This window comes from Heptranchias perlo, chromosome 17 (genome assembly GCF_035084215.1).
Source record: "Heptranchias perlo isolate sHepPer1 chromosome 17, sHepPer1.hap1, whole genome shotgun sequence".
Taxonomy (NCBI): Eukaryota; Metazoa; Chordata; class Chondrichthyes; order Hexanchiformes; family Hexanchidae; genus Heptranchias; species Heptranchias perlo.
The window spans coordinates 12,525,894-12,587,847 of NC_090341.1; the positions used below are offsets into that span (position 1 = coordinate 12,525,894).

The following is a 61,954-nucleotide window of genomic DNA, read 5'->3' on the forward strand; positions in this document are numbered from 1 at the left end:
GCCTAATTGTTTACATCATAACCAGAAATCTCTGTCAATTTATTAAGTGTCTGTGTATTATCCTTTCTAATTGGATATTTACTATTCATCAATCATATTATACAAAACCTTTCTTCCTCATTTGAATTTTCTCTCCAATCATATTTTAACCATTTACATTTCAGAAAAAAAGTTATTTTTTTCCGAAATATGGACACCATACCGATTCCCCTTACACTTTACTATATATCTCCAAAACTAGAATCATGGAAAGGTTACAGCATGGAAGGAGGCCATTTGGCCCATCGAGTATGTGCCGGCTCTATGCAAAAACAATCTAGCCTGTCCCACTCCCCCGCCCTATCCCCATAGCCCTGCAAGTTTTTTCCTTTCAAGTACTTATCCAGTTCCCTTTTGAAGGCCATGATTGAATCTGCCTCCACCACCCCCTCAGGCAGTGCATTCCAGATCCTAACCACTCGCTGTATAAAAATGTTTTTCCTCATGTCACCTTTGGTTCTTTTGCCAATCACCTTAAATCTATGCCCTCTGGTCTTTGACCCTTCCGCCAATGGGAACAGTTTCTTTCTATCTACTCTGTCTAGACCCTTCATGATTTTGAACACATCTATCAAATCTCCTCTCAACATTCTCTGCTGTAAGGAGAACATCTCCAGCTTCTCCAGTCTATCGCCGTAACTAAAGTCCCTCATCCCTGGAATCATTCTAGTAAATCTCTTCTACACCCTTTCTAAGGCCTTCACATCTTTCCTAAAGTGTGGTGCCCAGAACTAGACACAATACTCCAGTTGTGGCCGAACCAGTGCTTTATAAAGGTTCATCATGACTTCCTTGCTTTTGTACTCTATGCCTCTATTTATAAAGCCCAGGATCCCGTATGCTTTTTAAAAGCTTTCTCAACCTGCCCTGCCACCTTCAATGATTTGTGCACATATACCCCCAGATCTCTCTGTTCCTGTACCCCTTTTAGAATTGTGCCCTCTAGTTTAGATTGCCTCTCCTCATTCTTCCTACCGAAATGTATCACCTCGCATTTTTTTGCGTTAAATTTCATCTGCCACGTGTCCGCCCATGCCACCAGCCTGTCTATATCCTCTTGAAGTCTATCACTATCCTCCTTACTGTTCACTACACTTGCAAGTTTTGTGTCATCTGCAAATTTGGAAATTGTGCGCGGTACACCCAAGTTCAAGTAGTTAATATATATATTAAAATAACTAAAATTTATAACATAATAAATACATTAAAAAATCTACAATTCCAACAAAATAAATCACAAATGTAGCAATCCCAGCCTCTAATCACTCCACCAACATTCCCCCACATAGCCTGCACACCTGCCAGTTCTTATGAACATCTCTGACCTCAGGTAAACCCTCCCCCAATACTTCATGACCTGGCCTGTCCCGCTAGTCTGACCTGAACAACACAGCTATCAAAAAAACACCTTCCTCTCCTAAGCTATTTAAAACAGCATGGGAGGTCATTGAAGACAAACAATTAAATAAAATAGACAATCTGCTGAAGAAAAATAATTAAATAATATCAGGAGTCCGTGCAGCTTCAACTGAATTCCAAACTTAATTTTTGAACCATTTAGTTAGAGAGAAAAAATGGAAAGCAGAGCAGGATAGCAACTAGGCCAGAACAAATACAAGTGTATGGCCAATCAAGTTATAATACAGTATTGGAAAGAAGTAGGAATTATGAAGTAAAATAATACTGAACTGAGAAGGAGAGAGAGATGAGGGCAGGGAATGAGCTTGTAGAGGGAGAAGAAAGGTTTTGAAGAGGTGATTGAGTAAACTGGGAAAGAACAAGGACTCTACTTCCAAACACAAAAACACTGAGGCAGAAGTGGGCAAAGGCAAGAGTCCAATCAATAACAACTTGCCTTTATCCTAAGGCACTATACAGAGGGAAAATAAAAAGGAACAGATGCCATACTAATTAGTGAGCAACACCGCAGTATATAATCAATGTTTTATCCCTAACAGATCTAGATTTGGGCTCTGAATCAATGCCTACCCATCCCACGACATTGATGCACTAACCCTCTGTTCCACTTAGGTCTTTTGCAATTTTATATTTGTTCTTCACTTAGTATACATTTTTCTCCAATTTCTTTTAGCTATCATTTTTGCTACTTCATGCCCTATTCCCAGCTAGGAGGTTAGGTGATATGCTCTCAGGCCTCTCCCAGTGTTGATAATTTGATAATCCTAGAACGTTGCTAATAGCAACATTGGAATTCATTTTGAACTCCACAAGATTTCATTATTGAAAATATTCTAGTCACTGTCAATCCATTAAAACTTCCTTTCCAACTCTCCGACTGTCTCATTTGTCCCTGGGTTGTGTATTGTAAAATACACTCATTGAAAACCTATAATACGAAAATATCAGAAATATTACTCTGATGAAATTATTATATTCTTCAGTATTCAATATGAATTTTCAAATAAAGTGCTGCTTTCCTTTTTTCCAATTTTGATTGGTCTGAATTCTATATAAAAAGTCCAGCCTAAAAGATCCATCAAACTTCTACTTTCTTCTCAATGTGGTAGATGGAAATATCTGACAGGAATTCACCTCTTATTTTCTGCTGGTCAGAAGTGCTTTCGTTCATTTATTATCCTGTTTCCATCTAAAGGTCTGTACAACTGAAGACACTAATGGTAGTAAAATCAAGGGCCTGGTACTCCCAAAACCCAAGCTTGTTAAAGCAGTGCTGGGCAGGGCCTCCCTCAGACCATGCTTTCCAGTTCTAGGTACTCCTTCTTCATGGGTGAGCACTCAAGAGATGGAGGGAGATTATTCTCAGTCGTCAAGTTGTTGGAATCTTCCATTACTCTTTCCTCAGCCTCTTTGGATAGTTTTCTCTCAGCCAGTGGAACAAAAAATAAAACTAGGAATGACACAAGGTAACAAGAGCCAGCCAGCTGGAATGAAGCATCATAATTTTTGGTGAAGTCATAAAGAGCTCCTAGAAACAAGAGAAATGGACTTTAGTTGAATAATAGGAATTTAAAAAACTTCAGCATAAATCAAAACCTGTTTGGAGTTTAATCAGTTTGCAGCTTTCAAAATATGATTTCTGAAGATTATATACAGAGGACAGTTACATGGGATAGGAACATACGAACAGGAGTAGGCCATTCAGCCCCTCGAGCCTGCTCCGCTGTTCAATTAGATCATGATGTGGAGATGCCGGTGATGGACTGGGGTTGACAATTGTAAACAATTTTACAACACCAAGTTATAGTCCAGCAATTTTATTTTAAATTCACAAGCTTTCGGAGATTTTCTCCTTCCTCAGACATTTGCCTGAGGAAGGAGAAAATCTCCGAAAGCTTGTGAATTTAAAATAAAATTGCTGGACTATAACTTGGTGTTGTAAAATTGTTTACAATTAGATCATGGCTGATCTGCACTTCAACTCCACTTACCCATCTTTGCTCCATATCCCTTGCTACCCTCACCCAACAAAAATCTATCTATCTCAGTCTTGAAAGGTCCAATTGTCCTATCGTCCACAGTCTTTTGGGGGAGAGAGTTCCAGATTTCTACTACCCTTTGTGTGAAAAGTGCTTCTAGATTTTGCTCCTGAATGGCCTAGCTCTCATTTTAAGATTATGACCCCTTGTTCTTGATTCCCCCACCAGAGGAAATAGTTTATCTGTATCGACACGATTGAATCCTTTTAACATTTTATACACCTCGATCAGATCACCCTTCAATCTTCTAAACTCAAGGGAATAAAAGCCAAGTTTATGCCACCTGTCCTCATAATTTAACCCTCTACGGAGGGGTATTTGTGAGCTGGCGCTATATTTTGTTATAACCAATGCAACATTGCTTCTATAAACCAAGCAGGGAATGGAGAAAATTCACCCACCCAAATCAGTGTGTCAGAGAGGCAGGGAGTCTCGGGTTTGGAACTATGGAAACTCAGGCAACTGAAGCAGCAAGTCTGAGTGACAAGGAGCCCTTGGCTTTGCAATGAGGATATTCACCCATTTGAGGGAATCAGTCTCAATGTCAAGCAGGCTGAAAATGGAAAAGAGAAAATTGAGGTAGGCAGATTGGAGTGACAAGTAGTCTTGGGAATGAGGAAACTCATCCCACTGAGACTAACAGATTGTGATGTAGCCCTGTGACTCCCCACCTAGTTCGGAGTCGGATACTCAGCTACCTCACACTCCACGCCACTCCCATGTCTATCGCTTACATAACAGTTATGTTTGTGTTATGCTATGAAATTCGCTCCAGCCTGGTTTTAATAGAATGCTTTCTAGGCCACTCTAACCTTTGCAAACATGTTGCAGTAAGACAGCTGGTTGGTTACTTTCATTGGATTGCTTTGACTATCACTTCATTGTGGTTAAAATCTAACTTGCTTCCTCTTTTGTCCACCCTCTGCTCCTCTTCTCCTGAAGGCTTGTTCCAACTTGCTGGGTTACAGTTTCACAGGGACCAGGTGTCCGCCAGTTTCTTGCCTAAGTGGCCATTCTTCATGTGTGACGGCTGTAGGGGCTGTCTGAACAGAGTCTAATTCTATTCTCATCTGACATCCACACAGGTGGGGTAACTGGATAAAAGTCAAGAGTTGGCACCCCTGGTTTGGTTTTTTCCCCTCTTTAACTAAAGGACTGAGGCCAATTTTAGTGCCCCTACCATCAACCCAACTGAGGCTGAATAACTAGCACAGACCAGGAGCAAATCTGGGACTTTCCTGGTCTCTGCGTGGCAGCTACTTACTGCCTTAACCAGCTGAGCCATGGACAGAATTTAACTACGTAATTTTAAGCATTTGCTTTAAAATCCATATAAGCATTTATATCTTTCAGCACTTCACAGTAAGGAAACTTGGCACTGGTGAGACACCTTTGCCCAACTGATGAGCTGACAGTATCATATTTGAATCTGATCAACAGTCACTGAAACGCCCATGTCTCAACCTTTTTTATACTCCTAATCTACGGTTTTTGTGTCTAACTTCATCTGATCCACATTTTAGATGGGGGCAGGAGTCCACCAGGAGGTTCTGCTTACCTGCTGCCGGTGGTCCTATCAAACAGCCAATCCCCACAAAGAACTGGGAGAGGCCCATTCCTTTTTGTATTCTATGGATTCCAATAAAGTCAACCTAAAAAAATAAAAAATAAAAACCTTGTCAAAGCAGAATTCAGGCATAAAATGTGTTGAGAATTTTCATCATTCTGAAGCCAGGATAATGAATACATTTGAGGAACATTTATTAATAAAGGGGGAAGCAAGGTCCATTAGCTCCAGCACTGGAACATTAGCCCAACCAAGGACCTCACTGCTAAGTTCAAATCTGATATTTAAACTTGCCGTACGTCACTGGATCAATCTAAACTGCTGAATTGTGGCTAAGATGCTGTCTGACTGAAATGATGCACTTACCATATTGTGATTTAAACAGATTTACATTGCAGCCGATTGTTAAAGATCCTTAATTTAAGCTTGCTTTAACTTGCTGTGGCACGGAATAGTAAGATATGGAGCCATAAATACTCAATGGACAATTTTCTGACAGGTTTCTTTACATGAAACAGAATTATACAGAATTACATAGAATTTACAGCATAGGAACAGGCAATTCGGCTCAACTGGTCTCTGCTGGTGTTATACTCCACATGAACCTTCTCCCAATCTACTTACCTCTTCCTCCCTGCCCCTCCCCCCAGTATCCCTCATTTCCTTCTCCCTCGTGTATGCACAAGCCTCCCTTTAAATGCATCAATGCTATCTGCTTCAACCACTCCACATTCTCACCACTCTCTGTAAAGAAAATCTTCCTAAAATATGATCTGTTCGTGCCTATCTTATATTTATGCCCCGCTTGTTCTGAACTCACCCATAAGATGGAAACGGTTTCTCCACATCCACCCTATTGAACCCCTTCCTAATTTTAAAGACCTCTCTCAGTTCTCCTCTTAATCTTCTCTTTTCCAAAGCAAAGAGTCCCAGCCTGCTCAATCACTCCTGATAGTTGCATCCTCTCAATTCTGGTATCACCCTGAATAATCTTTTCAGCACTTTTTCCAGTGCTTCAATATCCATTTGTGGTATGGAGACCAGAACTGCACACACTACTCCAGGTGTGGCATATCCAAGGTTTAACATCACCATCCTGCTTTTATAATATAAACAGTTCTGACGAAGGGTCATCGACCTGAAACGTTAACTCTATTTCTTTCTCCACAGATGCTGCCCGACTTGCTGAGTGTTTCCAGCACTTTTTGTTCAGATGTCAGATTTCCAGCATCTACAGTATTTTGCTTTTGTATTCTATTCCTCTAGAAATGAACCCCAGTACTTTTTCTGCACTCTTTATGGCCTCATCAACTTGTATTGCTACTTTCAGTGATAAAGTGGCAGGGTGGAGGCTAGAAAGCTTACTCGCATAAAGGGAGGGAAAATCACCCTCGGCGATTCAGACATACCTCCTAGTGGCTTCTTACTGAGCAGCTTAGGTAGAGGGCTGGAAGGAGGCAGGTGAACTGTGTGTAGTGAGTGGTGGGAAGAACCTAAATGGGGTAAGAATAATCAAAGTAAAATGATGAATAAATTCTCTCTCTCACCAGAACTGGAAGCAACAAGGTCAGATAACCCCCACAGAACGTGGCAAAAAACACTATGTAGACCATTAGTGTTGGGAAAGTTTTTGCTAGGGGTGCCAGAAGATTGACAGCTCCACAAAACAGAAAGTAGACTTTAGGGTAATGATACTTCTGCATCAAGTTGCGGTCAGCGACATAGCCAGAGATGAGCTGAGCCACAATCTCAACAATTCCTGAAAAAAAAATCAAACTTGAATTTAAGGAGAACAATCTCTGACTGTAATGTATCGTAAGTTGGCAATGAAAATATAAAAGTTAGACTCATTCTGCATGTGATAATAAGGTTGCTCTTTTTGTGGAATCATAGAATCATGCAGCACTGAAAGAGGCTATTTGGCCCATCATGCCTGTACCGGCTCTTCGAAAGAGCTGTCCAATTAGGCCCACTCCCCTAATCTTTCCCCATAGCCCTGCAATTTTGTCCTCTTTAAGTATATATATATATACATAAAACTGATTATTTTTCCATTACCCTTGCATTTGAAATAATTAATATTAACTTCCATTTTGCAGTTAATCACAATCATAATGCAATACCAGCTGTGGGTTAAAACTCAAACAAAACCAATTATTAAAGTACAGGCCTGAAGAAAATAAGGAACCCAGCAGTTTTAACCCAACTTTTTTATGCACTTAACAAGTGCTCTCTAAGATGAAAGAAAGAACTTTGGTTTATATAACGCCTTTCATGACCTCAGGATGTCCCAAAGTGCTTCACAGCCATAACAGTACTTTTGAAGTGTAGTCACTGTTGTAATGTAGGGAATCACAGCAGCGAATTTTTGTACAGCAAGGTCCCACAAACAGCAATGAGATAAATGGTCAGATAATCCATTTTAATAATGTTGGTTGAGGGATAAATGTTAGCCAGGAGAACTCCCCTGCTCTTCTTCAAATAGTCCCAAGGGAACTTTTACGTCTACCTGAAAAGGCAGAGGGGGCCTCAGTTTAATGTCTCATCTGAAAGACGGCACCTCTGACAGTGCAGCACTCCCTCAGTACTGTACCAGAGTGTCAGCATAGATAATGTGCTTAAGTCCCAGGAGTGGGACTTGAACCCACAACCTGTGTCCTGTTCAGCGCACTCCTCTCCTTCCTGTAAAGTGCTCTGAGATGCTCTTCTATGTGAAGGGTGCTTTAAAAATGCAAGTTACTGGAATACTTACACTTCTATTTTCTCAAGCTCACCCGTCCACCACTTTTCACTTCTCTCAGGCCACGTAATAATTGTAAGCAAGAGAACAGCAGCTGATCCCAGCTCTCCATCCATGCCATTCTGACACCCATCACTCGAAGGCACCAGGGGTGGCAGTCCTTCTGATTTTCCCATCTCCCTTTGAGGAAGTGTTTAACTTCTATCTGGTGGTCTATACCTCCACAGCCGAGGTGAGCCAAATGGCAGCATAGGGGATCGCACACTGTCAGCCTTGGCTCAGTCTATCTAGTTATGGGTTTCAAGCCCTGCTCCAGCAACCTGAGTACATAATCTAGGCTGACACTTCAGTGCAGTGCTGAGGGAGCATTGGACATGCTGTCTCAGATGTGATGTTAAACTGAGGCCTGCCTTCTCAGGAAGATCTCATGGCACTGTTCAAGGAAGAGGAGGGGAGTTCTCCTGGTCAATATCCCTCATCCAACATCACTAAATTATTATCTGGTCATTTATCTCACTGCTGTTGGTGGGACATTGCTGTGTACAAATTAGCTGCTGTGTTTCCCTATATTACAACAGTAACTACACTTCAAAAGTACTTCATAAACTGTAAAGTGCTTTGGGATGTCCTGAGGTCATGAAAGTGCTATGTATCAATGCAAGTTCTCCCTTCTCTCTTTGCAGGTGCAAATCTATTTCCCACCACTGCATGGTGCTATGTGCATATTGCTTGAACATCCCCTAATGGCCAATTATGAAATGATACTGGAAGATGCCTGGAAGCAGCTATCTTGCCACCCTCTAGGATGGTGTGGGGAGACCCCAAAGATCGGCTTTGAAGAAAACCTTAAAAATAGTCCAGAAGAACAAAATTGAAAAATGAGTATAATCTAGATTTGTTGCCAAAACTTGTAATGATTGCGATCAAAATAGTTACCAAGATCCCATTCCACAGTATATTCCGTGCTACGTTGTATTATTAAACACCTCACTCGCAATTGATAATTAATTTAACTTACATGTTAGAATAACAAGTACTTTGTAACAATGAAAACAATTTTTTTTTCAAACAGAGAAAATTGTTCTGTTGTGAAACTGTCTCTATTCATTAGGCTATAACACATTGTTAAAACAAATAAAATTGATGGATTCTGACTCATTTGAATTTATTGGATGAGGAATTGGCTTGGATCCAGAAATGCTGCTCTGAAGAACTAACTTACACAAAGAAGTGGGGAGCCGCCAACAAACAGGCGAAATGAACAGTTGTCTGCTCTCAGACTCGCACGATTGTGGTTTCCATTTATAGCGCACTTATACAATAATAGGCAAGCACAGAGGTTAACTTGCTGTGTGCACCACTTAGTAGCACTGTACGGCTGAAATCTGTTAATGATATGCAGTCGCTTTATAAGGATTTTAATTCTAGTAGTGGGAGAGTGGTGTATTGTAGGGCATGGATCACACCCCCCAATTCCTCGTATAATGAGCTCCCAGTTCCAATGGGGCTGTCTGGATTGTATGAAGGGGATAGCAACAAAGAATGGCAAGCTTTTTTCTAGAGAAAGCGAGGGGAAATCAGGCCAGAATCAATGCGGCTGTTTTTCTGTGCCTTCTAGTGCCTAATAACACAGGGGAAAATGAAACAAATAATTAAACATGGCAGAATATGAATTCCTTCAGTTTTGATTTTTTTTCTACCACTAATCAAATTGTGGACTGTATATGTAGCTTATTATTTTGTTACCTTTTTACCACTATGATCAAGTCCAATTAAGTAACAGGAGGAGAAAGAAGGAATTATTTGTGTGTGTGTGACTAGCTGTACGAGTACATAACTATATAGTAAAGCACTTACCAGCAACAGAAATGAGTAAGGAGGCTCTGAATGGTTCAATGCCCAATGCCTTGGCTTTGGCTACCAGATGAAAATACGGTATGTAGTAAGCCAGTTGGCTGAAGAAGGTGCAAATAGTGTAAATAATAAAGAGTGGGTGAGTGAGTAGAGTAAAATCAATGAGGTTTTTCACACTGCCAGAAACAGACTTCAGTTGGGCACCAAGCTCCCTACAAAATCCCTTGTGTCTTGTGTCAGTTGGCATGATAACTGTGGCCAGAAATTGGTTCGAACTTCCATTATGCACTTTGCAACTTGGCAGGGTAGCAGAATGTGATTGTCTTAATAAAACTGATTCGTGAGATAAAGAGAACTCCTTGGGAGGTAAAATTGATGAGTCATCGTGAGCACGATAGTTTTCCTCACTGCCCTGATTTGCACCACGTAATAAATAACTAGATTCCTGCAGTCCTTTCTGAGTTGAGAGAGGAGATCCTTTGACAGGTTTACAATGGTGACTGATTGGAAACTGTGCCCTTGAAACTCCATTAGTGATCATGTCTTTTTTGTCTTCGAGGAGTTGCAACTTCTTGCGGTGATCTTTCCTCCAGTCACCATCTTCGACCACGTCTTGCTTTAAATAAATTGGACGATTTAGCATTCCCAGCGGAATCAGGTGCAGTGTTAATCCACACAGAATGAGCATTGTACCTGCACAATACAATATGAACTTGATAAGAAATCACTTTAAAAGGCACAATGTTAAATGCCTGTTTTCATTTGCAAATGAAAAAAAGTTTGTAAACATGCAAAGTTGATGATATCAGCATTGCCAAAAATATATCTTTTTAGTGAGAAGCAGACAATTATACAGGGACTAACAGAAACTCGGCAGTGAGTTACCAGCAGTAATCCAATTGAATACATACATATGTAGAATAATGGCTATGTGGGAGTGAGGTGCAAGTTATAATCTAATTGAGGAGTTCAGGTGAGTTATCTATAAGGGGTAATTTTGCGAGTTACACAGGAGACTAAGTCGCACAATTGGCCCTATAGTATTGCAGCCCTTTCTCCGACCAGCACTCCTGTCTAGTCAGCCTTTATGTTGGGAATTGTAAACAATTTTACAACACCAAGTTATAGTCCAACAATTTTATTTTAAAATCCACAAGCTTTCGGAGGCTTCCTCCTTCCTCAGGTGAATGAAGTGAGGCTCCCAACTTCGCAAAATTAACTCTGTTGAGTAATGGACACCTGAGTGTATGTCGCCAGGAACTGGGTTGTAACTGCCCCCCCAAACTTATTTCACTTTAAACCATTACAGCCATCAGGAAAAGGAAACTTTTCACCCATCAATTGGATTCAAATCCAGGTCTTGGGGTAAAAAGACTGTACTCCAGCCCCATGCGTCATGTGTTTGAGATTGGGCTTAGCTAATAAAGGCAGCAGGGGAAATGCAAGTATACCTCAATCTACATAGAAAAAAAACCCACTTGACAAATGTTGTATATGTATCTTTTTAAGTGGTACACTTAATAAGGTGATTCATTTGTAATGAAAGTTGTAATGAGAATTTAGTTGGTTACCTACCTTGCCAGCCATATTCATTGAGAAGGTACTGAGTGAATGGAGCCAGGGCAAAGGTCAGCCCTGTTCCCGCGCGGGAAATGGCGCAGGCGGTGGTAAGCTTTTTGCGGAAGTACCTGGTCGTGTTAAGAGCTGCAGCCTGGGACAGGAAGGCAAACCCACACCCTGCAACGAGATACCAACAAACATATTACCATCCGTCTGCAGAACAAGAGATTTCAGGGTTAAAGACGACTTCTTATATTAGGGATTCCCTTAACAGCAGAAGTTTTATCATTAAGCAGTACTGTGGCACAGCAAGTTGGAGGATTAATGCTGTGATCCATGATGGAGGAAGGGCATAGGTCAAGCCTGCGATTCTCCGCATGAAGAGCTTTCCGATGTTGCCAATATTGACATCGAGAGGCTCAAAGCTGAGGGTAGGATTTCCGCCTCTCCACCTCTCTCTCCTCTTTTAAGACCTTCCTTAAAAACTACCTCTTTGACCAAGCTTTTGGTCACCTGTCCTAATATCTCCTTATGTAGCTCGGTGTCAAATTTTGTTTGATAACGCTCCTGTGAAGCGCCTTGGTACGTTTTACGATGTTAAAGGTGCTATATAAATGTAAGTTGCTGTTGTTGTAGGACGAGAAGGAGAAAAATTAGATGTCTGACTCTCGCAGACTAGGTGAAAAGTACAGAACAGCAGGGCTGGGGGCAAATCTCCAGCATGTCCTTTTGTCAGGAATGGCCCACGGCACAGAGAGACTCCTGGGAGGAATAGGGGGGGGGAAAAGTAACTTCCCAAACATAAAAAAGATGGAAGGGTAAACTCAGTGATGCTGTGCTTCCTGTGTGGAGCGTCACTCGATGGGAGCAGAAATATATATTTCTGCCCATTACAGGGCCAGCTTTGCGATCTGCGCCATAACCACGACATCACTGAATTTACCCTAGAGTGGGAGTTATGCCTGTGGAACTGCAGTTACATGAAAACCTTCTGCTGCAGCCAGTAGTGTCTGTGTGATGGAGGGGCTTCCTATGCACACAGAGGAATGCTGCTTTAAAGCACTGCAAGGGAATATCTTTTATAATAAGGGTTTTTTGAATGTAGATTGAGGGTTTTTTAAATGTATTAGAAGTTTAGTTTAAGTTCCTGCATTTATTCAGTCGTCTTTCAAGGATTTAGTGTTTTTCTAAGAGACTCAGTACTTTTCCACAAGTAGCAGTCGGACCGGCCCCATTCCATAGAGAGTGTGGAAGGCATCCCTTATCTTCTAAGATATGTTAATATTGGAGATTAGCCGGAACAATGGAGGGACAGAAGCAAAATGCTGCAGGTGCTGGAAATCTGAATTAAAAACAGAAAATGCTGGAAATACTCAGCAAGTCAGGCAGCATCTGTGGAGAAAGAAATAGAGTTAACATTTCAGGTCGAAGACCGTTCGCCAGTTCTGATGAAAAGCCTTCAACCTGAAACGTTAACCCTGTTTCTTTCCCCACAGATGCTGCCTGAGTATTTCCAGCATTTTCTGTTATTATTAACGGAGGGACAGAAACTGGTGGATAGACCAGGCCCGAGATCACAGTTAACCGTCTCGGATGGGTTTAAGACATCTTATGTTCCTTTGAAATGCCTGGCAGGGAACATCAGGTTAAACTGATTAGCAGTTATGATGTGGAGATGCCGGTGATGGACTGGGGTTGACAATTGTAAACAATTTTACACCAAGTTATAGTCCAACAAATTTATTTTAAATTCCACAAGCTTTCGGAGGCTTCCTCCTTCGTCAGGTGAACGGTGTGGAAGCCTCCGAAAGCTTGTGGAATTTAAAATAAATTTGTTGGACTATAACTTGGTGTTGTAAAATTGTTTACAATTGATTAGCAGTTAGACAAACAGGATGGCCATTGTCTGTTGAAGGGGGATGAAATTGGGGAGGTGCTAACCATGACAGTTTTGATGGCTCAGGGGGGCGGGTTTCTAAAAGGAGTGTACATGAACCCAGAACAAACCAACACCTAGTTGTAGAGAAGAGAGTGTGGAGAAGAAAGCCAGCTCAGCGAGAAGGAAGCAGGCAGGATGAGAGGCAGTGACTAAATTACAATCTCTACCCAGAGGACAACGGGATAATATAATTCCTTGTTCTTTGATAATTACTGCTTAAATACTTGCATGTATTAATCCTTGCTTTTGTTCAAATAAAAGATCCTTACCATAACCAATTGGTGTCAGGTTGAAATAGTCTTACAGCAGTTGGTACTCAACTAGCTGATAGGGATCATAGAATCATAGAATGATACTGCACCGAAGGAGACTATTCAGCCCATCGTGCCTGTGCTGGTTCTTTGAAACAGCTACCCTGTTAGTCCCACTCCCCTGCTCTTTCCCCATAGCCCTGCAAATTTTTCCACTTCAAGTATTTATCCAATTCCCTTTTGAAAGTTATTATTGAATCTGCTTCCACCACCCTTTCAGCCAGTGCATTCCGGATCATAACAACTCGCTGCGCAAAAGAAAAGTCCCTCATGTCGCCTCCGGTTCTTTTGCCAATTACTATAAATCTGTGTCCTCTGGTTACCGACCCTTCTGCCACTGGAAACAGTTTCTCTTATTTACTCTATCAACACCCTTCATGATTTTGAACATCTCTGTCAAATCTCCCCTTAACCTTCTCTGCTCTAAGGAGAACAATCCCAGATTCTCTAGTCTCTCCACATAACTGAAGGATACCTTTAATGAGCAGGTTTGGCCATGCCCCTGTGTGCTCACCTTCACTCGGAGCATTGCCTTCCAGTCTAAGGCATTGAGTCCCTGTTCCTCCTAAGTGAAATATTTAAGTAACTCTCTTAATATCACACTGGAAAATAGAGGCACTGGAGTTCATAACCAGCTCCTGTTGCTAGTTAGTAAGTCTTACTACAAAGGACATTTCTCCTGTACATTTTTGGTAAATATTGCCCTTACCTGTCAGTAAACCAAGGGTGACATAAAGAAAGACAATTCTTTCAATGTAGGAACTTAAGAACAATCCTGTAGATACCATGGCCCCTCCCAGAATTCCAGTCTGCTTCAGGCCTAGCTTTGCACAGAATATACCAGCAATCGGACCTGGAACAGAAACATGAGAAGAGCTCAAATCAATATTTCTTACTATGATCGCTTGGCGCTCTCCTGTTAATGGTGGCTCAGATTAATTTCCATTGGCAGCATTCAGTGTTAAATATACATTGACATCTCCTCCCACCCCACCAATGGTTCACCCTGTTAAAGCAGTGAATAGACGAATCACAAGGACAATTAAGATTCCACATTTGCTACCCATTCTATGCAGAGTGAATGTGAGGAACAGGAATAGACCACTCAGCCCCTTGAGCCTCATTCAATTTGATCATGGCTGGTCTGTATCATAACTCCATCTACCCGCCTTGGTTCTGTAACCCTCAATACCCTTGCCTAACAAAAATCTATCAATCTCAATTTTGACATTTTTAATTAACCCCCAGCCTCAATTGGCCTTAGCAGCCCTGGGTTAGGGAGCGGGAAATGAGCTATGGTTTGTCTCCTAATCACTATCCAGAGATCCCTGCTGCAAATCTTTGTGCAAAGACAGGATTAGGCCTGGCTGTAATCCCCCTGTGGTAGAATAGTCTCCTGACACTCACTCTATAGGCTAACCTATATTAATGGTGGTCCTCTGGACAAGCTACCAGAGGGTGTCTAAGCACCAGACACTGTTCTCCAGCAGAGAAAGGAGGATGGAAACATTGGCAGAAAAAGGAAGACAAAAATGTAAACTATGTCCAAAAATAAGCCACTTAGTGTGCTAAACTTCACGTTAGCTTCTACCAGTTCTGGATGTTTACTGATTTGCTCTCCTGTACAATGGGATGTTGCTGTTGTGACGTCCTTACAATGAATAATAAGGATAGAGTGACTCCCAAAAGGGTTTGTTCTGGAATACTGGACTTTAATTAAATTTGTTTTAGTTACTCATATTGGTACTTAGTAGCAAATTGGCATGCATTCCTACACGCACAAATCTTGTTGTATCCTTCACACTGTATGTGTGGTAGGAATCGGAGAACAATTCAACTCTTTCTGCATCACTTGTAAATTGAAAATTGGATCTAATTAACCAAACACTCGAAATTAGTGCATCAAAATGAATCCTTTTAAAATAGTTCATTAAGGGAAAACTGGGCTGATTATTAGTGTCATTTACTAGAACAAATTACTAGATACTGAGTAAGGCTAATTAATAATGACAGGTAATTTTTACTGACATTATACAAGATTTATAAGGAATCTGTAGTCTTGAATTTCCATAGGCCCAATGGCACACTCCTGATGTAGATTGACCAAGAATTCAATGGGGAACAGAAAATTGTCCAGGACCAAGGCCAGCTAGCGAGGTTCCACAGCCCTGGGCTCTCTAACACTGAGTGACTGGAACACTGGGATGAACTTGACATACCTGCCGGCTCAGCAGCTGAAATGGGGCCCACCTGAGGGTCCAGGTGTCTGCCTTAAGGCCTGGACCCTCCTAAACATCCTGGCAGCAATATTCTTTTCAACCATTTTATGAAGGCGGACGATGAGGACGATCAAATGGCTGATAGCGCCAGCAGCCAAAAGAGCGGCTGGTCAGCCCTGCTTATCCCACGCCCCCCTTGCTGGTGCCCACCTCTGCCGGTTCAATTAGATGACCCCCCGACCCCCCCGACCCCAGAGGGCTGAGGAGCGGAGATCACCAGTCTGCTGCACTTCTACCGGTGGAGTGGGCCCAAGGACATTCTGGGCCTGTGGGTTCATTCTTTATTTTCATTTTATTTAGATATTACTTGTAAATTACCCCTAAAAATACCCATATTAGAATAACAATAATTCTATCGATTAGAATAAGTGGTGAAAGAGAGTTAGCGGTGGGGCCGGGATTAGTTATTGGACAAGGTGGGATTGGAGTTGAAGCAGATAGGCTGGGATTACTAGTCTGATTTCTGATCTGGGTATGTGGGCTGCAGTTGCTAAACTGGGTGAGGTGGGTTTGCTAATCTGAGTATGTGCGTTTGGATTGCTAATCGGGTAGATTAGCAATTCCTGACCACTCAATTTACCTGTTCTTGCTCCATTGATTGCTGACACTATATTCAGCTCCCTTAGCACAGGCACTGAACCATGCCCTTGATAACTGCTGTTATCAAACCCGCCTCAAAAAGGAGCATTCAATTTTCTTTGCGGTACAGTTAGAGGGGCTGGGAGAGGCAGAGCTAAATTGCTGTACTGCCAACACTAGCAGATAGGTGCAATTACAGTGTGACAAGTTTGCATAGGCAGTTTCCATTATAAATGTGGACACAGCAATTTATCACAGAAAAGGATGACACATAAGTGGGGCAAGAACATGCCAGCTTGTTTTGTAGACAGCAAGTAGGAACATAGGAACAGGAGTAGGCCATTCAGCCCCTTGTGCCTGCTCTGCCATTTGATAAGATCATGGCTGATCTGTGATCTAACTCCATATACCTGCCTTTGGCCCATATCCCTTAATACCTTTGGTTGCCAAAAAGCTATCTATCTCACATTTAAATTTAGCAATTGAGCTAATAAAATATTTTCAATATTTAGTTTGATATACAGTATATCATTTATAGTTGTACACTATACGGGAATGCCTCAGATATTAATAGTACCTGCTGTTAAACGTACACATGACATAATAGATCCAATCCAGCTGATCTGTTCCATAGATGCCTGGAATATTTCCTGAAGTGCTACAGATAAGATCCCAAACGATTTCAGTAGTCCCATTGCCAACACATTTATCTACAAGAAAAGAGAGAAAAAAATTAAATTCGCAGCTTTAATCTGGTACCTTCCCCATGACTACCCACTGCTTAGCAACATATCACATGTGGTTATCACTGAAGGATTGAAAATCAAGGTCCCACATGGCACAGACTGTTGTTACTCCAATAATCTGTACAATTTCACAACTGTGTGCAACATTGCTTTTATTTGTCATTAGTGTTATTGTTGCTCCACTGGGCACTGATGTTGTGCTACATGAAATTATATGATTCATTCACCTGAATTACAATTCCATCAGCAACAATAACAGATGATGTTTATGTAGCACCTTTAGCATCCCTAGGCGCTTCAAAGAAGTGTAATCAGGCAAAAATGGACGCAGAGCCAAAGAAGGAGATAATAGGCAGGGATACGAAAAGCTTGATCAAAGAGCTGAGCTTTAAGGAGGCTCTTAAAGGAGGAGAGATGATGAGGCAGAGGGGATTCGGGAAGGAGTTCCAGAACATGGAGGCTAGGTGGCTGAAGGCCTGGCTGCCAATGGTGGGGTAAGTGGGGGGGTGCACAAGAGGCCAGAGTCAGAGGAATGGAGAGTTTGGCGGGGGGGGGGGGATTGTTGGACTGGAGGAGGTGACAAAGATAGGGAGAGGCAAGGCCATGAAGGGATTTAGGAAACTGCCTTTTTGCTGTGAATACAAGACACAAGTATTGAGAGTGTAATTTCTTCTCTTTTTCTGGGAGCTCCATGCCTCTGTGCCACGCAGCATTCTTGGCCAGAGAGGGTTGGAGGTGATCTGCTCCGACCCATCTCCTTTTGCTATTTGATATTATCTGGAGATGTATGAGAGACACCTGCAGTGACTCACCCTCCAATTTCCAGTGGGGAAAACTCTTTATTTGTTCTCAGTGCATTCCAGTGATGACCTATCTGCCTCAATCTTCATCGGTTTGACATTTATGGAGCCACATCACACCACATTCCTCTGGGACTCATGTTAACTCACACAGGGAGATGATAAGATGGGAATGGGTTAAATTCTAAAGTTCTGTAAAATTTTTGATGAGTCACAGGACGGAGGTTGATGAATGAGTTGCAGTTTCTAGTTTGTCACTATGTTCTCTGAAGCGGAAATCCGGCCTTGACTTCACACTGATTGGCTGGTGAGGCAAGCCATTATCTACATAATTCCCAGAATAGCTCTCAGACTTCCATAGCTAGACTTATTTATCTATTTCAATCCACAAATTAAATGTGATTGAGGAGCCGTAATGAGTTACTGAGAGAAAAATAACTGCTTGTTTAAAAGCCAGCACAGGTATGATGGGCCCAATGGCCTCCTTCTGTGATTCTATGATTCTATATAAAAAAAAACTCTGGCCAAGGTGTACAAAGTTTGTTATTCATCTCCATATTACCTGATTCAAATAGAGAATCATGGAATCACAGAAAGGATACAGCACGGAAAAGGAGGCCATTCGTCCCTTTGAGTCCGTGCCGGCTCTATGCAAGAGCAATCCAGCTAGTCCCACTCCCCCACCCTATCCCCATAGCCCTGCAAATTCTTTCCTTTCAAGTACTTATCGATGACTTAGTCTGCCTCCACCACCCCGTCGGGCTGTAAATTCCAGATCCTAACCACTCGCTGTGTAAAAAAGTTTTTCCTCATGTGACCTTTGGTTCTTTTGCCAATCACTCTAAATCTATGTCCTCTGGTTCTTGACCCTTCCGCCAATGGGAACAGTTTCTCTCTATCTACTCTGTCTAGACCGTCCATGATTTTGAACACCTCTATCAAATCTCCTCGCAACCGTCTCTGTTCCAAGGGGAACAACCCTAGCTTCTCCAGTCTATCCACGTAACTAAAGTCCCTCATTCCTAGAATCATTCTAGTAAATCTCTTCTGCACCCTTTCTAAGGCCTTCACCTCTTTCCTGAAGTGCAGTGCCCAGAACTCCATTTGTGGCCGAACCAGTGCTTTATAAAGGTTCATCATGACTTCCATACTTTTGTACTCTATGCCTCTATTTATGAAGCCCAGGATCCCATATGCTTTTTAAACCACTTTCTCAACCTGCCCTGCCACCTTCAACAATTTGTGCACATCTACCCCCAGATCTCTCTGTTCCTGTACCCCTTTTAGAATCGTGCCCTCTAGTTTATTTGGCCTCTCCTCGTTCTTCCTACCGAAATGTATCACTTTGCATTTATCTGTGTTAAATTTCATCTGCCATGTGTCCGCCCATGCCACCAGCCTGTCTATATCCTTTTGAAGTCTATCACTATCCTCCTCACTGTTTACTACCCTTCCAAGTTTTGTGTCATCTGCAAATTTTGAAATTGTGCCCTGTACACCCAAGTCCAAGTCATTAATATATATCAAGTAAAACAGTGGTCCCAGCACCGATCCCTGGGCAACACCACTGTACACCTCCCTCCAGTCCGAAAATCAACCGTTCACCACTACTCTCAGTTTCCTGTCCCTTAGCCAATTCCGTACCCATGTTGCTACTGCCCGCTTTATTCCATGGGCCGCAATCTTGATGATAAGCCTACCATGCGGCACTTTATCAAACGCCTTTTGAAAGTCCATATACACCACATCAACTGCATTGCCCTCACCTACCCTCTCTGTTACCTCATCAAAAAACATCAGGTTAGTTGAACACGATTTGCCTTTAGCAAATCCATGCTGGCTTTCCCTAATCAATCCACCCTCGTTCAAGTGACTATTAATTCTGTCCCGGATTATCGTTTCTAAAAGTTTCTCCACCACTGAGGTTAAACTGATTGGCCTATAACTGCTGGGTTTATCCTTACACCCTTTTTTGAACAAGATTGTAACAATTGCAATTCTCCAGTCCTCTGGCACCACCCCCATATCTACGGATGTTCAGAAGATTATGGCCAATACCTCTGCAACAGGACTATTAGCTCCAGTGATAAGAATGTGGGACTTTCATTCAGAACATGATTCAAATCCCACCTGTACCATTTGAGTGTGGCTGCTTCATTGTAAGTGAGAACCGCAAGTTCTTGGCTGTCTTATTTATGGAGCTCCTCGTGATGACAGACCACTCAGTCAAAAAAAAAGACAGAAAACAGAAAATATTCAGTTGAGTGGCCTTGCCATTCAGTGGAGAATTTCTCCACTCAGTCAATACAGAGTAGCATTGACTTCACACATAATGAGGTCTGCACCCAGAACACCTCTCAATTGAAGGAGGACTGCATGGAGAAGATGGAAAGTGGAGACGTTTAACTGGAGAATATTATTTGATAAAATAATTTTTAAAATCCCTCCAATTTTCTCCATCTTCTTCCCTTCTCTTCACTCGTGCAGAGCTACGGTTGCCCTGCCACCATCAGCCCTCCAATACCTCACCCAAGCAGCCAATCTTCAGGCACGAGTGCTGGCAGGCGATCCAACAGTGGAGGCCAGCATAGTTGAGCCCGATCCTGTCCTCACACAATGCCCACGCTCACGCACTTTCCAGCAGGGGTCACTGGATAGTGGTCAAGAGCAAGAATCAAGGCTTATTCCCCTCCCCCGGCCCAGGCCCACCACACAAAAAATGTAGGACCACCTACCGCCAACTCAGCTGAGATCAGTTATCTCAGGGATGATCTGGGACCTGCTGGTCTGTATGGCTCAGTGCTGCGTCAGACTACTAAGCCAGAAGGGGGGGGGCTAAAACATTTTCTTAAAAAATAAAAACTATAGACTATTTCAATGGGACTAAAAATGTGTAATACGGTATTCCAACTGTTTAGTTTTTACAAAGCACACTGTGCCAGTATGATGACACAACCCTAGAATGCCATTTCTTTGGCTGCCAAGTCTTTGAATGGGTAGTGCTCAGGGCAATGGTTGTTGCTAATATTTATTGTACATGCTTAACTGATCTGTTCTGATCCCAGAACAGTGGCATTATGAAGCACTGCAATAATTGAAGATTTATGGTGTCTGTCCTTTGCATTCATGGTTTTATTTTTTTTATCTAGTAAATTAGTCCATTGCCATGATAACAGTAAAGTGACTTTTGCAATTATGGAAATGTAAATCTGTCACTCCAGAGTAAATATTGGGAGTGCACCTCCTTGCTGCATCTGTCACACATTGTGCACTCTGTCCATATTGCAAACTGCTTCTCAAAGCCAAGGGTTTGTATGATATAATGAAGTATGCACAATTAGGAATTTTCCACAGCGTTTTATAATGGAAAAGTTCTGAGTCAGGTCTATTACCTTTCTAACAGAGAGCTTTATGATGTTATAACTGAGATAATTAATGTTATAACTAAGAATCTAATAACACGAATGGATTGTAACAGAGATTGGCAAAACTGACAGCTTGATAATAAGTGTAGAAATAGTGGCATAAATGAGAGGGGGAGACCACAACCACTGGCTCCTCAAATTATGATGTTATTTTTCTAATTTGATAGGTTAAATCGTCTCATTCACTGGCTCATATGATATCTCACATATTTCAACACATATATAAAGTTCAATGTCCACTTTTAATTGCTTTCCAGAAAGCTTTAAAAATAAAGCTATTGCTTAAAGACTTATTTTTTTTTATTCGTTCATGGGATGTGGGCGTCACTGGCGAGGCCAGCATTTATTGCCCATCCCTAATTGCTCTTGAGAAGGTGGGGATGAGCCGCCTTCTTGATCCGCTGCAGTCCATGCGTTGAAGGTTCTCTCACAGTGCTGTTAAGTAGGGAGTTCCATGATTTTGACCCAGCGACGATGAAGTAACGGCAATATATTTCCAAGTTGGGATGAGTGTGTGACTTGGAGGGGAACGTGCAGGCGGTGTTGTTCCCATGTGCTTGCTGCCCTTGTCCTTCTAGGTGGTAGAGGTCACGGGTTTGTGAGGTGCTGTCGAAGAAACCTTGGGAGTTGCTGCAGTGCATCCTGTGGATGGTACACACTGCAGCCACAGTGCGCCGGTGGTGAAGGGAGTGAATGTTTAGGGTAGTGGATGGGGTGCCAATCAAGGGGGCTGCTTTGTCCTGGAGGTGTTGAGCTTCTTGAGTGTTGTTGGAGCTGCACTCATCCAGGCAAGTGGAGAGTATTCCATCACACTCCTGACTTGTAGATGGTGGAAAGGCTTTGGGGAGTCAGGAGGTGAGTCACTCGCCGCAGAATACCCAGCCTCTGACCTGCTCTTATAGCCACAGTATTTATGTGGCTGGTCCAGTTAAGTTTCTGGTCAATGGTGACCCCCAGAATGTTGATGGTGGGGGATTTGGCGATGGTAATGCCGTTGAATGTCAAGGGGAGGTGATTAGACTCTCTCTTGTTGGAGATGGTCATTGCCTGGCACTTGTCTGGTGCGAATGTTACTTGCCACTTATCAGCCCAAGCCTGGATGTTGTCCAGGTCTTGCTGTATGCGGGCACGGACTTCTTCATTATCTAAGGGGTTGCAAATGGAACTGAACACTGTGCAATCATCAGCGCACATCCCCATTTCTGACCTAATGATGGAGGGAAGGTCATTGATGAAGCAGATGAAGATGGTTGGGCCTAGGACACTGCCCTGAGGAACTCCTGCAGCAATTCCTGGGGCTGAGATGATTGGCCTCCAACAACCACTACCATCTTCCTTTGTGCTAGGTATGACTCCAACAGGCCTTTAAAAAAATGCCTCAGATGTTACAAAATCCAAGGTCTTGCAAACTTGGGCTCTCCCCCAACACTTTTAACCCTGTTTCCATGCAAAGACCAAATTTCCATTAGCAGATTTGCATCTCCCATGAACTAGAATGATTTAGATAACAAAACAGAGAGCCATATATCCAAATATGGCAATGACACAAAGATTGGTGGCATAGTAAGTAGGGAGCATAAAATTACAAAAAGATATTAATAGATTAAGTGAGTGGGCAAAACTGTGCCAGATGGATTTCAATGCAGATAAGTGTGAGGTCATCCATTTTGGACCAAAAAAGGATAGATCAGAGTATTTTTTAAATAGTGAAAAGCTAGGAAAAGTGGAGGTCCAAAGAGATTTAGAGGTCCATGAACAGATCACTAAAACGTACTTGTGAAGTACAAAAAATAATCAAAAAGGCTTTATAACTAGAGGGCTAGAATATAAAGGGGAGCAAGTTTTGCTACAGCTATACAAAGCCCTGGTTAGACCACATCTGGAGTACTGTGCACAGTTCCGGGCACTGCACTATAGAAAGCATATATTGGCCTTGGAAGGAGTGCAGCGCAGATTCACTAGAATGTTACCACGGCTCCAGGGGTAGTTTGTGAGAAGAGATTACATAAATTGGGCTTGTATTCCCTGGAATACAGAAGGTTAGGGGGTGATTTGATTGAAGTTTTTAGGATTTTGAAAGAATTGATAGGGTGGATAGAGGGAAACTTTTTCCGCTGGTGGGGGAGTCTAGGACAAGGGGACATAACCTTAAAATCAGAGCCAGGCCATTCAGGAGAGAAGTTAGGAAACAATTCTTCATGCAAAGGGGGTAGAAGTGTGAAACTCTCTCCCACAAAAAGCAATAGGTTAATAATTTTAAATCTGAGATCGATAGATTTTTGCTAGCCAAGGCTATTAAGGGATACGGAGCCAAGGTGGGTGAATGAAGTTAGGATTCAGATCAGCCATGATCTCATTGAATGATGGAACAGGCTCAAGGGGCTGAATGGCCTATACCTGTTCCTATGTTCCTAGAATTAATAACCTTATGTGTTTTCTGAAGTGATAACCTGTACCACAGGATTACAGAGTGTCCCTTTATATGGAGTTAGATGGCCCAACCAACTTCTCCTTCATTTTGAAAAGGGGTAAATAACACCCCATCAAACTATTATGTTTGGGCTAAAACATTTGCCAGATTTATTTATACATAAGATAATTGCACAGAAGGAAAAAATACAACCAGAGAGCAGCAGTACAATACCTCACTTTACGATAACCTTTTCAAAATAATAACAAGTCCAAATCTCTGATTGAAAATTATGTGGTAAATGATTCCTGAAGGTGCTCCTATTACTTCCCCAACATGTGTAACGGCAGGGCAAAGTAGGACACAGCAGACCACTAGCAGACCACTGGGTGTTCCTCAATTATATGGCTCTCTTTACTTTGATGTTAAAGCAGGGTCATTTGATGGTCTTCACATCAGGTATGTAATTAAGATTACTGTAGGTGTTAAGCATGAACAACCAAACTGCATCACTTTAAACTACTTCCTAAAGGACCAGACTTGAGATAAAGGGAACTTGCATAACTAATCAATAATTTACACAAACTATCACTTCCTTCATTTGCTTAATCACCAGACAAATTGATTGTCATGTTTTCCCATAGACAACCTGGCTCTGGTCTCACTCTGGAATCTTACATCTTAGCTCCAGTTACAATATAAAAAAAGCACATTATCTTCCATGTTTAGAGTCATAGAAAATGCAGAGTACAACACAGAAATGTTCTTGATTGAAGCATGACAGGGCTCTGCTTCCATCACACGTAGGGGTAAAAATTACACTGTCTCACCAACCCCCCCCGCCCACCACTTTCCTGGCACATGCTAGGACCACATATTGAGAAATTGCATATCCCCAGCCCATGATTTTATTTCTATTACCTTTAATAGATGCAAGATCACAGGCTGGAAGTGTGCAATTTCCTGGTATGCATTCCCAGTATGTGCCAGGTGGAGGCAGAGTGAACAAATTTACCCCATAAATCCTATGTACACACCTAGAGAGGTGTTGGGTACGGTAGTGTAGTGGTTATATTACTGGTAATCCAGAGGCCTGGACTAATGGCAGTTTGAGAATTGGAATACAGTTGAAAAAAATCTGGAAATAAAAGCTGGTATCAGTAAAAGTGACTATGAAGCTATCAGATTGTTGTAAAAACCAAACTGGCTCAGTAATGTCCTTTAGGGAAAGAAACCAGCTGTTCTTACCTGGTCTGGCCTATATGTGACTCCAACAGCAACTTCCATTTATATCGTGCCTTTAATGTAGTAAAACGTCCCAGAGCGCTTCACAGGAGCGTTATCAAACAAAATTTGACACCGAGCCACATAAGGAGATATTAGGACAGGTGACCAAAAGCTTGGTTAAAGAGGTAGGTTTTAAGGAGCGTCTTAAAGGAGGAGAGAGAGGTAGAGAGGCGGAGAGGTTTAGGGAGGGAATTCCAGAGCTTAGGGCCTCGGCAGCTGAAGGCACGGCCACCAAAGGTGGAACGATTAAAATCGGGGATGCGCAACAGGCAAGAATTGGAGGAGCGCAGAGATCTCGGAGGGTTGTAGGGCTGGAGGAGGTTACAGAGATAGGGAGGGGCGAGGCCATGGAGGGATTTGTAAACAAGGATGAGAATTTTAAAATCAAGGAGTTACCGGACCGGGAGCCAATGTAGGTCAGTGAGCACAGGGGTGATGGGTGAACGGGACTTGATGCGAGTTAGGATACGGGCAGCAGAGTTTTGGATGAGCTCAAGTTTATGGAGGATGGAAGATGGGGGGCCGGCCAGGAATGTATTGGAATAGTCCAGTCTAGAGATAACAAAGGCATGGATGAGGGTTTCAGCAGCAGATGAGCTGAGGCAGGGGTGGAGACGGGCGATGTTACAGAGGTGGAAGTAGGCAGTCTTGGTGATGGAGCGGATATGTGGTCGGAAGCTCATCTCAGGGTCAAATAGGATGCCACGGTTATGAACGGTCTCCAGTCCCACGCCAATGCGGTTGACTCTTAACTGCCCTCTGAAGTGGCCTAGCAAACCACTGAAATGTGTATCAAATCATTACCAGCAGTTCCAGAAAAAGGCTCATCGCCACCTTCTCAGGTCAATTAGGAATGGGCAATAAATGCCAGCCTTGCAAACGATGCCCACATCCAGAGAATGAATAATTTATAAAAACTGATCCACATCACTGCATTAAGAATCCAAAATTGTGTTCGAGGAAGATAACTCTGAAGATTTATAATTATGTGGATGGGAATCAAGTATCCAACACCTGAGGAGCACAACAAAAAAATTAGGAGTCTACCAGCACAATTTGAAGACCTTCCACTGGGTTGCCTTACAAAACACCGGGGATTTTCGATGAGATAACCAGGTACACAAGTAGCATGGGTCAGAAGTAGTCCTCTCATGCAAAGTCTTAGCAGCTTTTTTCAGTAACTTTTTAAAGACACTTCTTGGGATAGCAGAAGACAACGAGGGCAGAATTTCCCTTTTTATTGTGCAGTACTTGTTATTAGCACCATCACCTTTCAATTACCATCATCACAAGCACTTCTGTGGTAACATATTTGTACACCCCTCCTTCCATCGTTACTCCAGTGTAGATTCTACTAAAACATTAACTTACTAGTCAGCTCTACCTTCATGTTTTGATCAGCTGTCTGTCCTTATTCTAATACAGAGTCTGCTGGAGATTGTCCTTTACTCTCACACTTAACTCTCACTTCATGCATGAATCTGACTTCTGTCTCCTTATCAGTACGGAACCTGTCTTAGTTTCACATTCCCTGTAACTTTATTAAACATAAATGAGTTGACAATTTAAGAATTCTGTGTCCAAGCTATTTATCTTTGTGGGCTGCTAACGTGTGTACCTCAGGCCACATATACAATAAAGCTTAAATCCATGTACCCATTAACTTGCATAGATCTCAAGTTGCTTACACTGATGGACCCTGGTGTTTCTGATTTAGGAGTTATTCACCAGTGAGCTAACAGCTCTAAGGACAGCCCTTTTCAAACCTCTGGCCCCTCAAATTTCAAACATGATAAATCAGCAAATAAGAAGCTTGTAGAACACCAAGGTCAACTAGCTTACCCTAAAGCTCATAGCATGCCAAGTCCAAATAAGAGTGACTTGCCATGGCTTTGGAGTATGCATGTGGCTTCCAGACTGCAGTTTGGATAGCTTTGTTCTAGAGAAAGAAACTGCAAGCCGAGTGTCACACTGGTATGTTGCAAGGCACACTGGTGAACATTGGTTTGCTACAACTATGCTAGTTGACCTTGGTGTTCTACAAGCTTCACTGTGAATCGCTTTGTACTTTTTGTTATCAAGTTGAATACTAGACCTCAGAGTCTGGGTAATGGGTAAACATTCCTCACATAATGTTCCAGTGTTAATCTTTCCTTCTTCAATGTATGTTTCTATGGCCTTGTAATTAGACTGTGTGATATTAGCGTATCAACTCTTAACACATTCCTATGAAATTCCTTTATCTTCTATTTTAATGCAGCAGCTGAACCGTTTAACATAAATTATCATACAAATCCTCAATTAATTTATATCAAGTTTCTCGGCTGCGTTTTATTTTAAATGGGTTAATGCCCCCATTAAAATAACAGCCAAAGAAATTTCATAAAATAATGTAAAATGTTCGTACGCTAATATTCACATAGCATAATTTCAAGGCTTGTGATTTTTTTTCCGCCACAGTTAGACTCTTGGTCATGGTCATCTCCAGCTGTAGTAACGGCTGTGCCTTCAAATGGGGGCTGCCAACAATTAAATAAGAAAGGTATCACCACCGTTCTAAAGTGCGCTGAACTTACGATCCCCAGATCACTAATTCAGGTGAGCCACGTTTCCACCTTGTGTATTTTATCTAAACTCTCTTTACATACTGCTCTATTAGCCAAGATGGTGAATAGGTAACCTCCTCTGCCAATGTTCGACTCAAAGCAGCCTCCAGGGAATGCAAAGGAGTGATCCTGTGTGACTAACCTTTTGATTTTACCTTTTTCCTTGCAGGAGACCTGGTGACCCATTCCTCCATTCTAACAATGCAATGTAGACCAGGCACTCACCAAACCCATGTGTCTTCTGAACCACTCCATTCCCCCTAGTCACATAACTTAGCATCAACAGCCTGAGTTTTTAGCTAAATCAATAGAGGCAATCCCAGATAGTCACCTAGTCATGCAGTAGCCATTGATCCTGACTAATGCCTAGACTCTGTAGAACTTATTAACACATTAGTTGAACGACTGTTCCTATGAACAAGTATTTTACAGTCTTGTAGTGGTTAATGATTACAGCAAGAAAGGATGCTTCACTGTTCCTTTGATTCTGGAGCGGAGAATGTCTCTCATTTTCATGTGCAATGTCTCCTCTACTCTGTTTCCGCACCCCCCCCCCCAACACCCCCAACCTACACACCTTTCTCAAGTCGCATATCCCCCAACAATAATGGAAAAATTAATAGAGCGCCTTCTAAATGTTAAATTAACCCCTGCCCTGTGTCTGGCTACAGTGTATCAAACCGTTTTCTAATTAATTTCTTAGTAATTTAGACCTTGAAAATAACCAATATCTCTCTGAAGTGAAAGCAATTAACTCTAGCAACCTTTATCATGTACAGAGGAGAGGGCAGAATCGCACAGTCAATTTTGTGCCAATGTGCTGATCTGTGTGAATGTTTTGTCTTCTGCAGGGCACCCAGTTCTTGGTCTGCTACTAAATTGTTCCTTTGTTGCTTTAAACAATTTACAGTGTACTGTCATAAAGTAAACACTGCCTTCAAAGAAAGAAAAAATTGCAATTGTGGTGCTGGGTTGATAGTTAATAAATCTGTTCCATCGCTAGTTATTATTCAGTAATGTTTACCATTGCTTCTAAGGTGAGTGTTTGCATTTGATGAGAAAGGATTGGCCCAGGGTGATATGGGGGAGGGAGGGAATTGTTTTCCTGTGGACCCAGGAATTCCTGTGGTATCTGGAAGACCTGTTCCTATCCCCGTTGAACTAAGTTATACCTACTGCATTTTGCACTTTCTATCCTATGTTGCATCTACTTGGTAAACATCTCAACTCTGACCTTCTAGCAGCTAGTTCCAGAATTGATAGAAATCTTGGTTTAAGTTCTAGACTCATATCTCAGAAGCTCTTACAGTTCTGCACAGGACTCACCAATGGGGCCCGTATTGTTCCTAATATACACCAACGACTTGGATTCAGAAACACAATACAAACTGGTCAAATTCACAACCAATACGAAACTGTGGGGGAGTAGAGGGGGGGGGTGCAGGGGAGGTAGACAAAGAAAGGAGTCCTACAAAAAGAATTAGATAAGATCTGCAAATTGGCAGAACAGTAGCCGATGAAATACAATATAGACAAGTCCAAGGTACTGTACTTGATATTATAAAGAAAAATGCAGATCATAAGTTCATTTGTGGGAAGGGTTGGTATCAAAACAGCTAAAGGCAAATTTCCAAGGAATCTGGAGATGGTAGTGGATGGCATTTAGTATGTCATATTGCAATGGAACAGGAATGCACAAAGCAAACAGGATGCTAAATTATATTGCTAGATCAGTTGAACTTAAGTCAAAAGATGTCATACTGTACAGTACCCTGATTAGACTGCCCCTTGAGTACTGTGTTCAGTTTTATTTATCAAGACATAAAGCAAACATTCACATCATGGAGAAAATGCAGAAAAGAGCTACAAGGCCGATTTCTAGCATCCAAGGATTGAGTTAAGAGGAAAGATTGAGGAAACTGGGGCTCCTTAGACTTGAAAGGATTCGACTGAGTGGGGCCTTATAGAAGTATACAAGATGGCTTGGATAAAATAATTTTTCCAAGTGAACCGAGACATTAGAACAAGGCATGGGCTAAAACTTCTGTAAGGACAACGTAAGATAGATGTCACAAAGAATTTCTTCATGCCAAAAGACAAAAGCTTTAGATTCATTCAAGATACATTTGGATAAAGTGATGGGGGAATGTAGGCTTTTTCTGGATGGATGAGCCAAGATACAGAGCTAGCTGAATACACACAACATTTTAGTGTGACCTTGGAGAGAAAAAAAATGACCACCTTCATTCTCAAGGCCACTAATTTATGGGTTTCATGGAAAAATGGCTGGAATAGTGGAATTTGATCCCCAAAACAATGGCAAAAATCTCAGAATCCCTTGACTGTTCAGTCAGACTAAACCAGTAGCCCTGCTCACCTGTACTTACTTTGTGATTTTGAAATGAACATTTAGGACCCTGGTAAAAATTCAATTCAGATCCAGCCAGCATGCCAGTGAAGCTCTCTCTTGTACCATGTAATTATCTTTTATTTATCTAAAGTTATGTAAACTGTCACAAAATATCGATTTTTTTTTTACCTTGAATTATTCATCTTTAAAAATGCTGGATGGGATTATGAATATTCTCTATGACATGAAGTACTTTGAGAGATTTCATTGTGATGTGGCACTATATAAATGGAAGAATTATATTAGAATAGCGATTAATGTTTATTAACGCATGTCATTAGGCATATTTTGACAGTCTTTGAAAAAACGCATTGATTGAGTTTATCGGATATAAGCAGATGTCACCATCAGGAATTCCTTGAAAGATTATGTAGGTCTTTGAGAGGTAATGACAAACATAGAGGGAAGATTTCCTCTGTGCTCGATGCCGTAATCCTGTTTATATTCATAATCCCAACCAGCACTTTTAAAGGTAAATAATTCAAGGTAAAAAAAATTGGAACTCAATAAGAGTGTACATAACTTTGGATTAATAAAAGGCAATTGCATGGTACAAGAGAGAGGTTCACTGGCATGCTGGCTAAATCTGAATGGAATTTTTACCTAGGCCCTCAGTGTCCATTTCAAGTTTTATGATTTAACTGTACAAAGTACACAAGAGAAATCTCCTCCTTCATTTTTTGCAGGTGTTGATCACAACAAATTCTACCAGAGTTTGCGGGCGGTGGGGGGGGCTCACTACCATCCTCCAAAACCATGAAACTTTCATGAAATATTTTGAAATTAAAGATAAATTAGTTGATGAATTCCCAAATCATTCTCATGACCTAACACACTGGCACATTTCTTATGCTCTTAACATTTTCAATCTATCTAGACCACAACAGTAGTGGCCTACAAGTTGACCATCTGCACTCTGAGTAATGGAGCCTGCACTGTGGGACGGAAGGAACCAAAGAAAGGGAAATACAAAAATAGGCTTCTTCTAATTGTGAACTGACCATTATTCGGAAGGACCAGTTGTGATCAGTTCATAGAAAGGCAGTGAACCACAGGTTCCCACAGATGGTTTCTCGTGTCTTAAAAGAGGAGGCCGTCTGGACCGACTGGAGAGTTAGAGGATGACTGTACTCTACTGATAATGAGTTACTGGCAACTCAATCAGGTAGAACTGGCGACATTTCCACTGTTTGCATCATGATGACATTCAAAATTCTCCTGTGTCAATTCATTGCAATGGATAACTGGGGAATTTTAAAATTGCTGAGTCACTGCAATTTTTCATTACCAGTATTGCCAGATGAAGAAATCTTTTTTTTAAATTATGGCCTTCTGTTGTAAATTTGATCTCTAGCATATATGTTCCCGACATTAGAGCGTCTGATTTCCCCAGACTGTATATAATGGTGACTATCACGGGTCTGCATTCACCCCTCGTTATGGTCAATAACATTTTTAATTCTCAACAGAAGTTGTAACTTTTTCTAAAATCACAATGAGTATCTTTTCCATGTGCCATTTCTTGAAGAGATTTCCCTCTCATTTTAGATTCCTCCCACTACCCCCATTCCTCCCCAGAGAGTATGTGTTACCCTGAGACTCTGAGAGCATCCAGTGGATGACACGTCTTCCAAATTAACGGCTTCCTCTCCTGCAGAGGAACATCTCACAGTCACACTATTCTCGCCTGACCGGGCAGCCAATATCAGACACTTGTCAGGTGTGGATACAGTGATCTCTCCACCTCAGCCAATCAAACTTTCCTTGAGTATTCCATCCAATAAGGTGCCCTTTCCCCAACAGTTAACATTAAGTCGTTGAACTCTGTCACCATGTTTTTACTTCAGTCACTATTGAAAATGCTTTGATGCCGGTGATGGACTGGGGTGGACAAATGTAAGGACTTGCACAACACCAGGTTATAGTCCAACAGCTTTATTTTAAATCACAAGCTTTCGGAGCTTACCTCCTTCGTCAGGTGAGTGAAGGAGGTAAGCTGACAAAGGAGGTAAGCTCCGAAAGCTTGTGATTTAAAATAAAACTGTTGGACTATAACCTGGTGTTGTGCAAGTCCTTACATTTGAAAATGCTCAGCAGTAGGTTAGATATCACGCCTAATGTTTCATCCAAGATGCCTCTTCCCAGAGACTCAACTCATTTAGAAATATGGCAATTTTAATGCTCTTAACATTTTCAGTCTGTCTATAGCACAAAACAGGCAGGTTACTGACTCTCTCAGTTAGTTGCCCAGGCCTGGAGACATAAAGGTTTGAAATCACCCCAAGTGGGTTTTTAAATAACTTTTAAACATAGAAACATAGAAAATAGGAGCAGGAGTAGGCCATTCAGCCCTTCGAGCCTACTCCGCCATTCAATATGATCATGGCTGATCCTCTATCTCAATACCATATTCCCGCTCTCTCCCCATACCCCTTGATGCCTTTTGTGTCTAGAAATCTATCTAGTTCCTTCTTAAATATATTCAGTGACTTGGCCTCCACAGCTTTCTGTGGTAGAGAATTCCACAGGTTCACCACCCTCTGAGTGAAGAAATTTCTCCTCATCTCAGTCCTAAATGTCCTACCCCGTATCCTGAGACTGTGACCCCTCGTTCTGGATCTCCGAGCCAGGGGAAACATCCTCTGTGCATCCAGTCTGTCTAGCCCTGTCAGAATTTTATATGTTTCAATGAGATCCCCTTTCATTTTTCTAAACTCGAGTGAATACAGGCCGAGTCGACCCAATCTCTCCTCATATGACAGTCCTGCCATCCCAGTGATCAGTCTGGTAAACCTTCGCTGCACTCCCTCTATGGCAAGTATATCCTTTCTTAGGTAAGGAGACCAAAACTGCACACAATACTCCAGGTGTCGTCCCACCAAGGCCCTGTATAACTGCAGTAAGACATCCTTGCTCCTATACTCAAATCCTCTTGCAATGAAGGCCAACATACCATTTGCCTTCCTAACTGCTTGCTGCACCTGCATGTTTGCTTTCAGTGACTGGTGTACAAGGACACGCAGGTCCCTTTGTACATCAACATTTCCCAATCTATCACCATTTAAATATTACTCTGCCTTTCTGCTTTTCCTTCCGAAGTGGATAACTTCACATTTATCCACATTATACTGCATCTGCAATGTATTTGCCCACTCATTCAACTTGTCTAAATCGCCTTGAAGCCTCTTTGCATCCTCCTCACAACTCTTGATCTCACCTAGTTTTGTGTCGTCAGCAAACTTGGAAACATTACATTTGGTTCCCTCATCCAAATCATTGATCTATATTGTGAATAGCTGGGGCCCAAGTCACTGCCTGCCATCCCGAAAAAGAACCGTTTATTCCTACTCTCTGTTTCCTGTCTGTTAACCAATTTTCAATCCATGCCAGTATATTACCCCCAATCCCATGTGCTTTAATTTTGCACATTAACCTCTTATGTGGGACTTTATCAAAGGCCTTCTGAAAATCAAAATAAACCACATCCACTGGTTCTCCCTTATCTATTCTACCAGTTACATCCTCAAAAAACTCCAGTAGGTTTGTCAAACATGATTTCCCTTTCATAAACCATGTTGACTTTGTCTAATCCCATTGATATTTTCTAAGTGTCCTGTTATCTCATCCTTTATAATAGACTCTAGCATTTTCCCTACTACTGATGTTAGGCTAACCGGTCTGTAGTTCCCTGTTTTCTCTCTCCCTCCTTTTTTAAATAGTGGGGTTACATTTGCCACCCTCCAATCTGCAGGAACTGTTCCATAATCTATAGAATTTTGGAAGATGACAACTAATGCATCCACTATTTCCATGGCTACCTCTTTTAGTACTCTGGGATGCAGATTATCAGGTCCTGGGGATTTATCGGCTTTCAGTCCCATTAATTTCCCCAGCACTATTTTTTTACTAATACTAATTTCCTTTTATTCCTCTTTTCGCTAGTCCCTTGGTTCCCTAGCATTTCTGTGAAGACAGAACCAAAGTATTTGTTTAATTGCTCTGCCATTTCCTTGTTCCCCATTATAAATTCTCCCGTTTCTGACTGTAAGGGACCTACATTTGTCTTCACTAATCTTTTTCTTTTTACATACTTGTAGAAACTTTTACAGTGCACTTTTATGTTCCTTGAAAGTTTACTCTCACTCTATTTTTCCCCTCTTAATCAATCTCTTGGTCCTTTTTTGCTGAATTCTAAACTGCTCCCAATCCTCAGGCTTGCTACTTTTTCTGGCAACTTTACATGACTCCTCTTTGGATCTAATACCATCCTTAATTTCTTTTGTTAGCCATGGTTGGGCCGCATTTCCTTTTGTGTTTTTGCACCAGAAAGGAATGTATAATTGTTGCAATTCGTGCATTCGTTCCTTAAATGTTAGCCATTGCCTACCCACCGTCATGCCTTTTAATGAAGCTTCCCAATCTATCATAGCCAACTCACTCCTCATACCTTTGTAGTTTCCTTTGTTTAGATTTAGGACCCTAGTTTTGGATTGGACTACTTCACTTTCCATCTTAATGAAGAATTCTATCATGTTATGGTCACTCTTCTCTAAAGGACCCTGCACAACAAGGTTGTTAATTAACCCCTTCTTATTGCACAATACCCAATCTAGGATAGCCTGTTCCCTGGTTGGCTCCTCAACGTACTGGTCTAAAAAACCATCTCGTACACACTCCAGGAATTCATCCTCCACAGTATTATTGCTAATTTGGTTTGGCCAGTCTATATGCAGATTAAAGTCACCCATGATTACTGTAGTACCCTTGTTACATGCATCTCTAATTTCCTGTTTGATGCCATCCCCTACATTACCACTACTGTTTGGAGGCCTATAGACAACTCCCGCCAGTGTTTTCTACCCCTTGGTGCTTCTTAACTCCACCCAGACTGATTCTACATCTTGATTTTCTGAGCCAATATCCTTTCTCACTATTGATCTGATTTCATCCTTTACTAACAACGCCACCCCACCTCCTTTTCCTTTTTGCCTGTCCTTCATAAATATCGAATACCCTTGGATATTCAGCTCCCAGCCTTGGTCACCCTGCAGCCATGTCTCTGTAATTGCTATTATATCGTATCCGTTTACATCTATTTGCGCTGTTAATTCGTCTACCTTATTACAAATGTTTCGTGCATTCAGATACAGTGCCTTTAGATTTGTCTTTTTAACATTTTTAGACATCTTAACATATTTTTGTACTATGGCCCTATTTGTCTTATTACCATTTTTTCTTACCTGGATTTGTTGTCTTTTGTTTGTACGCTCTGTCCCTTCCTGACACAATCTGGATATCCTTACCCCAATCACTTTCCTGCACTGCTTCTTTGTCTTTACTTTTTAGCATTCTAGATTTCTCTCCACCAGGACCCTCCCCCCCCTTATTTAGTTTAAAGCCCTATCTACCTCCCTAGTTATTTGATTCACTAGAACTCTGATCCCAGCATGGTTCAGGTGTAGTCCGTCCCAATGGAACAGCTCCCTCTTTCCCCAGTACTGGTGCCAGTGCCCCACGAATCGAAACCCACTTCTCCCACACCAATCTTTGAGCCACACATTCATCTCCCTGATCCTATTGACCCTGTGCCAATTTGCTCGTGGCTCACGTAATAATCCAGAGATTATTACCTTTGTAGTTCTGCTTTTTAATTTACTCCCTAGCTGCTCAAACTCTCTTAGCACAACCTTTTTCTTAGTCCTACTTATGTCGTTGGTACCTACGTGGACCACGACAACTGGATCCTCCCCCTCCCACTCCAAGTTCTTCTCCAGCCCGGAGGAGATGTCTTTAACCCTGGCACGAGGTAGGCAACATAGCCTTCGGGACCCATGCTCCTGGTTGCAGAAAACAGTGTCTATCCCCCTAATTGTACTTTCGCCTACTACAACCACCTTCCTTTTCACTCCCCCACTTGAATGGCTTCCTGTACCATGGTGCCGTGGTCAGTTTGCTCGTCCTCCCCGCAGTCCCCGCACTTGTCCACAAGGCTTGCAAGAACCTCAAATCTATTGGACAAGCGCAGGGACGGAGGCTCCTGCAATACTACCTCCTGGATCCCCGTACCTGCCTCACTCGCAGTCACACCCTCCTGGCCCTGACCACGTGTCAATTCTAAAGTATTTAATCTAAGGGGTGTGGCTGCCTCCTGGAGCAAAATGTCCAGGTAGCTTTCTCCTTCCCTGATGTCTCGCAATGTTTTTGATATTAACTGCACACAAGTATATAATTGCCACCAATCTGTAACTTTAAATTCTGCACCAGTGACTTAAACCATCCAATGATGAGTTATAAGAAAACACACTTGATAAGTGTGGCTTGTTCCAAATAGGTAGAAAATTGCCAATAGTGTCTAAATTCAAAGCTACGGGAATGAATGACCAGATCCACAGAAAGAATTACATATATTGGTCCAACAATTTATTAAAAGAAAATGCATTCTTAGATTCACTTGGAGCTAGACTAAGAGAACCTGAAAAATAAATGTGTTCCATATTATCATGGATGTTGAGGAACAGAAAAATCAGCTGACTGACTTCCAAATTGATTAATGATATAGATTAAGTTGGCCCATAATAAATTCTGAATAGAAAAGATAAGGTTAGAAATTTGCCACCTAGAAAAAGACTGCTACTTAACAAAGGATAGCAATGATTCTTAGCATGTTAGAAAGGTGGAGACCACATGCACTGACTCCTCAGCTTCTGTTAGGTTATATTATATCATGTCATTCACCTTATGTATCACCTTATGTAAATTTCCACATTACTTGTAGTTCATAAATTTGGTATGGAGGCAATATGGCATATTATAACATATAAAATGCTCATTGTCTTCTTGTACATGCATCCTTGAACAGCTTTTACCCTACCCGCACACATCACTGAGGTCTCTTTCTTTAAGAGGAGAAACCATAAAACAGTCTCAACAACACACCCCTCACTATGACTGTCCAGTATAAGTGGACTGTTCCTGGATCCTTCTCCACTAGGGAAACCATAGGAAACTGTCTAACATTCGACTGTGAAATGACACATTATTTATGGCTTATTTTCTAATACCGAAGTTATATGAAGCATACTATCTGTAATACTACCCCTTACTGTAACACTCTGATATGACGTACAATGACCATTATTCTGAGTAAGAGAGGATGCTGAAAACCACACTCGTAATGATTTCTGTTTCAACAGATGAGATTGACTGAGCAACTCATGAACAAGGAAGTAATGTGTGAGTCATAGTCAGGCTCTTAAACTGGTGGGACTGAGCCCATTGTGATGTAACTGGAGTGAAACAAAAAATATTATGTAGCCACAGTCAAACTTAGAAATACATAAGGTATAAAATCATAGGAATTTCTGTGGATAATGAAGCCTTTCGACCCATTGCTCCTCTATCAATCAGTTACCACTGGAGCTGTCTACTGTAATCCCAAAGCAATTAAAACAGATTCATGGTTATCCTTACATCTTCTGTTCTGCAGTATTTTTTCACAAAGTTGTTAAGGAACAAAATGTGCCCATCATATTGAGGAATAGCGATGCTAGGGAATGGAACACGTCTCCATTTTATACCTATTGCCAGCATCAAGGACTCCTTGACCAGATATAGCACAGATTAAGTGCACGATCAATCTTCATCAACAATCTTCCGTCATGAACCCACAGGATATAGTAGAAAAAAAAAAATTTGAATTCATATGGTGGCTTCTCATGTCTCCTAAAATGTCCCAAAGCACTTCACATTGCAGTCACTGATGTTCAATAGGCAAATGTGACAACCCTTTTACGTACAGCCACCAGTTAATCCATTTTTGGTGGTTTTGGTTGAAGGTTGAACATTGTTGGCCAGGACACTGGGAGAACTCCCTGCTCCTCTTCAAATAGTACCATGGGGATCTTTAACATCCACCTGAACCACTGGAATAGCAGATGGGCCTTGGTTTAAAGTCTCATCCAAAGTGTACAGGAAAAAGTAAAGGGATTTCGTACCCTTCCAAAAAAACGATAAGAGTTTCCTCTGTATTAAATAAATCTAGTAATTAATGAGCAGGCAGCAAAAAAAAATACCATGAAAACGTCATGTATTGTCACAAAACCCCACCAAGGGTGACTCCAGCCCCACATGACGCATTGACTCTTAATGCCCTCGAGCGCCTACCAAACCACTCAGTTGCAAAACAATCACTAGAAGGAGCCCTTCTGAGGGCAACTTAGGGAGAGGCAATAAGCGTGACCGTGCCAATTTTGCCCACACACCTGGGTGGGTATTCTGCGGCGAGTGACTCACCTCCTGACTCCCCAAAGCCTTTCCACCATCTACAAGGCACAAGTCAGGAATGTGAAGGAATACTCTCCACTTGCCTGGATGAGTGCAGCTCCAACAACACTCAAGAAGCTCGACACCATCCAGGACAAAGCAGCCCGCTTGATTGGCACCCCATTGTTGCTGGGTCAAAATCCTGGAACTCCCTTCCTAACAGCACTGTGGGAGAACCATCACCACACGGACTGCAGCGGTTCAAGAAGGCAGCTCACCACCACCTTCTCAAGGGCAATTAGGGATGGGCAATGAATGCTGGCCTCGCCAGCGACGCCCACATCCCATGAACGAATAAAAAAAAATAGTTATATTAGGAAAAAGGGGGTGGTCAGGAGCAGTGTTGGCCCCTTAAAAACTGAAAGTGGGGATATTGTCATTGACAATGGGGAAATGGCGGACATGTTGAACAATTACTTTGCGTCAGTATTTACAGTAGAAAAAGAGGATAGCATGCCAGAAATCCCAAGAAAACTAATATTGAATCGGGGACAGGGACTCGATAAAATTAACATAAGTAAAGCAACAGTAATGAAGAAAATAATAGCACTAAAGAATGACAAATCCCCAGGACCAGATGGTTTCCATCCCAGGGTTTTAAAGGAAGTAGATGAGCAGATTGCAGAGGCCCTAACTATAATCTTTCAAAGTTCTCTAGATTCAGGAACTGTCCCTCTAGATTGGAAAATTGCACATGTCACTCCGCTTTTTAAGAAAGGAGAGAGAGGGAAACCAGGGAATTATAGACCAGTTAGCCTAACATTTGTTGTGGGGAAATTGCTGGAGTCTATAATTAAGGATAGGGTGACTGAACACCTCGAGAATTTTCAGTTAATCAGGGAGAGCCAGCATGGATTTGTGAAAGGTAGGTCGTGCCTGACAAACCTGATTGAATTTTTTGAAGAGGTGACTAAAGTAGTGGACAGGGGAATGTCAATGGATGTTATTTATATGGACTTCCAGAAGGCATTTGATAAGGTCCCACATAGGAGACTGTTAGCTAAGATAGAAGCCCATGGAATCGAGGGAAAAGTACGGACTTGGTTAGGAAATTGGCTGAGCGAAAGGCGACAGAGAGTAGGGATAATGGGTAAGTATTCACATTGGCAGGATGTGACTAGTGGAGTCCCGCAGGGATCTGTCTTGGGGCCTCAATTATCCACAATATTTATTAACGACTTAGATGAAGGCATAGAATGTCTCATATCTAAGTTTGCCGATGACACAAAGATTGGTGGCATTGTAAGCAGTGTAGATGAAAACATAAAATTACAAAGCGATATTGATAGATTAGGTGAATGGGCAAAATTGTGGCAAATGGAATTCAATGTAGACAAATGTGAGGTTTGGATCAAAAAAGGATAGAACAGGGTACTTTCTAAATGGTAAAAAGTTAAAAACAGTGGATGTCCAAAGGGACTTCGGGGTTCAGGTACATAGATCATTGAAGTGTCATGAACAGGTGCAGAAAATAATCAATAAGGCTAATGGAATGCTGGCCTTTATATCTAGAGGACTAGAGTACAAGGGGGCAGAAGTTATGCTGCAGCTATACAAAACCCTGGTTAGACCGCACCTGGAGCACTGTGAGCAGTTCTGGGCACCGCACCTTCGGAAGGACATATTGGCCTTGGAGGGAGTGCAGCGAAGGTTTACTAGAATGATACCCGGACTTCAAGGGTTAAGTTACGAGGACAGATTACACAAATTGGGGTTGTATTCTCTAGAGTTTCGAAGGTTAAGGGGTGATCTGATTGAAGTTTATAAGATATTAAGGGGAACGGATAGGGTGGAGAGAGAGAAACTATTTCCACTGGTTGGGGATTCTAGGAGTAGGGGGCACAGTCTAAAAATTAGAGCCAGACCTTTCTGGAGTGAGAAAACATTTCTACACACAAAGGGTGGTAGAAGTTTGGAACTCATTTCTGCAAACGGCAATTGATACTAGCTCAATTGCTAAATTTAAATGTGAGATAGATAGCTTTTTAGCAACCAAAGGTATTAAGGGATATGGGCCAAAGGCAGGTATATGGAGTTAGATCACAGATCAGCCATGATCTTATCAAATGGCGGAGCAGGCACGAGGGGCTGAATGGCCTACTCCTGTTCCTATGAAACGCTCAAAACAGTCTTCATAAAATACAATGCTAAAAAAGAAAATTGACGTACAGCACTAGCTGTATCCTCTGCACCTCCTCCCTCATAAGACTTCATTATTCAGCCCTGCGCTACATCAATGTTGGGGGGGGAAAGGTTCTCCCCACACCAAACCCGCAAAAAAACCACACCAGAACTGCAGTGTGGGAACGCTGTTATTTCCAGGTTTTATCGCATTAACCCTAATTTTGAAATTCACCTTCTGCTGACCAGACCCTTAAAATCGAGACACTTATTTATACCCAGATGTTCACTTTGTTCAATAGCGATAATTAGCATCCCGCAATATCCCCCAGGGCTCTTCCTGTTTATTCCTGGCCCACTGACTTTAAGAAATCTCACCCCCCCCCCCCCACCCCCAAAAAAAAACAATTCGCTGCTGGGGGTGAGAAGCCCCCATTTCATCGCAGAAATACAGTGACAAGACTTGTCACAACATCATTCGACCCCAAAAAGACAGAGCTCCAGCTCAGCATAATCCACTTCCTTGCAAGTCACTCCAGAGATTACAACAACCTGTTGCAATTCATCCCTTTTTTTTCTCTTCTCCTCTCTTGCTGTAAAACTTTTCACTCACCACAAAGAGATTGAAGACGATAACCCATCCCCAGCCTCCCTCCGGGGGATCCACCAGTGTCCGATGTTGGGCTCCGCTGGGACCGGACATTGTGTTGGTTCTTCTTTTATTTCGGTTGATTATCGTGCTGCCGATTCCCTTTCTGTGGCAGCTCCCTGTCTCTCCCCGGGTTGCCTCCAGCCTTGCTTTCAGCCTTTTGCCTTGTTACACAGACACAGTCCACCCCTAGTGGCTGAAATTAACAATTGTAAACAATTTTACAACACCAAGTTATAGTCCAGCAATTTTATTTTAAAATCATTGAAAATTAACAAGTCCAGCTCAAACCAACCGAGGGATCACTCGGTTTCGTAAACTGTCAGAACTCAGCTGGGAAACAGCATTCTTAAATTATTACTCCAAGATAAACCTTTCTTCAACTATTGGCCCATTAATCCGGGTAAAAAAAAAACTTCCTTAGGTCACACATCAGTCATTCTCAATAGCAAAATACTGCGGAGGCTGGAAATCTGAAATAAAAACAGAAAATGCTGGAGAAGCTCAGCAAGTGAGGCAGCATCTGTGGAGAAAGAAAAGTTAATGTTTCAGCTCGAAGACCTTTCGTCAGAACACATTTATTCTGTCCGGATTTTTTTGCCTGCCCCTTCCACCTCTCCCTACCTGGTCTTGGCTTTTTTTTAAAAATGTTCTTTTAGGTAAGTCTATGGCATGCACCATTTCCTCACTGTGGGATGGGCACGTTGAGGTGCCCCAATGTCACTCTCGAGGTAGTTGCTTGGCATCTGAGAGCAGGTTGGGTTAATCAATTTGGCAATTTTACCCTCCCTGTTTGTTGGGGAAGTGCCTGATCTCGCCTGATAGCAGAGATGCAATCACAGCTAAAGAGTTGGGGGTGGGACATCATTGGAAATTTCAAGATTTGGAGTGGATGAAAGAGGGGAACAAAACAACCATGCCGAAACATTAGAAGGAAGCACATCTCCTCCCCTCCCCCGCCTGCATTGTTCCACCTATGCCTGATAGTACAACAGGGATCAAGAACTTTGAGTTGGAAAAACTCATATGATGCCCCACATTGGAGTCTCAGTCCAATTCCGTCCTCACCCAATGTTAAGGCTTTCCAGCAATGGGCAGTGATCAGGAGCAGGAACCTTGGCTAACCTTCCCCTCCCTATCTTAAGGGGTGCAGAGGCAAATTATATCATACCCATCACTCTAATTACTAAAATCAACACAGATCAGCGATTGAACCTGAGACCTTCCCATTCTATATGGTTTGGTAGTGATCCAGTGCCGTTGCTCACAGAGTCACGGAAGAAGCCTTCCTCCCAACACATACACACACTTTTTGAAAACTAATTTTCACTATTCATCAGTCCTCTAGTATCGTATTTCCACAAATACTATTAGTGTAACCTGATGAAGAATGGAAAAATTAATCTCCGCAGAGGTTATCTGATTGTGAATATCACACAAGAGACTGGAATTCAAATTCAAATCTGCTAGACAGGATATCAAACCTGGTGTCACATTCTGTAGACCACCCTAAATATATATATTTTTTAAAAAGAATTCATCACCAGTTCAGGAAATAACTAATATGTTATATGTGTAAGTAGTTATATTTCAGGCTTTGCATACACCATTTTCTCTTACAAGTGGCCTCAGAACAGTTTCTGTAAGTGCATTGCTTCTTTTATGATCAGAAATCTGTGTTGTTCATTCTCTGCCTTACAAAGATAATCTAGTCCAAATCTAACAATGAATCCTGATTTAACAGTGAATTGTATACTGGAATTTGTGTAGGATTCCCACACATCATCAATGTTTTCAGTGATGGAAAACATCACACACTAAACTGAATTTATACAGGCTAAAACAACTAAACACATTTATTTACACTTAAATGTACAGAAGCAATACACCATGCAGCACAATAAATATATATGAAGGATGTTGACACAGTCCAAGTCCACAAGGAATGAATTTCTCACTTTCAAGCTACAATATTTCTCCTGTTCAAACGATAAACAGTCCAGCAAATAATTTGTCCAGTAGTTTTTCAAATACTGTCAAGCCCACTTAAATTAATAACCGATAAGAGAATAAAAAATTTAAGAGAATAAAATTTCCATGAACAAATCCCTATCCTATCTTTTCCAATGATAGATGACCATGTTGAATGAATAAAAACATTTAAATGAATTGCAAAAGTCTAGATTTATTCATTTAAGTGTCGTACTACCTCCTAAGCCGACATGTTAAGTTCTTTTTGCAAGGTGTGAAAATCGCCTAGTAACCAATTCAGTGATATTTCAGAATCTTTTTCACCTCATCAATTGTTGGCAATCAATATGACAAGCACAGGTGTGAAAACCACCTCATTCGATGCTAACACTCAAACAATTATTATAACTTACCCAGGTTTAACTAACCCTTTAGCAACAAACTGGAGCAGAAACTCTATCTCTGTGAATAATGGAAATGCTATCTCTAAAGAAAAAGGTTCTTTCTCTTGATAAGGTGAAAGTAACTGCGATGCTGAATGGGCCATAAATTTCCCAGATTCCCAGAGCGAAATCGCTAAACAGTTTGGCGTAACGCGGCCTTTTTTAAAAATAGATTTGTTGTACTGCACTATAATGTGTTTTTATAACAAAGCAAATGATTATAAATACACTTTCAGTTATCCATAACAACTGCGTGACTGTTCTTACAGAACTGTAAACAGTTTGCATTCCATTGTTAGATTCTTGCCAAACTTGATACAACAGTTAAATCGGATAAAAGAATAGAATGGTAAAGTGAATAAAATTACTTGGCAAAATCATTTTTCATTTAACCATTTTCCTTTGTACCAGTTACCAATAATAGAATTTGTTTGCCTGAATGGTCTTTCAAAAATCCAAGAACTGAAGAACACAGAAAAAAACCTTTAATTCCTTTGAAGTTTGTGATCAAATTACTATTTTGACAAGTGATAATAGCACACAATTTTCCTTACTATTTCTCTAATGTTAGATCACAGTACCATGAAGACCGCCCCTAGAATGCTAAAGAGAAGGTAAACTAAGTCTTTTGTCTAGAATCTGAGTTGGTTTGAAACTTTAATGTCTGGAACCTGTTGATATTTCCAGCTATCAAGTTCACAATAATCTAAAGTACACAATCCAAATCATACCCAGATTAAAAGGTTAGGCAGACAGAGCATTGAAGCGTAGCCATTACAAAAGAGAGTAGAATCCATTTTAGATTTGAGTTACCGTGACCTTTAAGCAAAAATTACAAACATAAAATGCTTGTATTTGTCACATTTCTATTTAACATACAAACCTTTTCCTAAACAATATTCCGCACATACAAATGTGTTAGGTGTTACACGATACAAGATTTCACAGGGATTAGGGCAATTTGCTATTATCTAATGGAACAAACTGTATGCTAATTATAATGTGGCAATTGAACCCTTTTAGAAATATAGACAATATCCTCAATCTAATCAGTAATTGAAAACCCAGAGCGAAACACAGGCACTTGTTAGTGCCTGACTAGCTATTGCTGTTCATTTTTAATATACTCTTCTTTGAAAAATAAAACAGTACAAATTCCACAATTTGTGGCAGTACAGGACTTTCTTCTCTCCAGTGCATCTATAGTGGCAAAACAAAAGCAAAATACTGCAGATGCTGGAGATCTGAAAATGCTGGAAACACTCAACAGGTCAAGCAGCATCTGTGGAGAGAGAAACAGAGTTAAGGTTTCAGGTCGACAACCTTTCATCAGAACTGGACTGAACAGAGAGGTCGAGAGCCAAGAGAAGATCAAGATGGGCATCTGTAATGGGCTTCAGGCTTACATGAACAATTGATTGGTCCTCATTGATGCCTTCATTACTGTAATAGTTTGCTGGATATACCAGTATGTATTTGAGCACACAATGTCAATTTATTTGTCGTTTTTCTGCATTTTCCTCAAAATCTCTCTGTGCTGTGTACTTTCTATCTCAGAAAGGAGACTTCCTCTCTGAAGGCAAACAATGGGAATTTGTGTTACCCTCAAAGCAGCAAATAAAAGCTGCATTAATAGCTCAGTGTGATGAGACCAGCATAATTCCACAGTGGATAGCTGGCCTGTACTGAGTTAGCTGTTCACTACTAGGGAGGAGGAAAAAATAGTAGCCAGGGTTCTCTCTCCTCATTGCTATTCAGTGGCCTCTGATGAAATGTGTCATAAATCACACTGTTATGGTTATCTTTGAATGAAGCAACAAAATTCTGTGCTGCCTAATCAGTGGTTAATGTTCATTTCTATAGTTTCATAACACACTATCAAGGCTACTGCAGTGCAATAGTGCATTGGAGCTCCATGAATCCCCACTCTCTGCAGTCTGACCTCAGCCTGGTTGTCACTGCTCAGCAGAAGACAGGTACCTGCCACACCCACAGCAACCCACAAATGGTTGTAGCGTAACACCCCAAGTTGCTTTTTATTATTGCTTATTTTGTTCTTCTTCCTTCCTCTCTTGAATGAGGTGACTTATGAATGGGTAAGTTCAGCAAACATCTGTGATTCATTCCCAATCTTCGAGGAAGATTTGCTCTGGTCAGCAATATCATAACTGCATTCAAAGAGAATGTGTTTACAATAACCTAACACTATATGCACAGACCAAAGTAATTGTCTTCCTCATGTTTTATTCATACAATATTCTTTTCTCGTCCTACTCAGAATACTTCTTTCTTGTCCTCCAATGAAAATTTAGGATTGAAGCTTTGAAAAGTGGATAATTGTAAGAAGTATTTTGTGCTTTGAATTTTGTGCAGTGCTGGAGGCTGCACTGAATTCTTTGCTTGATGCTTGCCAGTTCTATCATTATGAATATAGGATAAGGAACTGCGCAGGACAGGACGGCATCAAAAACTAACAATGGACCTTGCAGACATTAAATGCAAGAGAACAAATTCCTACCATTAGAGGTACAAAACTGCAGAAATTACAAATGTGCACATGACATTTTACTTACTTAAGAACATAGAAGTAGGTCATTCAACCTCTCAAGCCTGTTCCGCCATTCAATTAGATTATGGCTAATCTGTATCTTAACTCCATCTACCTGCTTTGATTCAGTAACCTTTAATACCCTTGCCTAACAAAAAAATTATCAGAAGTTATTGCATATACAAGATCTGCCCTCAGATTAAGAGAGAAAAATTTGCAAATAAATTTGGTAAGGAAAAGCATGCAATGATTCACCCAGTGTTCAAGGACTAAAATTGATGAGCACTTGTTACAAAGGATAGAGACTGTTGTTTTGTGTGGAGATGTTTACTTACAGTAGGGTGCCCCTTGGTGGTGAAAATATAATGAACTCGGATGTCTGCTGCATTCATATCATTGCACCTCTATCAAAGGGATTGTGCAAGTTATTGTTCATTTCAGTACTGCTGGGAGAATTGCTCATTTTTAAAAAATTAATTATATATTGTGATTAACACCTTCACTATTCCACTTGGCCTGCTGTTTTGCATATAGCCGGGCTGAGCAGATTAGATGATGTCACATGAGCATGGTGACAGTAGAGTGAGAATATTAATCCTTCAGAATTAATTCTAGGATTCTTTTCCCCTCCTTCAGACTCTCGAGGCATTGAACCCTTCTGTAGCTCAGAAAATAGACAGGTCACCTGCTGAAAAGGCCTTTACAGTACCATTTCAAAAATAGTATATGTGGATAAACCTTTTATTTTTGTCCCTATTCACCAGTCTTGTGAGCAATGCACCAACTGCATGAGAGTGGCCGGGCAACTTCACCCTCAGTGGCTTGAAGGTAGCTCAGTGACGGCTCTACAATTTCTTCCATCCCCCAATGTGTAGAAAAGCCCGGCACTGACTTGACATTTCCTCCTCATCGTCATGGTTGAGATCGGGATCTCATAGATGTGGAGGACTATGGGTGCAGAGCCACATCCCACCACTCCTAGACTCTGTATTCATGATCCAACTTGGAACACTGGAACAAGAGTAGGCCATTCAGCCCCTCGAGCCTGTTCCGCCATTAAATTAGATCATGGCTGATCTGTATCTTAACTCCATCTATCCGCCTTGGTTCCGTATCCCTTAGTACCCTAGCCTAACAAAAAAATCTATCAATCTCAGTTTTTAAATTTTCAATTGACCTACCCTCAACAGCTTTTTGGGGGAGAGAGTTCCAGATTTCCATTACCCTTTGTGTGAAGAAATGCTTCCTGACTTGGTGTGTCAACATGTCATCCTTACCAACTGTGAGCAGGTCCTGGTTTCCACCTTCAGCCTTCTCCCAATGACACATCTGAGATTAGAAACTTATCGTGCGTGGTACAGTGCACAAACATACTGAACTATTTCCTATCTTAATGGTTGATGCAGAAATCACTTTCACTGATTTCACTGAAACAGATTTCCGATAACCAAAAGAAAATCCAAACTCACCTCCGTGTTGCAATCACCAGTGCTGCACACCTCAGGTTCCACAAGAGTGGCCAGGAATTACGTACTGGCCAAATTAATCTTCATATCTTCTGACACAGATGAAATAGAGAACATGCCACGTAGAAACTGGTACAGAAAAGCTGCTATGCACAGGTCCTTACATCTGAATTGAAATTTTGATGATAATGTAGGACTTCTGGATGTTGCTATATATCGTGTGTTAAATGGAAGATTATAGAACACTTTTCTTAATATGGTGACTATTCAATATTACTTGTCATATCATGGATTTGAACTGATTGAAAAATATTTGGCTGATACTGAATGATGTGATTTCACATCCGACCACCTAGGCTCAGAATTGCTGATAAACCAACCATTGTGTGCTGTAGATATTCACCAGATCTCAATACTTCCCACAAATATATACTAAAAAGATAAAGTTCTTTACACTGATCAATAACCAGTTCCATTACCCATACAATAACTCAGGGGTGTCCATACTACAGCCGGTAATCACCGCGAGCATTGGCAACCTGGCACATGAATCTCAGCAACTCAGTTCTATTGGTATTAATATTTCTTATTTTCTGGTTTGTCCTGTCTGAAATGGCTGCTCTTAGCACCGCGACCTCATTATACCCTAAATCAGAAAACTAAGATCTGCCAGTGGATAGGCTGCTTGATACATATACAAATTAATGGAAACATTGCTTGAAACTTCATCTGTGACCCATGAGGCTCAATGCTGTGCAATTAAATGGTCCACAAAACAAAACGCTTGGACACTCCTAAAATAACATGTCTTAAATGAGCAGAGCACTCAGTACCTGAGATTATTCGGAGTACTATAACATTTGGGGTGCAAGTTGTATGTATTTTTGGAGTCCCTGTTTTATTAATATGTAGTATGCATTTCTATATCTTGTGTAACTGTGAAACATGCCATAGTACTCATCTCAACAGACCAGTGAACAGTGGGAATGTTCAATTTATTTAAAAGAAAAGCCTTGAATTACAAAAAGAGTTGCCCTGTCACCGGGTCACATTGGTGTATATAATATTCCCCTGCTCGTACAAGATTCAAAACTGGACACAGAAGTGCAATTTCTGCACTTTATTTTACAATAAGTGAAAGTCACAAAACATCAAACTTTGTTCGCCAGTAACAAAGCTGTACTGCATTGACAAAAACATTGTAATAAATTCTTAAAAGCTATTATAGACATTTAACAATCTAGAAACAAAAAGAAAATATCACGGCTGCTGGAAATCTGAAATAAAAACAGAAAATGCTGGAAAACACTCAGCCAGACAGGCAGCATCTGCAGAGAGAGAAACAGAGTTAACGTTTCAGGACAATAACCTTTCATTAGAACCTGAAGATGTTAAGAGATGAACCGTTTTAAGCAAGTACAGAGCCAGTAAAAAGGGCGGAGGGGGGAGGAAGGAACAATCTTTGCCAGATTTTCCGTGCTTCTCTCCCCTTTTGCTATTCCGCTGTAACCATTTACACCTCCTCTGGGCCCATCTTTTGTTTCTTTACTTGTCCCATTTTCACCACTTTTGCCTTGCACCATCATCACTTTTGTCATTTAATCACTCCTGCCCTCTACCCTATCAGGGACCTTCCTCTTTGTTCTTTCTTCCCCCTCCCCACTTTTCAATGGCTCTGCACTTGCTTAAAACTGTTGATCTCTTAATATCTTCCAGTTCTGATGAAAGGTCATCAACCCCTGAAGGGTTCATTCTGTTTCTCTCTCCACAGATGCAGCCTGACCTGCTGAATGTTTCCCAGCAGTTTTTGTTTTTATTGTTAATAATCAAGAGTTGTTGGCGCTTTGTGTAACCTGTGTGGAGAAGCAAGTGATGGTTTTGTTGGCCATGTTAAGTGGAAAGGAAAGTTTAAAGTGAAGTTATGGTGCCTTTTCTTTCAATGTTTCACTCATATTCACCAACCTCACTGACAGAGCATGTGGTATATTCAGAGGTGGATATCAGTCTACTGTTTTTGTTTAGTTAATGTGTAACTCCAACACACATCCTGTAGCCAAAGCATTCATTAGCAGGACCCCTTACTGCAATCAAAAAACACCATGATCATGTGTCCAAGAGGGGTTCTGCTCTCTTTGAATGGTAGCTCATGTATTATTGATGAGTGCGTCCATGCTCTCTGTGACGTTCATTGGGTCTTGCAGTAGGTAGCTTGTAAATTTCAGCTGTCTCACTCTCTGGTCTAAGGAATCCAGCCGATGGGAAATCTCCCCGAGTTCTTTGTTCATTTTTTCTGAGAAGTTTAATAAAAATATTAGCTCAGGTTTCAACAGTGATGCACATTCAGGATTTCTTCTTGGAAATTAAAAAAAATTCTTCCTTTCCTTTCTGGAGTTCTCCTGCACCACCTGCCATCCCTGGGCAAAAGGACGAGCTGGACAACCTGCTCCCAAGACTCTGTCAATGCCACTTCGTACTGTTGGGTAGACGATGTGCATGAGTGGGCTGGAGTCACTCTCCTTCTGAACTTTTCCTTCCTTCTTGTGAGAAAGTATCTGATCTCTTATTAGATTCTCCTCCCTTTGCCAACAGCTGAGTTTGGGAACTGAGCCTAATGGGGGATTACTAGCACAAACACAACATCCTACCAGTCTGTGCCAGAGTATATTGGAACGCCAATGCCACCATGCTGCCCCTCATTGAGAATATTTCTAACTGGAGGTGGATAAGTACCAGCAGCTACCTGCAGAGGCTGCAACATTTTCAACTCAGAATTAGGTGCTGGCACAGACAATAGCACCAGGAGAAAGTATTCTTAATCAGAATATGCTACTGAAGTGAGCAACTCCAGCAATCCACAGTACTAATTAGGCTCCAATGTAGAATCATTATCAGTGCACACAAATGTGCAACTCTCACCGGAGAAGCATATTGTAAACCTACGGCTTGTGGTTCACTAGGAGTGCCGACAGCTCCGGATAGAGGCTGGGGGAAAGTCAGAAACCTAACATTAGTTTGTGACCATCACACGCCACCGTCTGTGCTCCTAACCATTCAGGTTACATAGTTCTGAATTCAAATACAGGTTCGGGAAATAATTTTTTTTTTAATGGAATCTGCAAAATTTTAAACAGATGTGCACCACCTCCCTCTCCATCTGTCTGTCCTCTCGCAGTATGGAATAGATTTCATAAAGAAAGAAGGAGGTAGCACTGTTTACAAATAAAATTCCCAACTCTGGCTGCAAGGCTCAGACTAGGATGCGGTAATCACTTATGGAAGCAGATTGGGTGGGAGAGGCACAGACAGGGAGTAGGCTCGTGTGGGCACGGGGAGAGATGAGGAATGAGGATCACTGCAATGAGGAAGGAAGCCAGAGGTAGATATGAGGAATTAATTCCCACAGTTCTAATTGTCTCAGGATCTGGGAATCAGGAAACAACAATGAAAAGGTGGGGGGGAACAGGGTTGGGGGTAGGCTCTGAAACAACAGCAAAAAGTAAAAAAATACAGGAGAGATGAAGATAGAGCAGAATGAGAAACACAAACATTGGAAAATACTATACAATTATTTAAAAAAACTAGTAATCTGATTAAATAATAAGTTGCAAATATTATACTGCAACCTTAGATTTGGAAGATAATTTCTAACCTCTTGTGCATTCCCGATTTCCTTCGCCCCACCATTGGCGGCTGTGCCTTCAGCTGTCTAGGCCCTAAACTCTGGAATTCCCTCCCTAAACCTCTCTGCCTCTCTTTCCTTCTTTAAGATGCTCCTTAAAACCGAACTCTTTGACCAAGCTTTTGGTCACCTGTCCCAACATCTCCTTCTTTGGCTTGAGGTTAATTTTTGCCTGAATATGCTTCTGTGAAGCTTTACTATGTTAAAGACGCTATATAAATGTAAGTTGTTGTTTGGCTGGAGTGCTGAATACAGTTGGATGCAATTGGTTTACTGAGACAAAAGGAGCAGCATGTCTCCACTCAGTGCACCTAGTCGACAGGCCAATTCAATATATTATGCTGGACACAGTCTGAAATGAAGCACGTAATTTGGCCTGGATCAATCGACTTCATTTTGCATACATTAAAGCAAAGCAACTTGTATCAAGTTAAAAAAAACTCTGTTTCACGTGTAGCACACCTAAAGCCACCCAGAAACATACTACTTGTTCCGGGAGCTGCATGTCACTGAACCTTGTATCGATACATATCGCCTGACTTGAAGTTACGTGTTAGGCCTCACAATATCTCACCGTCTTGATACCTGGTAGCTGCCACTGAGATAGGGGGAGAGTGAGAGTAGGTCAAGGCCTAATCATTGGGGGAGAAACCAGAGCTTCAGGCTGATTACAGTAACTTGAATATGGCCAAAATGTACTGCATTAGCCCATCCATAGATGATCTACCCCCGTCCCCTTTCCCAGCACCTTCTCTTAAAGTTCATCCCTATATCAATGGATTGGGAATGTGGGTGGGGGAGGGGGTGTAGATGCCAGTTCACAGATCTTAGACATCTGCGTGCTGGGAACAGAAATATTCATTGGCCTTCCTGAATTCCTGCTAATTCAACAATAACTTCCTTTTCCCCCGCCTCCAGAATAAATTTGAATCCTTCTCTGCCACTTTGAAATATATTCCTTTTATCAATTTTAAAATTTTACTTACTCCTAAACAACAAGGGAAGAAACCCATCCCCCACCCCCACAAAGAACAGCATGGAAAATTATTCATTATTTCTGTACTTTTCGTTCTTGGTACATTTGCACAGAAGATATAGAGGAAAAAAGCAACAGAAGTACAGGGTAGAGCACAATGGGGATACAAGGAGGCCAGGAAACTTGGTCTTGGAACTCTGGCAATGTCACTCTTAATCTAGGAGACCATAAAAGAAGCTCAGGGTGACCCATTTGATTTTTCCTCTATGTATAAGTTACAGCCGAGATCAGGAACTCAGCATAGAGTGAGGGGATGGGGAAAGAGGATGGAAAACAATCACAGCCACAACCTGAACCAACTCATGTGTCAGCCTTGACTCAGTGATAGCACTCTCACCTCTGAGCCAGAAAGGCATGGGTTCAAACCCCACTCCAGAGGCTTGAGCACATAACTTAGGTTGACAATTCAGTGTGGTGCTGCACTGTCAGAGATACTATGTTTCAGATAAGATGTTAAACCGAGGCCCCGACTACCCTCTCAGGTGGATGTGAAAGATCCCATGGTACTATTTGAAGAAGAGCAGAGAACTTCTGGTGGTATCCCTCAACCAACACCACAAATGCAGATTATCTGGCCATTTATCTCTTTGCAGTTTGTGGGACCTTGTTGTGCTCAAATTGGCTGCAGTGTTTCCCTACATTACAACAGTGACTATACTTCATTGGTTATTAGGCGCTTTGGGATCCCCTGAGGTCATGAAAGGCGCTATATAAATGAAAGGCTCTTTCTTTCCATTTAATGCATGCATTTATCAATTCAATGAATTTGATCCTTGTAGCTGCTACCTATTTGATAACATATACTTATTTGCTAACAGGCAGATTGGTTGCAGCACCATAGTAGTGATCCCTCGAAGGCCTCACCAAAAAAAAAGACAATGCTCCAGAAATTTAAGAAGTTGGCAAAACAAGGCAACACATGGCTTGCAAAAATGGCCAAGGTAAGCATTGGGTATGAAAGAAAATGATTAGACAATTCAAACTTACCTGCATAGTACACAGCGAATGCGCCGATGATAATGCTGGCCAGCACCAGCACGATTAACAGAGCATAGAAAACTTTATCATAGCAAGTCGGCTGACAGCAGATGCAGCTGCACTCACATCGATATCGAGACTCTTGGACTGGATTAGCAGAATGACCGAAGACTGGCTCACACTGTCTTTGTTCCAGCAAAGGAGGGGTCACCAGCCCATTTGCAGAGGTTTCCTGACCAATAAAGATGGTTGAAGGCTGCGAGCGGATTCGACCTGCAATATGAACATTGCAATAAAGTTTAAGAGTCGCGATCATCGTGCTGTTTCTATATAAAATCTGCCTTGAAACACTTTCCCGACAGACTACTTAGGAGAATTTTGTGGAAGAATAAAGTGGCAACTTGCATTTATATAGCTCCTTCAACATTGTAAGCATGCTAAGGTGCTAAACAAAGGATGAAAAGGCAATGCTGATCGTTAGTAGTAGGGTTAGGGGAAGTGGCCGAAGGCTTGGTTAGAGAGACAGGCTTTTGAAAGTGGGAGTGGTAGCAAAGCAGATGGAGTCCAGATCATAAGGCTAAGAGAGTTGAAGGCTCCAACACAGAAGTGGAATGGCTGCACAGTAAGCTAGAATCAGAGGAACAAACAGCACACACTGGCATGTATTTCAGGAATAGGTTGCAAAGCTGGGTGAGACAAGGCTGTGGACACACAATAATAGACAGGTTTTGAAAGAGGACTGGGTGGTTCAATGGATTTATAATACTGTCCTTTCACCACTAGCCTGAGTTCAAATGTAGCCTTTGATAAGGTCTTGGATTAAATGAACTTAGACAGTTCCCAGAACAGTTCCTAGTGGCACCGTTATGATTGGGGTTAGTTCTTACATGCCCAATGCAAAAGTCCACTTCCGTAGGCAAGGTCCCACTCCCTATAGTCGGGAAAGAAAAATATCTAAAAAAGTAGATTTTTATTGTAGACAAATAATTTGATGTGAAGGTGTATGCAACTACTTTTATGAATTTTCCTTAAGGACATTCAAAATCAATTCAGTTCATCAAAAAAACGTTTTTTTTTAAAGTTCCAGGATAGCTGATAAAAATACAAAATGTGGGGGGGGGCGGTGCTGGTGCGGAGAGATGTATCCCATATTCTTTCACTATTTACCCTCTTAAACCTTTTCAAAACTTTGAATACTTCTATTAGATTCCACCCCACAACAGTCTTCTGTGCACTAGTGAATATAGTCCTTGTTTTTCAATTCCTTCAACATAACTATATCCATTAATCCCTGGTATCACCCCAGTAAATCTATAATGCACCTTTTCCATGATTCCAATATCCAGTCTATAATGGGGTGTTCCAACTGTGATCTCATCAATACCTTGCACAGATTCATCCTCACATCCTTGCTTTTACACTCAGTGCCTCTGTATTCAAAACCCAGATGCCATTTACCCTTTTTCTAGCCTTCTGTACCCTTAGATTTTTTTTTTCCTCCACCCCATTCAAATTTTACCCTTTAGGATATATTTCATTTCTCTTTTTCCCCAAAATGTTATGTGCATTTATCATATCCCTGCCCACTCTCCTGATCTGTCTATATCCTCTTTCAATTTCCCTCACAGTTTTCTATATCTCATGGCTACATTTTACCAATCTTACTCTCTGCTTCAGTCAACCATCTATCCATGTCATCACTTTAACACGGGTCTTAATCTTTGAGGTAAATCTTTTATGTGGCAATTTATTGGGTGCGTTGATTTGATTTGGAGACGTATCTAATTCACAGAATGTCAGCACAGCAGTTACCTGAGTAAGACTTTGTGACCTCGAGGTTGGAATTGGTGCGATGCAAGTCATTAATGGACTCCACGGCATGGAGTTCAATTTCGTGCAGGTCACTGTTGCTCTGCATTGAGGATCTAAATGAACTGATGGGTGCCACTTTCAATATCTGTGTTAAAACAACAGCAATAACATTATTGTCACTTACAAAGAGATTAAAGTACAACGAAAGCTGCTTAAACAGCAGGTCGTCTTTACAGGCTAATAGTTTACTTGAATGGGGGCAGTGCTTGATCCAACAGCTGATTGAGAGCCAGCTGTGTGACCAGCAGACAGGAGCGGATGAAGCAGCTCTCCAGCATGACGCTGAGCTTGACACTTCATAACCTAGAAATCAGTCACTCTCACTTCCCACTTACTACTTTATCTGAAACACAGTCCAAGACAGTTATCACTTACTGTCACTAATCACACTGGCCGGTCACGTCATTTTTATCAATGAATCCTGGTCAGTTGAACCATTAATGCTAAATTGCTATAGTTTCCATCAGTCTCCACACCCTCCCACTCCTGCAATAACATCTTATCTCCATGGTTACTCTCTTTCTTAAGTAAAAAGAAAAATCTAGGCGTGCCAATTGTTTTTCCCTTTTGCCTCTAGGAAGCACCTTGGGACGTTTTTCTTTGATGAGGCATTATAAAAATCAAAGTTGTTGTTGTCATGGAGAGCAGATTAAAACACAAGGTGCTAAAACACTTGTCAGATGGAGGACCCCTGCCCCTGAACAGAACCTGGTGAATTCTGTACAGCAATCATTAACAGACAGACATTTACTTTCTGCCCCTTCCTTTAGGTGGGCATTGACTAAGCAACATTTCTCCCAATTGAGATGACAGGCTGACATCTTGCTCCCAAGTTATGTGCCAATACCACTGTTAAACCAGTCAACTAGAGATGGGCATGGACTAACTCACTCTGAATCCGTTTGAGTAAGTACTTGTGTGTACTTAATGTTTCACCAACATATAATGTGCCATTGTCCTACCACAGTCATTGGTAAAAGCTACGTTCCTTGGACAAACTGACATGAAGATAGGACAGGAAACTCATCCCTATTGAAAGACACTCAATAAGAATTCAATATTACAGACCCGCAGAATAAGAATAGATGGGGAAGAAAATGCAATTTTGGGACATGTCTGATGTTGCGGCATTGGAGCATAGTTGCAGAATGATTACTTGCTGGTAGTGGCCAAAGAAACTCCTTATGCTGGCAAGTAGGTCCAGTTCACTGTCAGCTGCTTCTCAGTGGGAAAACGTGTTATTAGCAAGTATTAAGTGGGTGTTTAGGTGTATGGGGAAATTTGAGCAAATCTGAGGAGGTGCCACAAAAATCCACGGCATCCATGAAATTATGGCACTTTACGCATGTACTGAGATAGTCAACTTGAGGGAGGGGGTTAGAATGAAAAGGAAAAATCCTGATTTTGTAAGGAACTTCAGGCGGTGGGGGAGGGCGGGGGAGGTAGTCTCTGACTCCAGCGTTTTCTGCACCCCATCCTCTCACCTCACCATTGGCAGCTATGCCTTCAGTTGCCTAGGCCCCACTCTCCAGAATTCCCTGCCTAAACCCCCCTCTACTTCCCTGTTCTCCTTTAAGACCATCCTTAAATCCCACTTCATCGGCCAAACTTTTGGTCACCCCTCCTTGTATATATTTCTTTGTCTTGACATCCATTTTTCCATTTATATCTCTGTGAAGCGCCTCGGAACATTTTTTCTACTTTAAAAAGGTGCTATATAAATGCTAGCTTGCTGTTGTTGGCTCGCCTAGTCAGGGGTGAACAATACCTTTTCATTTGATTTCTTTGTTTTATTTTTTATTTGTTTGCCTTTTTGTGTTGATTTCCTGGTGGTTATTGGGAGGGAGATGGAGGTAATTGATTGTTACAGTTCTTTAAGAAGGAGGCTATATTTCCCTCACGGTAGCATTTCTGACATAGAACAGAAAATTATTAAGGCTGCCCTGGTGGCTCAGCTGCTTAAAGTAATGAATAGCTGCACTATGCAGACTATGAAGGATCCAGGTTTGATCCCCAGTCTGTGCTGAGTTCGCTGATCTCAGCCAGAGTGGATTTAGGTGGAGTAAAGTGGCCGGGATACAAAATTCCCGACTGCTGCTGGAACTGAAAGTGTGTAGACATCAGGTGAAGAGAGGACTGGGTTTGACCTCTTGAAACTCACCATCTGAGCTAATACATGGAAACCGGCAACTTGGGAAAAATACCAGAGGGTAACAAGTGTCTGTAGAATTGTGCAGCAGCAAAGGATCAGTGACTATAGGAGAGGAGGAAGAGAAAAACAATGGCAGATAAAGGAGGGAAAGAAAGATGGTGCCTTTTCTATTTAAAAAAACACATTAGAAGCAAAAGTATAGGGTTGGCAATTTTTTTCAAATCAACTCAAATGGACCCCTTTTTGCCATCACTACACAAGTATGAGGTTACTTGTGACATTGTGGCTAATTGCAGGTGAATAACTTCCAGCAGCCCTTCCCTAATCCCTATATGTGGAGATGCTGGTGATGGACTGGGGTGGACAAATGTAAGGAGTCGTACAACACCAGATTATAGTCCAACAGCTTTATTTGAAATCACAAGCTTTCAGAGCTTTGCTCCTTCGTTAGGTGTGTCTCACCTGACAAAAGAGCAAAGCTCGGAAAGCTTGTGATTTCAAATAAAGCTGTTGGACTATAACCTGGTGTTGTACGACTCCTTACACTAATCCCTATATGCGGAGTCGAGCACATTATTTAGGTGTTAAGCAGACTTTAATGTGTTCCGCACACTCGCTTTATACATTGGAGTAATTCATGGCGGAGTGGTCCCACACCATAGTTAGTCAGCACTCTCCTCGTTTTCTAAACACATTTTTAAAAAAGTTTTCTGATAAAAGAATCACCTATATATGTAAGAGAATACATGGTATAGATTACAATGCCTAACAACTCAGTGCTAAATTAGTGGTAACAAATACTCAGTTTTTTTGAATTCCTGTTTACCCCCTCCTCTTCTGACTTATGTTCAGGTCGAATTTCACAGCTGTCTGCCACCCTTCTATATCTCATTCAATTGCCAATCTTGATGAACGAGCCCAGACAGTGAGTGGGATGCAGCATAGCCTCAGCCGAAATCTATGCTTTCCAGCAGGGATCACTGTAGTACGTTATTTTATTCTCAATGCACATGAATCATTTTAAATTAGTAGATCCATTTTTCGAAATTCGTTTTTTGGCCATTTTGTGTGACAGTCAAGGTGAGGGATGTCAGTATCGGGGGATGGAACACTTCTATTTTTTGGTATGCATTGTTATCAACAACGGGTCCCAGATCAGATGCAGAGTAAAGCTCTTTCCAGTTTGCAACAATATACCTTAACTCCCGTCTCAAAAGAGAATCCTGTACTGTGCCAAGTAAATATTACCATTTCCCACACAAGCAATGATATGAAGGCAAATTTAGGATGTACATCAGGAAGTATTTCTTTGCATGGGGAGGAGATCAACAAGCTGGAACAGGTTGCCAGAACGTGGCGAAGGATAGCGTCCTCAATTAATTCAAGAAACAACTACAAGCTGAAATGGGAAGACTGTAGCGTCGCTTACTTCACCTGAATGGACCTTGTTGATCATGCTGCTGTTGACCTTGCACTGGCAGCTCTGATGCAGCACTGATTTCTGCAACAGCGTTGCTGTTATTGAGGTAGAAATGCTCCTTTTGAAGGCTGAGGCCCACATAAACAGATGGTTTCCACTGATGCCTCCAGAGGAAGCAATCTCCTTGGCTGCAGTATAAACATTGGTACAGGCAGCGATCTTTTCTGATCTGCACGAGTGCCTCAGCTCAGCAGCTCCCCGGCCTGTACACAGTGCAGAATTTTGTGTCTGACCGCTAAATTATGAATTGAAATTGTTCTGCAATATTAATATGCTCCAAGTCAGATTACCCATTTTGTGCATAATTGTGTAGTTTTGCACTATGAATCCACATCCACAGGGGACTGAGTTGAGACCGAGTGTGTGTGTGTGTGTATAAGAGACACACAGAGAAAGAAAAGGGGGGAGATGAACTAATGAGGAAAAATAAAAATGGAGCTAAACTGTAACGTGAGAAATAGAACAAGAGAATATATGCTTAGGAAGTAAAACCAAATGATTGTGTCCAAACAAATGTCATAAAGACATATGGTAAAATTAAATAATCAGACAAAAATTGACAGCGAGCCAAAGGAGATATTAGGAGGTTGACTAAAAGCGTGGTCAAAGAGGTTCCTTAATATATTAAGATACTAAAGAACTATATAAGTAGTTGACCCAAGATCATTGAATAAATAAGCATGTGATTCGCATGATGAGATTAACTACACGGTCATTCATACTTGTCCTTTATGTATTTTCACACTCAGGGTGGCTGAGATAGCCCATGGGGCTTTAAACCTTTGAGCACAAGGGCAGCGTGCGAGCCTGCTACAAAAATATTTAAAGCTTTGGAATTTTTTTTACAATTTTCTCCTCACCTTTCCTAAAGGTGCTGGGTCTTCCTGGAGTAGTTTCAAATGTACAGCAGTCCTTTAGTACTTTGCCTCATTGTTCCTTGTAACATGTGAGGCAGAATGACCAGTGTGACAAGGACCTATATAAATACAAGTTTTCCACACGTGAGCCTACTCCGTTGGTATTTGACCACGGAATGTGCCACGGTAGTACAGGATCCTTCCCTCACCCAATGCCAACACTGAATTGCAATCAGAAGCAGGAACCCTGGCTGATTTTTAAAATGCGAGTCTTTCTTTTCTTCCTGATTTAAAAAAAAATCTATTTGCCAGCTGTAGGACACCAGACCAATTGTCGCCTTCAAATACGGTCACTGGCTGAGATCAGCTAATGCAGCGCGGAGCAAGAATTGAATCACAAGTCTGTGCGCTTTAGTACCACACTACATGGCTCATTTAGTACATTTCTGTACTTCCTGGGTCAAATTTAAGGACCTTCATCCAGTGGCAACGATTAAGAGATCTCCGTGTCACAAAACAGTTTCACAATTTAGATGTGAATCAACAACTGCATGCCACTGAATCTGGATCCAAGTTATTTAACAAAAAATATTTTTGTAATCAAGCACAATGTGTGAACTGTATCTAATTGATGTAGCTGCTGTATTATTCCCTGCATTACAAATTGCAAAGTCTACTTAATGTCCTGTGGTGAAACAATAGGTGTTCTATCACTTTATCTTGCAGACTCCATTTTTAAACTCAAAACCACTTACCCAGATTAAAAGGTGCCAGGATAAAAACTATTCTAATAGTCAGCGATCAGAGATGGAATCCTTTTTACATTCTCTTCCCCCTCGCCTACTGTGGGGTTCTGCAGCTGTAACAGAATGGAAGGTTCGTACCAAGAAAATGGCCCATCGGATGAAACTCGCCAGAGATGTTGAAGTCGCTCAATGGCCTGTCAGTACTCAGACATTCACTTACTAAATAAATTCTTTTCTAAAATAGGAGTGATCCAAAGATAACAAGGGTTAAAAATAGCCCCTTAGTTTATATTGAAAGCACTTCAGATAACAGTGCAGCTGTGAATAGAGGGGGGGGGGGGGGGGGGGGGGCGCAGTAGAACAGCTGCCACAGTCCTGCCAAGCTGCTCATTTTCACCAAGTCGCTGAACAGAGAAGTACTGGATGACCGTCAATAATGGTAATCCAATGGAAGAGTTCAGAATTGTGGGGAAATCATAAATAGCAAGTGCAAACAGTTATCATTTAAAACCTCAACATCAAAAGGGAAGTGGATATATACTTAAAAAGGAAAATTTTGCAGGGCTACATGGAACGAGCAGGGAAATGGGGCTAATTGGATAACTCTTTCAAAGAGCCGGCACAAGCACGATTATAGAATTATACAGCACGAATGGCCTCCTTTCGTGCTGTATGATTCTATAATCGGATTACTGGGTATTAGCTGACTGCATGATGAAGGTTCTTTGCTTTTCAGGTACATTTTTCTAATTGACTTTTTGCCAACAATTACACAATTTTGAAATTATTTTGCTGGTTTTCACTCATTAATGAACCAACTCAACAACTCACGAGATTTTCCCAAATAAATTTGGTTCCAGCCGCGCATGGAATCAGTGTTTTGGTTTGGTCCTCTCCTATTCATCAAGTGAACTTTTGAAGTGAATTATATTTGGTTCATTTTTTTTCAAAACCATGGGGAGTCTGCTTATAATATATAAAAAGTCTTACATAGGACATGCACTTCCTGTATCTATTAACCTTGCATATCATGCCATGCTTTTATGTCAATGTCACTTTGCTGATCAAAGTAAAACAGCAGTAAATCAGAACTGAAAAGGGAGAGAATTTACAAATCCCACTGCTCCCCAATTCCAGAGCCACCCCATTACTCCCAGACCTTGGGACATCCCTCCATAATGCTCTCATATCCTAGGAACTACTCCAACGTACCCACCCCTCCCCCCCGACCGTAAGCCTTTACTCCCCACTAAACCTTGAGACCCCATCCCACTACTGACAGATTCTGGGCCCACTTCCCAGTGTTCTGATTCCAGGGCACTCCCAATGCTGATAAATCAGTCTCCTTGATACCATACTTGGCACAACACCCCTATTTTTATAAAACCTCCAACACCATGAGCAGGGCACACAAGGTTACTGCTAGGACTTTGAGTAGCACAATGAGGAAAGAGGTTTCCGACAGGAAAAGTGGAACAGAACAAAACCTAGAGCCAGCTTTGGAGGTCAGCAACTTGCATTGAGCCATATTAGTATTCTGAGGTTGGGAACCAAAAAGGAAAGGGAGTTGGGCAGTTAAAAGAAATAAACATTTAGATGAGAAAATTGCTTCTCTTTTAAATCT

At 41.5% G+C, this 61,954-nt stretch overlaps 1 protein-coding gene across 1 annotated transcript; it reads right to left on the minus strand.

Annotated features, from left to right (window-relative positions):
• Nucleotides 1-373: 373 nt before the first annotated feature.
• On the minus strand, nt 374-41,165 carry LOC137334060 (monocarboxylate transporter 5-like). The gene is made up of 8 exons (XM_067998503.1): nt 41,067-41,165; nt 16,904-17,036; nt 14,178-14,321; nt 11,234-11,395; nt 9,662-10,351; nt 6,612-6,823; nt 5,056-5,149; nt 374-2,986 (listed from the first exon to the last, which is right to left on the minus strand). The coding sequence occupies exons 1-8, from the start codon at nt 41,154-41,156 to the stop codon at nt 2,748-2,750; spliced, it is 1,764 nt and encodes a 587-aa protein (XP_067854604.1). The 5' UTR covers nt 41,157-41,165; the 3' UTR covers nt 374-2,747.
• Nucleotides 41,166-61,954: the final 20,789 nt, after the last annotated feature.

Excerpts from the sequence above, each read along its gene's own strand:
- LOC137334060 (XM_067998503.1), bottom strand. The coding sequence starts at position 41,156 with ATGTCCGGTCCCAGCGGAGCCCAACATCGGACACTGGTGGATCCCCCG. Across the intron at positions 14,322-16,903 it reads ATGTGTACGTTTAACAGCAG|GTCCGATTGCTGGTATATTC; the intron begins GTACTATTAATA and ends TTTCTGTTCCAG. Across the intron at positions 10,352-11,233 it reads CAATGAATATGGCTGGCAAG|GTACAATGCTCATTCTGTGT; the intron begins GTAGGTAACCAA and ends TGTATTGTGCAG.